General features: G+C 50.5%; 2 protein-coding genes across 2 annotated transcripts; both read left to right on the top strand.

The window, feature by feature from the left end:
* The first annotated feature begins 17,704 nt into the window (after positions 1-17,704).
* Positions 17,705-33,124, top strand: Ppp1cc (protein phosphatase 1 catalytic subunit gamma). Its single transcript, XM_036171944.1, has 8 exons — positions 17,705-17,972; positions 26,711-26,842; positions 27,713-27,943; positions 29,892-29,996; positions 30,694-30,917; positions 31,107-31,241; positions 31,920-31,980; positions 32,831-33,124. Exons 1-8 carry the CDS (start codon positions 17,918-17,920, stop codon positions 32,899-32,901), a joined length of 1,014 nt encoding a protein of 337 aa, XP_036027837.1. The 5' UTR covers positions 17,705-17,917; the 3' UTR covers positions 32,902-33,124.
* A 12,490-nt stretch (positions 33,125-45,614) lies between these two features.
* On the top strand, positions 45,615-68,823 carry Hvcn1 (hydrogen voltage gated channel 1). Its single transcript, XM_036171650.1, has 4 exons — positions 45,615-45,669; positions 46,019-46,155; positions 51,526-51,658; positions 68,542-68,823. The coding sequence occupies exons 3-4, from the start codon at positions 51,638-51,640 to the stop codon at positions 68,821-68,823; spliced, it is 303 nt and encodes a 100-aa protein (XP_036027543.1). The 5' UTR covers positions 45,615-45,669; positions 46,019-46,155; positions 51,526-51,637.
* The last annotated feature ends 1,333 nt before the right edge of the window (positions 68,824-70,156 follow it).

Below are 70,156 nucleotides of genomic sequence, written 5' to 3'. Positions count from 1 at the left end.
AGGGCCTAGCAAGCTAGAAAGACCTGGGGCAGGGCAGGGCGGGGCAGTGGGTTCCATCACCAGCTCCCGGGACAGGTGGACAATATTGACCTCACACCTCTCCATAGGTCTTTGTAGCTGTGTAGCTATGTGGCCTCAGCTAGTGAAAACTGGCTCAGTTGGTAGAGGCACTTGCCACCATGCCTGAGGACCTGGGTTCGATAGAAAGAAAGCACGGATTCTCACAAGATTGTCACCTGGCTCCCACATAGGAACAATTACATGCATGTTATGCGTACGTGTGCATGCATACACACAAATAAAGAAATGCAACAGTATTAACAATATTAGAAGAAGCTGTGTTTGCCTCAGGTAAATTGCTGCCCCTCCCTATGCCCAGTCTCTTCATTTGTGGAATGGGAGTGCTAACTGCCTGTCCTCCAGAGATGGCCTTGAAGGTTGGGAGTGACAGCAAACACTCAGAACTGGCATTCCTACACCATCATGTTCATCTTCACGTAAACCAAGGCCTGGAGTCACACGAGGATCTGGCTCCCTCATTTCTTACCAACAGGTTCCCACTGCCTTACCGAGGGCCCAACAGCAGTGACAAGGGCCATAGTATTAGTGTCCCTGACATTTAGCAATTAGGATGCAACAGACTGATCCCAATACCCTGTCTCTGTCCACACAGTCCTCAGGACATCCCTGTGATGTGTGTCTCATTATTAACCCATTTTACAGATGAGGCCGCAAAGGCCTGGAGAGGCTAAGGGCTTTTTGCAAAGTCACACAGCTGGCAGGTGACAAGGCTAGAATGCCAACACAGGCAGGTAACACTAGAGTCCACCTGGGACCCCACCCTTGTCCTGTTTGCTGCTTAAATTTGGGAGGGAGGGGACGTGCTCTCAAGCATGGCTGCTTTCATTTGCCATTTTTTCTCTCTCTCTCTCTCTTTACTTTCACCTACACATGCAAAACATCCAGAAGTCTTCAATGGAAAACACGCTGCTGGCGTCAGAGATAAAAGTGGATTGCTTTGATCTTGCCCACACTTGCCACTGTGAATGACGTGGTGAGGGCTCTCATCTGCTTATACCCAGCCGCCAGTTTCCAGATCCTTCTAGAGCCCCTAGCCTTCTAGAAACAGTAGTGAAGGCAGCTTGGACATGGCCTCATTTTCTGCTTTGAGGGTGGTTGTTTTTTGGGGGGTTGTTTTGTTTTGTTTTGTTTTGTTTGTTTGTTTGTTTGTTTTGTTTTTTAGACAAGGTCTTATGTAACCCAGGCTGGCCTTGGATTTACTCTGTAGCTGAGAATGAACTCCACTTTCTGACCCCCCTGTTGACCTCCCCCGGGGTTGGAATAACAGGCATACAATACCACTCCTGGCTTATGCTCTCCTAAGTTGCACCCAGGGCCTCCTGCATGCTTGGCAAACACTTTACAAGCTTGAGCTACATCCCCTGCCCCCGATTCGTTTTTGTTAGTTTATGTGATGAATCTGTGTGTGCCCATCTGGTGGGTCGACACCCTTCTGGTAGCAGCTTGGGAAGCGAAATTGGTGTACTCTGGAAGCCTGAGGACTCTCGGCCTGGATGACTTGAAATGTTCAAGCTGGTGCCTTCCACCGAGTGGAAAGGCCTGTGCACACCGGGCTTCACAGCCTTGCACATTTACATGTTTGAGATGCAGCACTGATCCCAGATGCCTCCAAGACCTTCCATGGCAGCACTCAGAGAGCCCTAGAGTGTCACTCCGTCACCAGGGGTGGGGGGGAATGGGGGTGGGTGGGTAAGGGGAGTGGGGGGGGGCAGGTAAGGAGATAGACTAGAGTCTAGGAGGCCTGGATTGTACTGGAAATTGGGAGGCTGGGGGAAATCCTAGAACTCCAGCGGAGACAGAGACACCGACAAGGGAGAAAGTTAACAAAGGATGCTGTGGCTCCAGGTTCACACCTGTACTTCCAGCACTCTGGAACCAGAGGCAGAAGGATTGCTTTAAGTTCAAGATCGGCACGGGCCACAACAGAGAGAAACCCTGTCAAAACAAACATACAAACAAACACAACAACAACAGTAAGAAAAGTCCTGTTGGTTTGTAAACATGACCCAGGCCAAGGCCCACATATTAAAAGCTTAGTTAAAGGGCTCTGAAACCATTGGGAGCTAGTGGGCCCTTTAAGAGGTGGAGCCTAGCCAGATGATCTTTAATCCTAGCACTCCTGAGGCAGAGGCTGGCTGATCTCTGTGAGTTCAAGGTCAGTCTGGTCTACAGAGGGAGTTTCAGGACATCCAGAGCTACATAGTGAGACCCTGTCTTGAAAAACCAAAAATAAAGGGGGTGGGGGGTAGAACTGGAGGGAGGAAGTTAGATCACTGTGGGCATGTACTTGGAGAGGACTACCAGAAAGCCTGCCCTTCCCTCTCTCTCTGTCTTTCTTCCCTCTGCATCTTGCTTGCCAGCCACCTTCTCCCTGCTTGATCCAGAACTAACAACCATCCAAGACAATAAAGTGTCTACAGCTGAGCCAGAGCAAACCTTTCTGCTTTGTAAATTAATCATCAGGTGTTTTGCTACAGTTTGGAAAGCTGCCTAACACAAAAGGTAGATTTGGTCAAATACATTAGTGCTGCAGGTGGCCTCAGTCTCTTAATGAAAACACTGGGACCTTATAACTGGAGTCACAGAAGCTGGGGTTTCCTTCCCAGCTCCCATCCCTCACTGGGGGGAAGAAGATAATCTCATTTCCTTGCTGAGCAATCTGGATTATCCTCCTGCCTCTACATCGTGAACCCTGAGATGACAAGCATGTAGCATGAGGCCAGGTTTATGTGGTGCCAGGAATGGAATCCATGTTAGGTGAGCTCTACCAACCAAGCCACATCTCTGGCCCCCAGTGCTGACTTTCTTAAAGACTGATTCTGAAGCCAAGGAGCACTCAGGAGCACTTGGAAGGCGAGGGCAATAATAAGCAAGCTGGGCATAGAGGCGTATGACCGTAATCCTAGCTACATAGTAAAGTCTGGGCTAGCTTGAGCTTCTTGACATCCTGTCTCAAAAAGCAAAAATAGAGCCAGGCGGTGGTGGCACACACCTTTAATCCCAGCACTCGGGAGGCAGAGGCAGGCGGATCTCTGTGAGTTCAAGGCCAGCCTGGTCTACAGAGCGAGATCCAGGAAAGGCTCAAAGCTATACAGAGGAACCCTGTCTCGAAAAAGAAAAAGGAAAATAATTAATTAATTAAAATGAAACTGGCCCAGAGACACCATCTTTGCTGAGCACTGAAACTGGCCGACCCACAGCTGCTCACAGCCTCTAGGCTTTACTCACTGTGGCCCTGTCTGAGGTGGGACTAACAGCTCAGAGTATACCTGCCCCATTTCTTCATGAAGTGGCTGGACCTTATTTCCTCACAGATGATTATATGTGTGTGTGTGTGCGTGTGTGTGTGTGTGTGTGTGTGTGTGTGTGTGTGTGTGTGTATGTGTGTGTGTGATACACATACACACACATACACACACACATTCACGTGACAGCAGGTCTGAATAGCATTTTCAGAAATAATTTTCTGATACCAGCAGGGGTGGACAGCTGTGAACATTCTGGAAGGAAGTCAGCACCCACCTTCAAGCTCAGCTGCCAAATCCTTGACCCCGTGTCTCCAGTCAGCACCCCATCTTTTCTTCAAGGAACCCAGGCTTTGCCTTAGGATGCCCTCCCAATATTGTTGTGCCGGGTCCTGGATGTGCTAAATAGAGCATCCCATGGCTCTGACCGCTGTGACACCGATACCACGTGGACCACTGAGCACCAGGACCCACAGTTTTGCTTCCTTTGTTGAATGGGCAAAGCTGCCATCCTCTCACCCAGCTTTTGGGTGTCAGAGTGGAGGGATGAGGGAGGTGCTTGCAGCAGGCTCCCCACCCCTGGAGAAAGGCCTGACTGAGGGAACCAGATTGACACAGAGACAAGATGAACTGAGTGATGGAGAGGCAGAGACCAGCTCTGAGAGCGTCCTCCCAGCGGCTGGACCAAGGTATACTGTATTGTGTGGTTGTTTCTAAATCATTCGTCCACTTTTTTTTTTGTTTGTGTTTGTTTAGTTTGGGTTTTTGAGACAATGTCTGGCTAACCTAAGCTAGCGAGAACTCACTGTGTAGAGCAGGCTGGCCTCAAACTCTCGTGACCTTTTCGTCTTTCATTTCCCCAGGGCTGGGACTGGGGATGTGAACCACTCTGGCTGGCTTTTTTCGTATGTCAGTAGGCTGGGTTTTCTGGTGCTTGTAAATGGCAGTTGCAGGTATGGGGGTCCCCCAAACAGCTTGACCACACAGCTGCCATGATAGGCTTAGAGGCCCAGACACAACTTCTGGCAGCTAACACCTGGACCCAGGAAAATCCATAAGCTGAGCCCACCTAAGGAAGGCCTGCATCTAAGGGGAAACACCTGACATCCCAAACAGTCCCTATACCCCTAGACAAATGTCAGCCAATCAGGGTCCTGAACCCTGGAAATTCCCTCACCCCAAACTCTGCTATGATAAAAACCCTGCCCTGCCCAGGCTCGAGGTTCTCTGCTCTTACCGCTGCCCCAGACAGACAGAGAGAGGCCAAGCTCAGAGCTTGAAGATAATAAAGGCTCTTGGCTTTTACATCAGGGATTTGGTTTCCGTGGTGGTCTTTTGGGGGTCCCTGAGATCTGAGCATCTCCAGCTGTCATTGTACCACAGTCTAGCATCCTCTGTGATCTGCTTCCTCCTCCAGGTTGATCTGTGTCCCCTGTCCCCTGCTTCCTTCAGTTGCTACATAAAAATAATATTATCTTCCCCATGAAGGGTCTGTTTTACTCATGTGCTCAATAAGTGCTTTTATTTTGTGGGTATTTGCATGTGCACGTGGTATGTGTGTGTGTGCACGTGGGGTGTGTGTGTGTGTGTGTGTGTGTGTGTGTGTGTGTGTGTATGAGTGTTCTTCCCATGTGTTCAGGCACACAGATGTCTTCCTAAACTGCTCTCCACCCTATCTACCAAGGCAGGGTCTCTCTCTCTCTCTCTCTGAACATGGAACCGGCTAGTTCAGCCAGTCTAGCTAGCCAACTTGCCCTGGGGATGTCCCGTGTCCCGCTCTCAAGGGCTGGGCTTACAGGCACCCTCCAAGTCTGCCCAGCTTTTAATGAGTCCTGTGGTTCAGAAGGCAGGCCCTGGTGTTTGCACTGCCAGCGCGTTATCTCCTGAGCCATCTCCCCAGCCCAAGGAGTGTTCTTTTGAGTAGAGCAGTAAGGAGCCCTGCCCTTGGATCTTGCCCCACTTTGCAGATAGGGGAAAACACAGCCAAGCAGCTTGGTGCGAGCAGGGTGTGTTCCCTAACAGTCTGCTGTGTATCTGAAGCCCCAAGGTTCAAAGTCCGTTGCTCTTTCCAAGTTCCCTGCATCATCCTGAGGCCTGACAGCATAGTCACCATGGCAACCGTTACTTACTGACCTCTCGCTGCTGACAGGCAAGTCCTCAGGCGGCGCATGGATCTTCTATGTGTCACCAGTATCTCCACAGCCAGCAGAAGACACCAAGGTTCAGAGACGCCCAAATCATGGAGCTGGAAACAAGCAATGTCAGGGTGACCAGGAGAAACTAACAGCCAACTATTCCCCCTAATCCTCTTCTCCCTTGCTGGCCGACATTGACATCAATACGCTCACTGAAAATACAGATTTTCCCCGCAGCTATCTTTCTTGAGTGGTAAGGCCTGAAGAGAAAATCTTACAAGAAGTTTCTAGAATGGTGTTCATTGTGAGAATTTTTTTTTTTTTTTTTGTAAGAGTTATGTTTTAAGGATGCCTCTCCCTTTCTTGAATTAACATTGTTGGGAGTGTGTGTGTGTGTGATGTCAAGAGCCACAGCAGCCACCTTGTGACTACAAGGCAGCCAATGCTTTGAGACAGTGAAAGACTGCCACGTCAGACATAGTGGCACCTACCTGTGAGACTGATAACTCCAGAGCGGGCGGGAGGCAGGAGGATGGATAGTTGTGGCTACAGAGTGAGACCCTGTATGGAAAAATCAGAGTATCCAAACATGCTCAAAATGGTTGATTTCGATTTTGATGCCATTAAAAAAATATTTATTCATCTTTATTTTATGCTTACGAGTGTTCTGCCTCATATGTGCACCACATGCAAGTCTGGTACCTACTGAGTTCAGAAGAGCTCATCCAATCCCCTGGAACTGAACCACCATGGGAGTGCTGGGAATGGAACCTGGGTGCCCTTCGAGAACAACCAAGGCTCTTGACCAGTCTTCTCTCAGCCCCTTTATTTCCTGTTAAAGTGCCAATCATCAGCTAAAGGGGCGGGTGGGGGAGTGGTTAGAGACAAAGTAGCCGCAGTGGATAGCTATACCACCTATACAAGAATTAAGAGGGCCGGGGTGGGTAGGGGGGGGGGGGTGGGGTGGCACATGCCTTTAATCCCAGCACTAGGGAGGCAGAGGCAGGCGGATCTTTGTGAGTTCGAAGCCAGCCTGGTCTACCAAGAGAGTTCCAGGAAAGGCGCAAAGCTACACAGAGAAACCCTGTCTCGAAAAACCAAAAAAAAAAAAAAAAAAAAAAAAAAAAGAATTAAGAGGGTGTGCATGGAGAGAAAGGACTCCTCAAACAAAGTGACCCTCAGCTGTTCACTTGGGAACTTCTAAGATATTAATGAAGAATTTATAAAGGATTAATGAGGAACCATAGGACAAGAGAAGAAGGGAGATAAAATTATTTCCATACCTTTTTTAAAGTTCCAAAACCTATTTGTACCACTAATCAAAAGGTCATATTAAGCCGGGCATTGTGGGCTTTAGACCCAGCACTCAGGAAGCAGAGGCAGAGGGATATCTGTTAGTTCAAGGCCAGCCTGAGCTACATAGCTAGTTCCAGGCCAGCCAAGGATACATAGTGAGACCCTGTGTGGTGGTTTGAAAGAAAATGGTCCCCAGAGGGAGTGGCACTATTAGGAGGCGTGGCTTTGATGGAGGAAGTTTATCACTGTGTGGGCAGCCTTTGAGGTCAAGCTACGGTCAGTGTGGCTCATAGTTCACTTCCTGTTGGTATTTCTCCAGCACCATGTCTGCCTGCATGCTGCCATGCTTACACCATGATGATAATGAAGTCAACCTCTGAAATGTAAGCCAGCCCCTATTAAATGTTTTCCTTTATAAGAGTTGCCGTGACTCTGGACTGACAGCCCGGGAACCTGCATGGGACTGAACTAGGCCCGCTGAATGTGGGTGACAGTTGTGTGGCTTGATCTGTTTGTGGGGTCCCTGGCAGCAGGACCAGGACTTATCCCAAGTACATGAACTGGCTTTTTGGAGCCCATTCCCTGCGGTGGGATACCTTGCTCAGCCTTGATACCATGGGGAGGGGCTAGGCTCTCCTTCAACTTGGTATGCCAGACTTTGTTGACTGCCATGGGAGGCCTTACCCATTCTGAGGAGTGGATGGGGGCAGAGTGGGAGGGAGGTGAGGAGGTGGGAGAAGGGGAGGGAGGGGGAACTGGGGTTGGTATGCAAAATGGAAAAAAAATTAATAAATAAATATATTTTTTAAAAAAAGAGTTGCCGTGGTCATGGTGTCTCTTCACAGCAACAGAAACCCTAAATAAAATGCCCTGTCTCAAAAAAAAAAAAAAAAAAAAAAAGTTTTAGGTTGAGCATTTGCTGCTCAATCATTAGGACCAAGATTTAGACCCCAGTATCCATGTCTGGCAGCTTACAACTGCCTGTAACTCTACCTCCAAGGGACCCCAGGTCCTCTCCTGGTGCTGTAGACACACACGAGGCTGTACACTCAAACACACAGAGGAAAAGAAATCCTTTCTAAGACAACATTTGGGCTAGAGTTGTAACTCAGTTGGCAGGGTGCTTGCCCCGCATGCTCAAAGCCCTGAGTTCCAGCCCCAGCAATGCATGAACCAGGCACGGTGATGCACACTTGTTGAACCGGCACTTGGGAAGTGGAGGTTAGAGGATCAGAAGTTCATGGCCATCCTCAGTTACTTAGGAAGTTTAAAGACAGCCTGGGCTACATGAGTCCCTGTCTCAAAAAAATAAATAAATAAAAGCTTAAACGATGGGGTGATGAACATCTACAGACTCAAAACTTGGGAAGCAGGAAGATTTAAGACCAGCCTGTTACATAATATGTCTTTCGACTGTGATTCCCGTTGCATGGCAGAGCCCTTTCCTAGGATATTTGAGTGTCTCCCCGCCCCCAGCTTCCATTCTGATCCTTGCAAAGAAACCTGGGCCCTGCAAAGAAAAAAATGTTAAATTGTTGGTTAGGACCCTGTCACCTTTACCTCACCATTTCTCCTTACAGTCTTTACAGTCATGATTGCCTCTCACAAAACAAAACAAAACAAAAAAACAAAACAAAACATGAATACAGTTGGAGAGCAAACCAATGATGCTCAATATCCTAGGCTTTGTTCCATGTTTTTGTAAATAAAGTTTTATTAGAACACAGCCACAACATTTCATTTGCACATGGACTTTGGCTGCCTCTACCTTGTGCTGGCAGTTGATTATTTATGAGTCTTTTCTATCAAATATTGTAAAACTTGTGTTTACGACAAAGGATTTAAATCTTTTTTGGCTCAGTGGCCCAGGCTCTGTCCTTGAGCTGCCCTGGAGGCTGGCTGGCCTTGCACGTTCACACTGACCCATGCTCGTAGCTCTAAGATGGTGAGGGGTCCCAGACAGTAAACAATTGGCTGAACCTTGAGCGGTCAGAGTACATGCAGAAAGGGAACTACTGCAAGGACTGGGTCACGGCCCTCCCAGAAACTGCTTGCTCAAGTCTCAGGAAACTGAATTAGCTCACACACATACACTGCCCACCGCTGCATCTGCTGAGCATATACTCCCTCGCAGAATACCCTGGAGTCTCCGTGTAATAATTAATAACATGGTCCCTGTTAAATTTTCTTTTCTTTCTTTCTCTCTCTCTCTCTTTCTTTCTTTCTTTCTTTTTTATTTTTGAGGCCTCCTGGAACTCTGCAGACCAGGCTGACCTTGAGCCCAGAGATCCGCCTGCCTCTGCCTCCCAAGTGCTGGGATTAAAGGCTTGTGCCACCACCGCCCACCCGGCTGTGCTAAAGAGTAGAATAACAATTGAGACCAATATTTTAGCCTGAAAAATTTGCACTTTCAGTAATGTCTGTTCAGAACTTAAAAAACAAACAAACAAACAAACAAACAAGTGAACAGCGTGGAAGGTCCCTGAACACGGAGATCACAGGTGTGATCGGAGAGAAGAAAATACATTCTGTCCAAAGGAGACCCTGGGAGCTTTCTTCTAGTTCTGCATACCCTGACATCGGGCTGGTGGGGAGATGGCTGCTATGGTGACCTTGGGGCTGGTTACCTTGGGAGGGCACTTAACCCGGGATCCTGGTGTTCACCTGGCTTATCCTGTTCTCTTCACCACAATCAATGAATTTCTTGGAAAAGAGGCCCCGGCTGGCACACAAACCACAAGAGCCTCTGGGGACCCAGGCTGCTCTGTCTGTGGCCAACATTTGATGGTTTTGTGGATCATTGATGAGGAAGCTTGGACAGAAGACTGTGGCATCCCCAAATGGTCGGAACAATGGGCAGAGGAGCTGTCCCAGAAGGTGATTTTTTTCTTAAGATTTGTTTTCAGGTTTTCTTTCTTTCTTTCTTTCTTTCTTTCTTTCTTTCTTTCTTTCTTTCTTTCTTTCTTCCTTCCTTCCTTTTCTTTTCCCTTCTCTCTCTCTCTCTCTCTCTCTCTCTCTCTTTTTGAAACTATCTCAGATTATAACTTTTTTTTCTGTCCAGATTGGACTCAAAGTTACTATGTAGCCAAGGATGACTTTAACTTTATGATCCTCTTGTCTTCCTCTCCTGAGAGCTAGGATCACAGGCATACACCACCATGCCTGTTTTTGTTGTTTTTCCTCCCGGTGGTGCTGGGGAAGACTCCTAGGCTCTGCGTGTGCTAGGCAAGTCTACTAACTGAGCCAGTTCCCACCAGAACCACACCAAGCATAAAAATGACGGCCAGTTCTCAAAAGGGAAAGAATAAAATGGCTGCTAACAGGCTGAGAACATGCATCCATCCTAGGGAGGAAGAACATTCAGATAAAAAAGGAACAGGCAGCTGGAGGTGGTGGTGCACGCCTTTAATTCCAGCACTCGGAAGGCAGGTGGCTCTCTGTGAGTTCAAGACCAGCCTGGTCTACAGATTAAGTTCCAGGACAGCCAGGACTATATAGTGAGGTCTCGAAGGAAGGGAGGGAGGAAGAGAGGGAAAGAAAGGTGGAAGGAAGGGAGGTACTTGTTTTGCAAGCCTGAGAATGGGAATTCAATTCCTGGGACCCATAAAGAGAGACCTGGAACAAATTGCCATAAAGTTGTCCTCTGACCTCTGCACATGTGCCCTGGCAAGCCTGCACACCCTGATAAATAACTAATTAATTAATTGAATAAATAAATATTTAAAGGAAGGAAGAGGAACACATGCCTGCTGGTCTGTTTATTCTGGGACCCAAGGTAGCCAATTAACATTCCTAGCTGTAGAGGTGGAGAGAGGGCTCAGAGGTTAAAAGCACTTGCTGCTTTTGCAGAAGACCTGGGTTTGACTCCTAACACCTATATGGTGGCTCACAACCACTGTAACTCCAGTTCTAGGGGACTCAGTTCCCTCTTCTGATCTCTCTAGGCATGCAGGCCAACGTGCATGCATGTAAAATAAAAATAAATCTTTTTAAAAAATTAGTTATTTTCTTAAATTACACTCATGTTATTCATTAATTACACTCATGATACTAATTACATTTGTGGTATTCATTGATTACATTTGCAGTATTCATTCAATAATTTATGATATTCATTAATTACATTAATTGTATTGATTTATTACATTCATGATATTATGTCCTGATACTACTGTCCATTTGTGGGGCTTTTCTATCACACAAAACAGAGATTCTGTCCTTAGGAAATCATTGCTCTGTATTCCTTTCTTCTCCATCCTGAGATAACATCTAATTTTTCTGTCTCTATAAATTTGTATATTTTATAGTAATACAATTCTATAGACTTTGTTCTTTTTTTTAAATTTAAAAACATTAAATAAATCTTTTTTTTTTTTTAAAGAGGCCGGTTGTAGGTTCCTACATTTCCAAAAAGGGATGCGAGCCTGCACATGTCAACCAGTGGGTGAAAGAATGTCACACAAATGGACCCAGCTTTGGTGCTAACTGAGAAGCCAGATGGGAAAAGCCACCCCTCCCATGACATTCAATGTCCAGAATAGGACCAAGACAGAAGGGAAACAGACTGGAAGCTACCAGGAGAGAGACCAGGAGATGGAAGGTGATTGCTAACGGGACAGGGTTTCTTTACCATCGATGAAGATATTCTTAGCAACCAGGCCGGATGAGGAGGTCTGCCACCCTAGCTGTTTGGGACCCTGAGGCAAGAGGACTCTGCAAGTTTAAGATCAGCCTGGGCAATGTTGTGAGACCGTGGCTTTTCGGAAATCGGGGTGGGAGATGGAGCTCAGGGGTAGAGCCGTTCCAGCCGCAGTGGGTCAGATCCCACAGCTGGAGGATGGTAACAAGGCAGAAACTCAGGGAACGGTATTGGTGAAATTATTAAGGCCACTCCACGTAGTTAAAAAGGAGGTTTATTTTGCCGGGTAACTTACAAACGAAGGGATAGGTAGGTTGTAGGGTCTGGCGAAGGTATGGCGCAGTCCAGCGGTGTTCTCTGGAGCGTCCTCTCTCAGTCCTGCCTTGTAGGCGTGACCATTACCGAAGCCTCAATGGGGTTGGAACTTCCAGGCCAAGGCTGGAATGGCTACCCACTCCAGAAGGGCCCTGTTAGATAAGGACCTACGGAGGCGACGTGAAATAAAACAAAAGAAAATGACCTTCAATCTGAGCAATGAAGGGCGACAGTCTCTCAGCGGGAATGTGGACCGTGTGCATGGCGAGGGGCCGTACAGGAAGAGAGGGTTCTGGGATGGAAGATTCCATTTGCGGGTTTGTTATCCTGCAGTCTCAAAGTTGTAATTACCGGTGGAGGTTGGTGAGGCCTTATCAGGAGGGCAGATGTTCTCCTTGAGGGAGGGAGAGTCCACAGTTTAGGAGCCCACACCACTTTGCACTTTCTTATCAAGATTTCCTAAGCCGGGTGGTGGCGCACACCTTTAATGCTAGGCCTTGGGAGACAGAGGCAGGAGGGTCTCTGTGAGTTCGAGGCTCAGCCTGGTCTACAGAGTGAGTTCCAGGAGAGGAGCAAAGCTACAGAGAGAAACCCTGTCTCGAAAAAACCAAAGATCACCTGCCTCTGCTTCCCAAGGGCTAAGATTAAAGGTGTACACCATTATGTCTGGCTTTTTTTCAATATTTATTTATTTTGTGTGTGTATGTGTGTGTGTGTGTGTGTGTGTGTGTGTGTGTGTGTTGTTAGGGTCCTTGAGAAGTCCCATAAAAGACCACCAGACACGATGCAATCAGCAAGAGTGTTTATTATCTCAAGAGTAAAGGTACCAGCAAGCTGGGGCTGTGCATCCAACACAAAGGCAAAAATGGTGACCCCCAAGAAAAGCTTGCAGGCTCTTTTATACACAACTAAAGGAATTCTAAAGGCGGTGAGGTCATACTATCCAGGATTGGCTTACACAAGTGGCAATCATATTAGTACATTTCTGATTGGTTAGGGCTGGGGGTAGGTGGGAAGGGGTGTGGCCCAGGCTACATGCAGCTCCCCTGCGTTCAAGAGGCAGAAACTGAGGTCTTGTTCTTAACTGAGTGATTAGGAGCCTGTCCTAGTATTTGCCTGGCTCTCTCATGTGAGTCTATAGAGGTCAGAAGAGGGTATTGGATTGATAGCTCCTGGAACTGGAGCTACAGACAGGTTTAAGCTGTCATGTGGGTACTGGGAATTGAACTCAGGTCCTCTGGAAGAGCCAGTGCTCTTAACCACTGAGCCATCTCTCCAGCCCCAGGTTTTTTTTTTTTTTTTTTTTTTTTTTGTTGTTGTTGTTTGTGGCTGTCTTGGAAATCTCTGCAGATCAGACAGAACATTCTTTTAAAACCTGTATTATTTTTTCCTAAGGAAGAAAGAGTTTATTTTGGCTAACGGTTCTGGGGAAGAGTCCATCATGATGGGGAAAGCAAGGAGTGTTAGCATGAGCAGGAAGCTGGCTGATCATGTTTTCACCCACACACAGGAAGCAGAGAGTGAGAACGGGAAGTGGGGTTAAGGCCACGAACCTTCAAAGCTTGACCCCCAGTGACAAGGATCCACTTCCTAAAGGTTCTTCTTCTTCTTCTTCTTCTTCTTCTTCTTCTTCTTCTTCTTCTTCTTCTTCTTCTTCTTCTTTTTTTTCAGAGCTGAGGACCGAACCCAGGGCCTTGCACTTGCTAGGCAAGCGCTCTACCACTGAGCTAAATCCCCAACCCCCCTAAAGGTTCTTATGACCTCCCCACAGTGCCATGAACTGAGGACCAAGTGTTCAGTAAATGAGTCTGTGGGGGATTTTCTAATCACCATAGTTTCTTTTCATATATATATAATAGGTTGAACATCATTTTTGGACCTGCTGAGTCTGCAGTGGCCCATGTGTTCAATGGAAATGATGTGCAGCAGGCAGCTGAACATAGAGACAAGAAAGCATGATTGGAAATAACGATCCAGACACCACTCACAGAAGGTCAACTTTTGGAATTATGAGAGTGGTAAATAGACCATGGAGAATGCATGGCATGACACTTGATGGGCATGTTAGTGTCTTTAGTCCTATTGCCTAAAACACCTGGAAGAATTTGTTTTCTTTCTCCTGTCCAAGCCAAGAGCAGGATGTTTGCATTCTTGCCTCAGAGGGTTCTTGTGGTTTCCTTGTAACTTGGAGCTGAACGACAGCTTCCTAGAAGCTTTGGACCTAGAAGTCCAAAGTCATTCAGATTTTGTTGGGAAACTGTAGAAGGGTTGAGGATGTGAGAAAGATCGATGTTGGGAGCTTTATAGTAATGGTGGGAGGTTGTTTTTTGTCAACTTGATACAAGCTACATACAGTTATCTGGAAAAAGGAACCTCAGTTGAGAAAATGCCTCTTTTAGATGGCCTGTAGGCAAGTCTGTGGAGCATTTGCTAGCTTGCTAATTGATAAGAGGAGGTCCTAGCCCTGTAGAAAGTATATAAAGTCCTGAGTCAGTGTGTACCGTTGACTTGAGCATGGCCATGCCAAGGACTCCAATGCCTCAGACCCGTGGGAATGGCAGGGCCTTCTGGTCTGAGGACTGAAGTTGACAGTGTGAACAGAAAGTATCAATCACAGCTTCCTCCTCCTGGGTGATTATAGCCTGAGACTGCCGCCCGTACAGAGACTTCCTACCCAGATTAGCTAACCTGCCTCCCTCCTTCAGCTGTCTGTAATAAACCCACCCCCTCCTCATTCTGCTGTCTATACTAAACCCACCCCCTTCCTCCTTCACCTGTCCATATTAAACCTACCCCTTCCTCATTCCGCTGTATATAATAAACAAGCTGAGTTTCTGTGCTGCTAGTGTGTCTCCATCAAAGCACATGCCCCACTCAATCCCAGCTTTTCTGATAAAACCCTGTATTTTTAAGTAATGTTTCCTGAAGGGACTGTGATAAGGCTTCATTGGTAGAGTGGTCTCCTAGCATGGGTTCGGTCTCCAGTATGGCACAGAGCAGGTTTGGCAGCCACTCCCGGAATTTCAACATTCTGGAGGCAGAGGCAGGAGGATGAGTAGCTGAATGTCATCCTCCAACAGCTGTGGGTTCCTGGATGCACTTGGGGCTCTCAACTTGACCTTTGCCAAGTTCTCTCTGAGGCAGGTGTGGTTATGGACTCTGGAAGGAAATTGTCTATTGTCATAGACAGAAACTGTCCCCCTGTCCCGGCTCGCTCTGTAACGTTCCTTCAGATATCACCATCACGTGGACTGTGTGACCTACACACCTACCATTTGGCACCTAGAAAATTGGGACTCTGTGTGTGTGTGTGTGTGTGTGTGTAAACATTTAGATCATTCCGTTGGTTTCCCCATCGTGATAAACACAGTGCATGCCACAGTTTGTTGGGCTCCCGAGGCTCCATTTAGAAATTTATTAAACAAAGGACTGTGGTTTCAGGCTGTCCCCAGTTCTAGCCCTGCCCTGGAACTTACCAGCTGCATGACCTTCAGCAAACAACCCAGCCTCTCTGTGCCTGACTTCATCCGTAAAATGGGCATGATGGGAATATATAATCTCCAGGGATGTATTGGGGATGCAACGATGTGATTTTGTTTTGTTTAACACAGGTTTTGTTCTGGAGCCTTGGGCAGCCTGCAACTTGCCTCTAACTTACAAAGATCTGCCTACCTCTGCCTCCCCAGTGTTGGGATTAAAGGCGTGTACAACCAACCATGCCTAGACTTGAAGTAATTTTTTTCATTAAAATATTTTATTAATCCCAGCACTCAGGAGGCAGAGCCAGGTGGATCTCTGTGAGCCTGGTCTACAGAGCTAGTCCAGGACAGACTCCAAAGCTACAGAGAAACCCTGTCTCGAGAAAAACAAAAAACAAAACACACACACACACACACACACACACACACACACACACATATATATATATATGTATATATATATATATATATATATGTATATGTATATATATATATATATATATAATTACATTTTAATTTATCTTGTATATATGTCTGCTTGAAGGTCAGAGGATAACCTGTGGGCGTTTTCTCTCTTCCTCCATTAGGGTGTTGGGGCTGCATCTCAGATTGGCAGGCTTGGTGGCAATCACCTTCACCCACAGAGCCATTTAGCTGGCCCCCACAACGAGACAACTCATACAGATAAGAATGCAGTGTGTTTGTCTCTCCATCCCGCTATATGAATCTCCCGGGAAAGATAGGTTTTCTGTCTTGCTCACCCTGCTCCACGACTAGGAAAAACTCAGGAACGAAGCAGGCAGTCTGTAAATATTTGCCTCCTGAGTGAACCCGTCTTTCATATTCCTGCCCCCAAAGTGTCATAGGGAAGATACACCCTGCCCCGGAGGAGCCCAAGGTCCCAGAAACTCGGTGAGACGTACACATAGATATTCACAGCAGGGCTTGGCATCCACCCCAGATGTCAAGATGTCTACTGAGCCAGGTGCCTTGGGCTGACGCATGCCATTTGTGGGACTGGTGGGCAAAATCATAGCATGCGAGAGTGTGTTGGTGACTGAGCAAAGTGGAGCAGACAGCTGAGGGGAGCTGGGGTGAATCTGAAGCTCCGCCGTGGGCGCCAGCAGCAGGAAGGGGGCCAGGGATCCGGAAGGGTGCATGCACACGCCATGTTGTTGAGTCCTGGGAAGGCAATTGCTTGCAGAAAATGAATCTCCAGATGGGGAAGCCACCTTGCAAGGCACACATGGAAGAGAATCCGGGCATCCCTCTTGCTTTGAGAATCACAGGCTTCTGGAGTGGGGGTGGGGAAGAGAACTTTGTAAACTGTGAAGTGCTGCCTGGAGAGATCAATGGGTCCGGTGGGTGTGCATTTCCAGATCCAGCTAGCCTGCTGGGCGGCAGAGTTGGGGGCCCCCTGGGGAAGGGTGCTCTTGGGGAGGCGAGGAAGCCAGAGGCAAGCAGCGGCAGAAAGTGCTGAATGACGCCTGGCGCGCACAGCCGCCTCTAACCCACATTCCTCCGGCAAAATGTGCAAATTCCCATCTTATCTGCGGCCGCGCGCTCATTCAATCCAGCTTGGGCTAAATCCAGGGGAGAACCTCTCCGCTATTATATAACTTTCTGAGTTCAAGAAAGATCAACTCAAAGATAGGTTGGGCACCTTACAGAATTCTCCCACCCTCCCCCTAAGATGTAAAATTGCAGACGCGCACACAAGAGGTACACAAGTTACTGAAATACGTGCCGCTCACAATGGATCAACATTTTGGTTCATCTGGGGGAGGTTTTCTTTTTTCAAATACTGGATCTCAGAGACTTTATTGCAGTATTACGAACTCTTGGCAGCGCTGGGGATTGGAACCCAGGGTCTCACACATACTAGGCAAGCGTTCTTACCATGGAGCCATACATTTAGTTCTTCTTGTTCACCAATATGAGCCAGCATATTTGAACCCTCAACGCTCCAACCTTCCTGCTCCTAATGATCCTCCATGGGCAACCCCAACCCAGATGGGCTCCGAGGGGTGACTCCCTCGGTGGGCTCCCACCCCGCCAAAGCCGGCCGACATCTGCCCCCAATCAAGCAAGGAACCGGGGAGGAGATGTGGACCCTCGGCAGCGCGCAGCCCGCCAGCACAAATACCCCATCTCCAACTCGGCAGCGCGCCAACTTTGCAACTTCACTCTCCCGCCACGGCGGGTGTTCTATTTCCACCACCACCACCGCCCCCGCCCCAACCTCCCTCCGCGCCCCCACCCCCACCCCACGCTGCCCCCGCTCCCGCCCGTTTGGCGGAAGGATCCCGCGCGCGGCAGCGGTGTCGCTCAACCGTCTCCGCCAGGGCCCCGCCCCCGGCCCCGCCCCCTGCGCGCCGCCGGCCCCGCCCCCGGCCCGCGCGCCCTTATGGGCCGAGTAAAGAAGTCCCGGCCGGGCCGCTGCACTCCCGCGCGCGCATCCGTGCGCCGCCCGAGGCTGGCCTGTCGAGTCGGCGGCCATTTTGTTCTTCTCGTGGTTCCAGTGGCGAGAGGAGGAGGAGGAGGAGGAGGAGGAGGAAGCCGGGAGCGGGGCGGCTGGGGGGGGGTGGACCCGCCGCGGCTGCTGCTGCCACCGCCGCCGCCACCACCGCTCGTGGGGCTCGGGGCGTGAGGAAGGAGGACGTGTGAGGCCCGGGCGCGAGCCGGCGGCGGCGGCGCCGCTGCGGGAGGGTCGGCGGCGGGACGGCGATGGCGGATATCGATAAACTGAACATCGACAGCATCATCCAACGGCTGCTGGAAGGTGAGCGGCGCGGGGGCAGCTGCGGCGGCCGGGCGGGCCGGGCGGGCGGGCCGGGCGGGCGGGCCGGGGCCGGTCCTTCTCGGAAGCCGCTGGGATCCGGGGCGCGCAGCCCGCCAGCCCCGCCCGCCCGCCCGCCAGCCGGCCAGCGCCTCCGGGTCTGGGGACTCCGGGTCTTTCTTATGACCCTTCCGTGCCCTTGCTTTCACGATCTCGTAATCCGGAGTGCAAGGGACCCACCAGTGTGACCCGGCGGGGCGACGCGAGCCCGTCTCCTGCACCTCCCTTCCCCCCCAAGCCATCTTCCCCTCCAGCTCTCTTTTTCCCCCTCGATCGTGCATCTGCACCCGGCCCCGGCCCCGGCCCCGGCCCCGGCCCCGGCCCGGGGACCGACAGTGTCGCGCTCTGCTCATCAGATGGTGGTGGGCCTGAGGATAGGGGCTCGCTGCTGCATTCGGCCAGCGCCCCGCCAGGTAGGTGCGGGTATCCTGGGGGAAGTGTCTGGCGGGAGAAAACTTCAAAGACCTCGCTGGACCAAGGACGCGCAGTTCCCGACAGTCAGGTTTTCAAAGCCCCGGTAGCCAGGATCTGGAGAGAGCGAGAGAGCGAGCGAGCCTGCCTGCGGCCTGCCGCGGTTCACCCCGTGGGGAGCGCAGGGCATGCCCAGTGGCTAAGGGGAGGATAGAAATAAAGCTTTTTTCCTTTCTTTGGTCCGACTTGAGACGGGCCTGGGTGGGCTTGGGTGGAGGCGCGGGGGGGGGGGGGGCGCTGCGGTGGGTTCCTGGTTGCGAGAGGTGAACATTTTTACACTGGGACTCGGGATCCCGAACCCCCACGCACACACATTCCCGAGCTCATGCCGCGGTGTTCCGAACCCCCCCTTCTTGATTGGGGCTCCTAAAGGTAACCAGCCGGCTTTGACGGCTTCTGCCTAAAACCCTGTGGGAGCGTAATGCGGGGAGTGCTGGAGAGCGGTGGCAGAGTCCTGGTAGATGTTTTCAAAGAAGTCATTGGAGGGGAAGTAAAAAGGGCCTGTCTTTATAAAGACACTTGTCTCTCCGGTGCTGGCTGTGCTGGAGCCCTCAAACTCTCAGATCCGGCTGCCTCCCCTTCCTGAGTGCTCGGATAAAAGGCGGGTGTCACCATACCCCCTAGATAAAGCCTCCCAGAGCCGGAACTGGCGCTGAACTCCTTGATCCTTCTGCCTCCCGAGTACTAGAGTTTATAAGCCACCGAGCCTGGTTTATGAAGTGCTGGGGATTGAACCCAAGGCTTCTACATGCTGAGTAAGCACTCCACGGTGACCTGGGCTGCATCCCCAGCCCAGCTTTTGATTTTTTTATTTTATTTTTTTTATGTTTACAGCCTGTGCCGGAAGTTTTGGTAGTAAAGTTTGCTCATCTTTTGTTTTAAAGTGTATTCCCTTATTTTTATTTTTTCATGTGGGGTGTGTATGGGATTTGTGTAGGTACACGCAAGCCACGGGTGGGGATGGGAGGACATTTGGGTGTAGTTGGTTCCTGCCTGTGTACGTTCTGGAGATCCAGCGTAGGTCAGGATTGTCTCTCCAGTTTCCCTTTCTCCCCCTGTAAAGAGAAGTTTTGTTTTTAGATTGTGCGTTTAAAGTTTTGTCTGCGTGTGTGTATGCGCTCCACATGCGTGCCTGTGCCCAGAGGGGTCAGAAAGGGGCCTTGGGGCCTCTGGAGCTGGAGTTCCAGATGGTTGTGAGTTGGAATGGAACCAGGATTGTCCCCACAGAGCAGCAAGTGCCCTTAGCTGCTGAACCATCACTTCAGCCCCCCACTTTTCTTTCTCATTTTTATGGGGGGGGCAGTTCAAGACAGGATTTCTCTGTGTAGACCAGGCTGGCCTTGAACTCACAGAGGTCTGCTGGAATTAAAGGTGGCGCCACCACCGTCTGTCTGTCCCCTATAGTTTCCTGACAGTACAAAGCAAAGGCTAGACTGAAATTCACAGAGATCTGCCTCCTCAGTGTTGGAATTCAAGACCGTATCACTGTGCCCAGGCTGGTTTTTTATTTTCTCTTGAACTTAAATAGAGTAAGGCACTGTATTTAATTGCATTGAGAATAAGCTAGCTGCACAGTATATATTTCTTCTTATTTCTGTACATGAACTTAACAGAAACCACAGCCATCTGTTGAGGATGTGTGTACTTCTCCTTAGAGAATGTGGTATTGTGCTCTGTAACACCCTCATCTCTAAACACTTAAGACTTAAGTAGTTCTTAGACTGGAGATGGCTCAGCTGCTAATGGCTCTTGCCCTTAACCCTGAAGACCTCCAGAAATGCTCCCGGCAAGTGTGTACTTGCACATGTGCACACATAATAGAAGTGTTTTTTTATTTTTTAAAGGTTTAATTCTGAAAGGGGGATAAAGATTTGTCACTTGAGGCATTTTTTTTTCCATTGATAATTGAAATTGTAGTCGGGGACACCTTGCTACCCCGACACTCTGGAGACTGAGGCATGAAAATCCAGATGTTCTATTTCAGGCTCTGTTGGTTAGCAAGATGTTTCTTATAAGTCGAACCCTTCCCAAGAAGTTCCAAACTTGAGGGCTGTATGAACTAGTTGAGAGAAGGGTTCTTTAGTAATAAAAGGTGACATTGGACGTGGTGTCACATACCTTTAATCCCAGAACTGAGCTGGAAGGCCAGCCTGGTCTACAGACCAAATTTCACACCAGCCAGCTATACATAGTGAGACCCTGTCTCAACAAAGCAAGGGCTCGAGAGCTGGTTAAGAGCATATATTACTCTTTCAGAAGATCCAACCTCAATTCCCAGCATACACACCAGGCAGCTCAATGCCTACTACAGGTTTAGGAGATCAGACACCTGGCTTCTGATGGCACACACATACATGTATGTATTTAAGCTGGGCATGGTGACACACACCTTTAATTTCAACACTGGGAAGCTGAGGCAGTGAGTGGATCTCTTGAGTTCAAGGCCAGCCTAATTTACAAAATAAGTTTCAGGCTAAATAGTGACATGGTATCTAGAGACCTGTAGTCCCCTGACAAATAGATGGAGTCAGGAGGTCAAGACTAGCCTCTGCTACATGATGAGTTTGTTAGAGGCCAGCCTGGACTACAGAGATGCTGTCTAAAACAAAACAAACCAAACCAACAGGAAATTGGGTTTGAGTCAGAGCACAACAGCTTTGCTGCACTCTCAAGTGCTGTCACTTTTTCCCGAGCCAGTTCCCGTGTGTGCTTGGCCACTCTGCTGGAAGGTCTGTGTGCGTGGTGCTCCTTAGCACGCTCAAGCAGAAGAGATTTAAATAGAAAATAGGCTAGCTGTATTTGGACCTGGCCGCTTGCTCTGTTGTTTTGGTTAAACAAAAAAAAAAAAAAGGAGGGGGTGGTGGAATTAGGGTGCTTTCTTCATGAAACCTCTCGTGGTTTTCTTGATGAGTGCCAAGTGATTGCAAGTAGCAAGTGATTGTGATTGCTTCACATCTTGGTGTTCTGTAAAGGAAGGTCATTGTCAGGGTTCATTAATACAGAGTGCTTCCCAGTTCTTTCTCGTCTCTGAAGACAGTCTGAAAGTCCCAAATGGGTGGCTTTTCAGTGCTCTTGCTCTAGCGGTTCCAGAAGGCGGTAGCTAAGGTCCTGTAGAAAAGATAAGTGAAGACCATGCAGATCTTCAGACTGAGCAGAGTACATTACAGATGGTTGTGAGCCACCCTGTGGGTGCTGGGAATTGAACTCAGGACCTCTGGAAGAGCAGTCGGTGCTCTTAACCACTGGGCCATCTCTCCAGCCCTGGGCCTTTCTAAAAACCCACTTTGGCAGGATGACTCCCAGAGCCTTGACTGCCCCTTTCCTTGGGGGAGGTGGGGCAGCAGCGCAATCCTAGGCTTTCCTTGATTTATGCTGGGGCTGCTGGCACATCTCACAGCCTAAAATAGGAGAGAGAAAGGTTGGGGTGGGAACTGCCTTGTGCTTCGGAAACCCCACAGGCCCCTTAAATAAGGCAAGGCAGATCCCATTTCCTTGAGCTGGAATTCTGGTTCCCCCATACCCTCCTCCACACGCAGACAGGATCTCTGTAGCTTTGGTGCCTGTCCTGGAACTTGCTCTGTAGACCAGGCTGGCCTTGAACTCACAGAGCCTCATGCCACCATGGACAAGCAAGATGTTTTTCTAACAATTTTTTAAAATACTATGAAGGTAAAAAAAAAAAAAATTTTTAAGCAGGGTCTTACTGTGTAACAGGTCAGTCTGACCTTGGACACAAGAGATCTGCCTGACCCTGCCTCTGCTTGAGGAGGGCTATCTTCAGACAGCAAGGGCTGCAGACTTGTTCCTCTTGCGCTGCTCTTGATTTCCTGTGGCCAGGCTGGCCTGGACACTGTGTAGATGACAGTGACCCTAAGTTTCTGATTCTCAGTACCAAGCCCAGTTTTATGCAGGGGTGGACCCAGGGCTTGGTGCACTATGGGCAAGGGTTGCACCAAACCCGTGGAGAAGGCTTTTCTAGCCGCAATTATTCAGTGTCCTCCACTTCCTCCTGTAATGCTGTTTCCTTTGCTTGTTGCTAGGCTGTGGAAAGTTACTGCTGGCTAGAGATGCTGGGCCTTCAAATAACCATCATCAGCATCGGTTGATCTTAGGGTTTATCAGCTCCGGTTAGGCTTTTTGTTGACAGTGGGGGTTTTGGTGAAGCTTCTATGATACATTGATGTTAGTGATGTTCGTTCTGGTAAGTAGTTTCTACAGAACAGCCTTTGCTGTCAGCTACCAGCATGCCTAAATGTCCCCTCACTGGAGTGGTAGGCAGACACAGCAGCAGTGAGCTTAGAGCTGGAGCACCAAGCTAGGCAGACAGTAGGTCCCCCGACCTAACTTCGGGAAAGAGTCATTTTCCTTGGGGACACAGAACTAAATCAGATCTTGCTGACTTGGCAGCTTTTAGAACATACCCAAGTGCTCACTGGGAATGCCTGGCAAAACCCATTTTGAAGAGTGTAGTCCTGTGCATATTGTGATTTGGGGAGCTTTTCAAGGTGGGGTTTCTCTGTAAACCATGTTGGCCTTGGACTGCCTGCCTCTGCCTCCCAAGTGCTGAGATTAAAGGTGTGTCTCATGTTTGGATTCAAAGGTTTTAAGTCATCAGGAAAGATGGCTGAGATGTCCTCCCACATCAGGTGTCCCAATGAGCAGGCCAACCAGACTGACCATTGAGGCTGGTTGGCAACCAGGTGTTGCCAGCAGTTCAGGAAGTGTGTGTTCTTGCAGCAGGGAGTGGCTTCTCCAGAAGTCTGGGCAGTCCTGGAAGGAGGGCAGTTGCCAGCTGTGGCAGTGGATGCTTTAGTTTGTTTTCCCTTGAGTTACCTAGATGGAGTTAAGCTCGGAGGGAGGCCATGTGTAATGTGCACTGGTTTTCAGATAGAAATCTGTTATATGATATGCATCTAATCTTCACATCAGAAGGAACAATAATCAACTCCTGTCCCCTTCTGGTGGGGGAGGGGAGTGAGGGAGGCAGACATAGACAGATCTGAGTTCAAGATTGGCCAGGGCGGTATAGTAAGACCTTGTCTCACAGAGAGAGCGAGGGCTTCTAAACTGTCTAAAGGTGGCGGTGGATGCTTTCAGAACCGAGGGATGTTAGCAACGTCTGACTTTGTCTAGTAGAATCCTGTAACAAAGCGAGCCTGTGGGCTGTACCAGGAGAAGCCAGATAATGGAGATCCTCGTCAAAGACACAAGAATGGGTCACTCATTCACAAGTGTGCAGCTCCACTAAAGAAAATTCCTATTGAAACCAGAAGCTTCCAGGAGTTTCCTCCTAACCAAAAATAAGTCTCCTGCTGGGCAGTCTGCCCAGATTTCTGTCCAGTAAGGCAGAGATCCCACCGTCTCTGCCTTGGGTGCTGCTTGTCTTGTCTGTGGCTCAGGTGAAGGAAAGCTTGTGTGCTTGCCTGTTAACTCCCGCCTTATTGCTGGACTGCGTCCATCTCTCAGAGTTGATCATGCCTGAGGTGCATGCTAGCCTAAACTACACCAACATAGAAGGGACTGGTAACAGATGGACAGTGGGTGAAGTTCCTTGCTGTGGAAGCCTGGGGACCTGAGTTCAGTCCCTGGAATTCCATGAAAGGAGGGTGGAAGGAGAGAATCAGTTCGACACATCTGTCCTCCGAATCACACTCACCCTCACCATAATAAAATTGGGGGGGGGGGAAGCTGGGGAAAATGGCTCAGTGTAAAAATTGCTGTAGAAACCAGACCTGTGTTTGGCCCTCAGAATCTTTTTTTTTTTTTTTTTTTTTGGTTTGGTTTGGTTTGGTTTGGCTTTTTTTTTTTTTTTTTTTGAGACAGGGTTCCTCTGTATAGCTTTGCGCATTTCCTGGATCTCACTCTGTAGACCAGGCTGGCCTCGAACTCACAGAGATCTGCCTGACTCTGCCTCCCGAGTGCTGGGATTATAGGCGTGTGCCACCACCACCTGACCCAGAATCTACTTTTAAGGTTTCTGTTAGTCTAGTACTTGAGGAGGCAGAGACAGGATTCTTGAGTCCTTCAGTGTGGCCAAAAGTGAGGTAGAGAATTGAGAAGGAGGGACCCTGATGGCATCAGTCAACTCCCATGTTTTGTCTTGAGTCCGTCTATATTGGGGTGGGGCGAAGCTGCATATGGGTCCATTCCCGACTGGCTCCCTGCCCCTTCTCCTGTTGGGCTTGTTTTTTTCTCCGTGCTTAGAGAGCTCACCCTTTCCTCGTCTTTCCTTGCTTAGTTGAAAAACTGATGCTGCTCTGTGCACCAATCCATTTCTGATCAACTTGTTCCTTCAGAGGAGCGGGGGTATCTGCAGCTCCGGCTGAAGGCCAGCTCTCCGAGGCTCTGTTTTCCAGGCAGAGGTGCAGCGTTGAGTGGACCCCGCTCTACATAGCAGGCCTCTTCCCGAGGGTCTGCTCTACTGCAGACCCAACGCTACATAAATAAGCCTTAGACTTTGTGCTGATGCTCAGCTGTCAGGCCAAGTGATTTTATGATTGGAAAACAGAGCCTGCAACTGAACGGAATTTAAGCTAGTGAGATCATTCAGGTTTAGGGTTCTGCTAAAAAGAAACGTGTCAACGTTGGCTTATGGAGGGCAGGTGCAGCTTTAAATGGGCTACTTAGCCTGCCTGAGGAGCTCAGGTGCCTGCTTTGTCAGTTTTCTGGACCAAAAAGCAGAGGCTCAGATTCCAGCACACTGAGGGGTCAGGCCCCTGGGCCAACAGACATGCAGCAGGCGGGGTCTGTGGCAGCCCTTCCAGGAAGCAGCAGCTTCAGATCTGGAGAGTTCGGGTCCTTGGCAGTTGAAGCTGTTTCTTCAGCCCACAAGACTGTGTGAGCTCTTGTCACTGGAACCCACACCGTCTCCACTGCTGTCACCTTTGCCTCCTGTGGCATGGGCAAGCGTTGTTTTGGATGCCCGGGAAGAGACCTTTCTCTTGGCAGGTGCTGACATTTCTCATTGTGTGCAGGTTTACAGTGTGCACACCAAAGTAAACATGGATACCAGAGGACAACCTCAGGGTTTATTGCATCATTCATTCAAGATAACCCCCTCCCCCATAGGATTTTTCACTGGCTCACCAATTAGATTAGGTGGCTGGTACTGGTTGGCTGCCCAGTCCCAGAGAGCTGCCTGTTTCTACCTCTGCAGCACTGGAGTTGTGGATGTGGGTTACTGACAGGGTCATCTACCTTCCTAGCTTCTAGTGCATTTTAAAAAATATTTTGTGTGTGTGGTGGTTTTGCCTGCGTGTTTTGGGCACTGAGTGCTTATCTAGTCCCCTAGAACTGGAGTTCCAGACAGTTGTGAACTGCCATGTGGGTGTTAGGAGTTGAACCTGGGTTCTCTGCAAGAGCAGCCAGCGCTCTGAAACAATGAACTCTACAGCCCCTCTATGGCTGCAATGAAATGCGGATTACAAGTTAAAATGAAATGCAGCTAACACTCAGACCTCATAAATTAGAGACCGTGGCATTGCACTTGATCCTGAGAAAGGAACAATGGGTAGATGCTTCTGGACATTTCTGTTAAGTCAGGCTGCTCTGAGGACAGACTTAGTGACATGACATGACAGGGTGACATTTCCCACTGCAGAAAACTAGAGAGGCTTGGGAGTAGAAGGCACTGTCATGGTGTCTTGAATGTGGTACAGGGTAGGAGTGTGTTCAGGGGATGGCACTCTGACACATCCGATCCAGGCCCAGCCAGGGTGACCTTGAGAAGGAACCTGACATCTTCAGATTCCAGTTGAGACCATCTAGGCCAACTAATATCTGATAGGTGTTTAATTAACATTAAAAGGAAAATTATATCACACCACTCCCTTTTCTCAAATTAAGTTTTGGTTTGGCTTGATTTTGGTTTTTCAAGACAGGGTTTCACTGTGTGGCCCTGGCTGTCCTGGAACTCCCTTTGTAGTCCAGGCTGGTGGGGATCAAAGGTGTGCGCCACCAAGCCCAGCCTGGTTTTTAAGATTCTTTTTATTTTAACGCATATGGACTGTGCATTTGATGTGGGTGCCCGCCAAGGCCAGAGACCTCTGGCCCCACAGATCTGGAGTTACAGGTAGTGATGAGTTGCCTGCCGTGGGTAAAGGGACTGGAACTCGGGTCCTCGGCAAGAACAGTAGGGGCTCTTGACCCTGAGGGCTGAGAATTAAATGTTTCTGTGTGAAGCTGTGTCCTAATTGCCATTCTCTCTGCAGTGAGGGGGTCCAAGCCAGGCAAGAATGTCCAGCTACAGGAGAACGAGATCCGAGGACTCTGCTTGAAGTCTCGGGAAATCTTCCTCAGTCAGCCTATCCTCCTAGAACTTGAAGCACCACTCAAGATATGTGGTGAGTGTGGCCGTCGCTCAGCTGGCCTCAGTGGTGGCCTTGGTGCCCTTAATGTTGAGTGAGACTGGAGCTGTTAGGAAAGTTTTGAGTGGGGGGTTTTTGTTTTGTGTTGTTTTGTTTTGTTTTGATATTTGGAGACAGGGTTTCTCTGTGTAGTTTTGTGCCTTTCCTGGAACTCAATTTTGGAGACCAGGCTGGCCTCAAACTCACAGAGATCCACCTGCCTCTGCCTTCCAAGTGCTGGGATTAAAGGTGTGCGCCAACAACGCCCGGCGAAGTTTTGAGTTTTAAAGTTGTTCTCTGAAGGATTATGGGTACTTTGGTGGGGGTGGTAGCCTGGTCTAGTTTAGCTCACTGCTGTACGGAGCAGGTGCAGGTTGTCCTGTAAAGCTGGGCAGTCTGGGTGGGTATGGGATGCATCCCTGACTCTGAATAAACCGTGTGTGTTTAGAGTGAGCCGCCATTGGCTTTCATATGGCAGCAGTTAAAGATTGTGGCTGCGGCTGGTGCTTGGCTGCTAGTGTTGTGAGGGGCCAGGCTCACTGGACACTCAGAAGGAAGTGCTGACATCGGACCCTGAAACTGAGCCCAGGTCTGAGAGGGACCCACAGTACTTGGCAAAAAGCTTCCTGAGAGAAGATACTCTTTACTCTTTAGCACAGATAATAAATTAATTAGTGTGTCTGGGGGGCTCTGGACATGTCAGTTTGCTTACCATGGTCACTTGAACTAAATATGCTTCGAGACTGGGAATTAGTGTTGGCTGAACTTGTTAGAGGCCATTGTCGTGTGATGGATGTTTAGGGGGTCTTGCCAAGGATTTGTGGTGAGCTGATGGCTATGGTAGCACTGAGAAATTCTTGTCCCCAGGTGACATCCACGGGCAGTACTACGATCTGCTCCGGCTGTTTGAATATGGTGGCTTCCCGCCAGAAAGCAACTACTTGTTTCTCGGGGACTATGTGGACAGAGGCAAGCAGTCACTGGAGACAATCTGCCTCTTGCTGGCCTACAAAATCAAGTATCCGGAGAACTTTTTCCTTCTCAGAGGGAACCATGAGTGTGCCAGCATCAATAGGATCTACGGCTTTTACGATGAGTGTAAGTATCTGTGAGCCAAGGACAAGGGCTGGAAGGGCTATGGTGGCAGAAGCGAAGCATCCCCACTCCCTTGAGCTGGTGAGAGTGGAGCTGCACGCCTGCCCTTACCCGGTCCTGGGGAGTGCTGCCTGAGCGCAGGTGCTGATGGGATTGCATGTGAAGAGCCACTGACTGTCTTGATGACACACAAGGCTTTGTTCTCAGTGCAGCCTGAGACTGTCCAAATGCTCTGCTTTTCACGGCTCCACTTAGATTGCTTCTGTCCAGCGTCTGCGGAGAGCATGTGAGTTGGTGGCCTGTGAACTGAGAGCTGGGCCACCGGCAGCCGGGGTGATGCTCTGCTCTGTTGCTGGCTTGGCCTGCGGGGTGTGGAAGTGGGGCTTGTCGTGAAACAGTTGGTTTTTGAAATGTATGTTGTGTTCTTGAAGCACGGATTTAGGAAAAGGGCATTAACTTTTTCTGAAATATGCTTAATGGAGAAAGAAATACTGTAAAAACTACATTTTGTGGGGCTGAAGAGATGGCTCAGCAGTTAAGAGCACTGTCTGCTCTTCCAGAGGACCCAGGTTCAATTCCCAGCACCCACATGGCAGCTCACAGCTGTCTGTAACTCCAGTTCTAGTGGATCAAACCCCCTCACATAGACATACATGCGAGCAAAACACCAATGCATGTAAGATAAAAATAAAGAAGTTGTTAGTTTTTTGTTTGTGTGTTCGATATGGAGGATGGAGGAGGTCAGAGTTTATGGAGTCGGTTGTCTCTACCTTGACTTGCGTTCCAGGCTTCAACAGTGAGCATTTTATCCCTAGCCATCACACTGGCTCTCCATTTTATTTTAAAATAGTATTTTGTGTATTTTCTGGTCCATTTTGGGTTATCTCATTTTACTTTGAGTTTTTCTGGAATGTTCTTACTGACTAGCTCATGCTGGCCTCAGCCTTGTGGCTCCTGCTCCCCTTCCTGACTGGGGGTCCTTCAGATACCCACCCCACCCAGCTCTGCATTGTCTGGTGAGGCTGCACTTTAAGTTGGTCGTTGACAAGTAAAATGCTTCCAGAACCTTGAAAAGAACCTGGTGTGGGAAAGGAGACTGGTTTGGTGGCGGTCTGGACTGTCACACAAACAGTGTCAGTTTGGAACCTCTGGCTGCACTGTCCTTTGGGCTGGAGTGGCAGGTGCTTAAGGGAGTCTGGTGGCCTAGCGCTTGTGAATGTATCACACACATGCAGCATTTGTAGTGAAGTCATGTGGCCTGTGCAGTGCTGGCCATGTGGCCTAGAAAGCTGCAGGCAGCTTGGGCACTCTCCTTTGGGTGAGACTCTCCAAGAAGTGAGTCTAGGCCTAAGCTGTCCCTGTGTCCCGTAAAAAAGGCAGTGTGGGGACAATACAAATATGGTACTTGAGTGTGGGATGGCCCAAGAGGCAGAGGCTCCCCAGCCTTGTGCAGTCCTTAACCAGTTAAGAGAATTCATTGGGTAGTTGCTAACTTAGGCGTCACACTGAGGATGCTGAAGGTCAAGTGGAGGAGGGGCCAGAACCCCATATTCTTGGTTCTTTGGGGAGTTCTGAGTGTGCACCCATCCCCAGAGTCCCTAGACCTCCTTCCAAATAGGGGTTCAGGTTCTGTCTGGTTTTCTGGTTGGAGTGCCAGAGCTCAGGCCCCTGTAGGAAGTGAGGGCACGTGAAGATGTGGTGATTGTCTTCAGAGTTGAGGTTCCCTCTAGGTCAAGATCAGACAAAGCAGCTGAGGCTTCTGGAGACTGGGTGCTGCCCACAAGTTGTGGCAGTCTGGAAGTGTCCCTGTCCAGAACTGTGTGGGAATGTGTTGTTGCCTCTCTGGGCCAGCTCCAGGTGTCCTGTACCCAGCCTCCTGAGGCTGCAGGGCCTCTAGATGCCCCCATTTTTCAGATATTGAACAGTGAGGTGACCTTGTGCATTCTCACAGGCAAAAGAAGATACAACATTAAGCTGTGGAAAACGTTCACAGACTGTTTTAACTGCTTACCGATAGCAGCCATCGTGGATGAGAAGATATTCTGCTGTCATGGAGGTATGTGGCTGCTTGCACTCCTTCTGAAAGGTAGACTGGGCATGATGGCCTCCTCCAGGCCACTGTTGTGCATGCTTTAGGGCTCGTTCATGGGGACACAGCCAGTGTCATTTGGGTCAAGTGTGAGGGAAGGTTGAGAGTAGAGGGTGTTTTTAATACCAAATGAGCCCTAGTGCGTCTGCTCAGCTGTGTTTGCCTGGACCCTTCTGCCTGGGGCTCCCTCCAGAAGCCGGAAGCGATTAGCTCTGCTCCACGGCCGTGCTGTGTGTGAGGGAGACAGAATACAGAGATGTGGGGTTTGGGGTGACAGCGGGAATGAAGCAGCTATCAAAACATAGGAGCTGTATTAAGGACATCTCTGCTCTGCCCTCATGGATGGTACGTGGAGTCACAGACTGTCGTGGCTGTTGGTGTCCATCTGTGGTCTGTGGACAGCAGAGGTTCTGGAGCTATCTCACCGCTGAGCCTTGTCCCTGGGCCACTTTTCTGTGCTGATGACGGTGCACCTGGTGTGTCCCCTGACGCCCTCCATTGGGAGGCATGTGGGGTCGTGGTTACTGGGTGCTGACTTAGCAGTGCGGCAGATTGCGTGCATCCGGTTTGGTGGTGGGTTTTGGTTGCATTGTTTTCACCGAAACCAAGTAAACAGGAGAGCCGCAGGTCTGCCTCCTTCAGTGTTCTCTCCTCTCCCTAACAGGTTTATCACCAGATCTTCAATCTATGGAGCAGATTCGGCGAATTATGAGACCAACTGATGTACCAGATCAAGGTCTTCTTTGTGATCTTTTGTGGTCTGACCCCGATAAAGATGTCTTAGGCTGGGGTGAAAATGACAGAGGAGTGTCCTTCACATTTGGTGCAGAAGTGGTTGCAAAATTTCTCCATAAGCATGATTTGGATCTTATATGTAGAGCCCATCAGGTATTGATTTTGAATTTTACATGTACACTTAGAGCATGTGTGTGAGCAGATTCTCCTTGTTGATTTTGGTGGGTAGGTATGGCTTGCCACACAGTGTGCCTCTGGGAGAGCGAGCGGCAGGAGGCCAAGCTCAGTGGGGACAAGTGGCCTCGCACGGCTCACACTGACACCCCCACCGTCTCTCTGCAGGTGGTTGAAGATGGGTATGAGTTTTTTGCAAAGAGGCAGTTAGTCACTCTGTTTTCTGCACCCAACTACTGCGGCGAGTTTGACAATGCAGGTGCCATGATGAGTGTGGATGAGACCCTCATGTGCTCCTTCCAGGTGAGACTTCCAGAGAAACCTGAACGCGGCTGTTTCTGTCTGTCCGTGGGAGTAGCGTGTGGGACCCTCCCCCAGTGTTGAGCTTGGGTGTAGTGAACTCTTTGAGTCGGTGAAAGCGAACACTGGGTTGCATCATCACCTCACAGTTAGCACTTTGGGGAAGGGGTGGCTTTTTGGAAACAGCCTTTGTAGCCCTTGCTGGCCAGAACTCCATGTGTAGGCCAGGCTGGTCTCTGACTTAACAGAGATCCTCTGCACCACCACATGGGGCTCCTTTTCTATAACATCATCTCTGGTGTTGGGCTGTTTCTCACATTTGCTCTCTGTAGTTGGCATGATCCATTTCAAGTGTGGCCATGGAAGTCCCGAGGCAGCCCTGAGCACTCCCCAGAGACTGCAAACGTCTGTGCCTTCCACAGAACTCCCCAAGGTGGTGGGAGCTCTCGAGACTTTCTCATTTTACCCAGACAGGAACTTTTTTGCCGAGCCACATATTTTAGCTGTATGTCATGCATGTCTCCACCACAGTACTCATGCAGGAGTAGCCCTGAGGGTGATGTGCTAGAGGGGTTTCTGAGTTTGGGGTGGGGGCGGTGTTAGGAGCTTCTGAGTGGGAGATGGGAAAAGACTGAGAGCCCGGGTGCATTTCCTAAGGGGCCTGGTGTCTTCGTCTTCCAGATTTTAAAGCCTGCAGAGAAAAAGAAGCCCAACGCCACGAGACCCGTCACACCGCCAAGGGGTATGATCACAAAGCAAGCAAAGAAATAGATGTCTCTGACACTGCCTAGCCGGGACTTGTAACATAGCGTACATAACCTCCTTTTTAAACTGTAATGTGTGCTGGTCAGCCTGCCCGGGGGACCTGCTGGGCCTCCTCCATTTTGGTTACCGCTGGCACTTGCTGGTTATAGCAGCGAGTGAGAGGTACTTCATTCTCAAGAAAGCCTTTTTGTTTTTAATTCTGTTCCTTTGCAGACAACTGATGATGGTATTAAGCTATACACCTTGGCAGTTTAGCCTGTCCGAGGAGGAAGTGTACAATTGATCTTTTTTTAATTTAGTACAAATCATGAATAATGTAAATGCTTGTTTTCTTTAGGATATAAAGAAAGCCCTAGGGTGCGTGAGTCTGTACATGTAATTGTCATAATGCATTCTGTTGATACGAACCACTGTGAACCATTTTTTAAGTTTGTTTGAAAGGGACTGCTCTTCCTGTCTTGTCGTGTACAAATAGTGTCAGCAGCGTCGGCAGCAGGAGTGGCCTGCCGCCCGCACTGCCCAGACTGTCTGAAGCACACTCCCTCCCCCACCGCACACTTCATGATGATTAAAGCCATTCTTTTCCATGTTTGTGATTCCTTCCTAAAGCCAAAGTTTCTGTTGGACTGTATTGGCACACCTTGGACATGAGGTGGCCAGGGCATCGAGGCTGCGTGCACAGGCCGCCTCCGTGGGGACTCAGAAGCAAGTTGTTTTTATTTTAAATAGCAGTAGTGATATAGTGCTGGGTAAGCTCTTAGTGATGGAAGTTAATGACACTTTGTACGGTTCCCAGATAGTCTATTCACTGAGTAATCTTTTCACAGTTGGATCAGGCCTGAACCCGTCCATTCAGAAAGCTTCAAATTATAGAAACAACACTGTCCTATACGAGTGACCGATAGCGCTTTCTTTGGCTACATTTTTATTCTGCGGTGACGCTGAGGCTTATAAATCAAAAGGAACTAACTTGCCGTCCACCCGTTTATACAGAACTCACAGTATCTATGACTTTTTTAAACTACGACCTGTTAAAATGAATCTGTTTCCACAGATGCCCGTGTACAATGCCATGTGCTGAGAATGACTTCAGACTTATTAAATGCAAGCTTGTTAATCTGTCCGTGTCTGTCTGTCTGCCGGCGGCCCCTCTGAGTCCACTGTCTTTCCTTAGGCGGTCAGTTTGGGTGGGGTGGGCTGTGCTGTGGTGGGGCCTAGCTCAGCCATGTAGCTTGGAAGAGGGAGGAGGGCTGCCTCAGGGCAGCTTAGTTCCTCACTGTCTTGAGCTCCACTGTCCTGTCGTGGAGGGTTCTTTATCTCTCAGTTCTAGAGGAACACTGCGTTAGCCAGGTGCTTTGCTTGAAGCTGGGACCCTGTTGCTTGGGGACAACCTCTGGCCCCCTACTCTGTGGTAGTGGGGGGTAGGGAAGGCCCAGAAATGGGGCTGGCCCTGGGTGCTTTTCTGTTATACACACACACACACACACACAGACAGACACACACAGACACACACACACACTTTGCAGCTGGCTTTGTTGAGCTTGAACCTAATATTCTGTATGCCTCTTCTGAGCCATTGATTAGGTCAAAGGCAGTTCAAGGGCATCAGACAGGGCCTTCTGACATAGGACCCTGAGCAAAGAAAAGAACTTGAACTTGCTACAGGGTGAGGCTCTCGCATTTACTGATGTCTTCCCCCTTTACCTGCATGCACCCTTGTAACCTAGAGAGAGGCCTGCTCCTCTCAACTCCAGCTGGGTGAGTGGCTGCCTGGCCCTCACTGTCCTGCTGAAGAAGCCCCTGATGTGCAGTTGTGAGTGTACGGGCATCCCTGCTGAGTAACACTACCTGACAAATACCTATTCCTGACAGCATCCAGAAAGAGCACAAAGGAAGGTCACGGTCCCCTAGGTGGTGGAGCTGTGAATTCACAGCCTCTGTTGAAGCTAGTTTGGGCAGTCTGCCATACTACCCTACACAATATGCCATAGATGTAGAGACTGCTAAGCAGCACACACCTGTGTAGAGTGAAACCTGGGGCCAGGGACAAGGGCTAATCCAGGAGGGAAGGGCTGGCTTTAGACTTTGGGGAGGAAGCAGAGCCCCCTGTGTCCTTGTGGGGGCCAGCCAGGCAGCAGAGAGAAGCCAAGGGCAAGCTGAGTGTCATGGGCTCCACAAGGGAAACTCAGGAGACAAATGTGGAGGACTGTAGATCCAGTGTCAGATGAATTGGTAGGAAAAAGGTAATTGGGCCTCCTGAGGACAGGGATGGAATTTTAAGAATGCAGAGTTCAGGGGTAGAGACCAGCGGTTAGGTCCAGACCACCACGATTCAGTCCTGGCCACCCATATTAGGATGCACAGCCGCCCATAGCTCAGGATCTAGGATTCCAACGCCCTCTTCTGGCCTCTGTGGTGCCCTACACACAAGACACATATACCTAAATGTTTTATTTTTGACTAAAAAAGGCTCAAGGTGACTTAGGATGCTGGTGGTTCTTTTAGAAAATAAGTTTTTTACTGGAAGGACCAACCAGCTGGTGGGGGTGGGGGTGATGACTTTGAAGAACAGGGCTGAGTTCAGTTCTGCATGTCAGGTGTGTGGTTTAGGCAGACACCAGCCCAAACCAGCTTCCTGCCCCAGGCTGACAGAACAGTTGGAATATTCCCTGGCAGGATTAACTCATAGGAAACTGGAGACATGACCACACATAACCAGCAAACAGGCACCATCAGCCAGAGCGGCAAAGACTCAGGTTCAAGTCAGTGATGTTGAGTTAGGGAAGCAGACAAGCAAACGCCACTTCCCCGTGGTTCCCAGGAAAGGATGGCCTGCCTGCGCAGGCTGCCACCTCGGTCCAGAGTGAACCGGAGAGAACGCTTCCTGGGTTGCTGTCTCATGTGTGCCTGACCACAGGCTCCTCTGTCCCTTCAGGAGAGCACACCCACAGGCTTGGTGTTTGTACCGACTTCTGAGTAATTGCAAACATAGGTAAGTATTTTCCCAGGAGAGAATTCAATTTTTGTCAATTACGTAAAGTACAAATATGTGACAGGTTCGATAAAAGCTTAAACTGATCCGAAAGTCAGAAGGGCTGGGGAGATCCAGGTAAAGTGGCTGTACAAGCAAGGACACCCCCCCATAACCTCCCCCAGAAACCCTTGTAAGAAAAGGCTGGTGTAGTGGCGTGCGTTTGTAGTCCCAACGGGGCGGGACGGGTCCTGGACGGCCTGCCCTCACTGTGGGTTTTATGCCGAGGAGAGGCCTTGTCAAAAAGGAAAAAAAAAAGTCATGGCACAAATGACCAGCACCTGAGGGATGACCCCCAAGGTAGTCAGTCCTCTGGCCGCCACACACATGACCACCTGTGCTTGTATACATACAAAAAAGTTACTAGGTGAGAAGGTTTGCAAGGATTTAATGAAATGCTAACCCAGATAAATTCAAGAAGTTTTAGCTTGAACTAAATGAGATCTTAGATGGGGTTGGAGAGGTGGCTCAGCAGTTAAAACTGTAGGTACTCGGGAGGCAGAGCCAGGTGGGTCTCTGTGAGTTCGAGGCCAGCCTGGTCTACAGAGCAACCCTGTTTCAAAAAAAAAAGATTAAATTTTAACATGTATACTTTTAATCCGAACACTCAGGAGGCAGGCAGATCTCTGATTTCAAGGTCTACATAACAGTTCCAAAGTAATCAGAGCTTCATAGACCCTGTCTTTAAAAACAAAAAAAGAAATTAAAGGCACTGGGGCTGGGGAGATGGCTCAGCAGTTAAGGCCATGTGCTATTCTTGCAGAGGACACTAGTTCATTTTCCAGTACCTATGTCAGGTGTCTCAACTACCTACAACTTCAGCTCCAGAGAGGGTCTGATGCCCTCTTCTGGCCTCTGGGCACCAGTATGCATGTAAATACATACACACACACCACCATACATGAAGTACATTATAATCTTAACATAAAAGATTTTGCCAAGCGTTCAATCCCACCCAGCACTTGGGAGGCAGAGGCAGGCAGATCTCCATGAGTTCTAAGTCACCCTGCTCTACAGAGTGAGTTCCAGGCCAGCCAGAGCTGCATAGTGATATCCCGTCTCAAATGCCAGAAAATAATTTTCAAGATAGGAGGCCTCCAGAATGTTGGAAGTGGTTCTGTCTGTGGGAATAGCCAGGCGCTTCTGGGAATAGTCTGGAGGTATCATGAAGAGGTACGAATTTCACTTGGCCAAGATGTAATTGGGAAGCAATTCAAGGTACCATTTAAAACACTTCCTCCATTTCTTTCAGCCATCATCCAATTAACACGGTGGCAGATACTGTGTACCCAGTGAGGACCAGCCCACACACCAGTTGTTCAGGGCTCCTGATCCAGTAAACCAGCCATTGTGTTCTTGGACAGCCTGGTGGCTTGGCCTTCCCAGCCCTTTCTATTACCACGTACATGTGGTAGGGACAGTGGGTGGGCTGGAGGGGCTCCTCGAGGTCTTGGCAGTGAATCTCGGCAGCCATCTGCTGAGTTTAGCCATCAGCTCCTTGGTACTTTGGAGGAATCAGATTCTGAATCCGAACCCCAAGTCACTTCCTGCCAAGCGTGGAGTTCCCTTATTCCCCCTCACAGCACCACATAGTTTCCTTCTGGTGCCTGGTGCCAACATTTAAAATGAAGAGAGAGCTGGAGTCTGACAGGCTGTGGACTCCATCCATCTCCCAGGTGGAGGGATAAGATGCAGGCTGGGTGGGTGGATGTAGCCGGCAGCCTGATTGGATAGGTTTCAGGTCTGTTGGATGGCTCAGGTTTGTGTGTATGTGTATCTTAACTATATGTCAATGTGTGCCCATGCGCAAGGTGTATTTTAGTATTTTATATACTGCTCTGTTTTATCTTTGAGGTGTTGGTTCCTCTGGAGCTGGAGTTACAGGTGGTTGGGAACCACTCAACACACATGCACATCTTCCATTTTCCCTTTCTTTGTCAGATATGATCTACAGCCAGCTAACTGCACAGACAGCGAATATGGCAGAAGGGAGGTCTGGACACTTTTGACGTCCTCTCACAAGTTTACCAAAGACAACATGTGAGGCATTGCCCTCAGCTCCCAGCCCCCTTCACTGTGGTCAGAGGTTCCTCTTCTGCTAGCAGCATTGTGGGGTGTGAGTCCGACTCCCCTCTGGTGGCTCTTAAGTGGGAGAATCTGTTTTTCTTTCTCCATTTTCTTCTCCGCCATGTTTGTTTGTTAGTTTTTGAGTTGAGGATCGAACCCAGGGCCTTGCGCTTGCTAGGCAAGTGCTCTACCACTGAGCTAAATCCCCAACCTGTTCCTTTGTTTTTCAAGACAGGGTCTCTCTGTGTAGCTTTGCCCCTTTCCTGGAACTCACTTGGTAGCCCAGGCTGGCTCCACGTGGAAGGTTTTATTATTAAAGGGGAAAGGGAGAGGGGAAGGGAGGGAGGGGGAGAAAGAGCAAGCATGAAGGTATACACCTTGTGGGGATGGAGAGAGAGAGGAAGAGGGGGGAGGGTTTTTTCCTCTTAAAGGGGCTTACATAAGATGGGTCTCCAAGGGGCAGTTCAGAATGCTAACCACCACCACCCAGCTTCCTCTCCACTTTTTGATGCTTCATTCTTTCTGACTCCTTTTAGCGGTTGCCCAGAAATTTTTAAAGTGTTGACGGCTCAGAGGTGAAGAGCACTGACTGCTCTTCCAGAGGGCCTGAGTTCAATTCCCAGCACCCACATGGTGGCTCACAACCACCTGTAATGAGATCTGGCGCCCTCTTCTGGCACGCAGGCACACATGCAGGCAGAATACTGTGCATACATAATAAACAAATCTTAAAAAAAAAAAAACTGTGTGTGCACACACCACAGCACCCATGTAGAGATCAGAGGACAACTTGCAGGAGTCAGTTCTCTCCTTCCACCAGGTGGGTCCCAGGGATTGAACTCAGGTCATCAGGCTTGGCCGCAGGCCCCGTTACCTGCTGAGCCCTCTCACCAGCCCTCCTTCCCACCATAGCCTCAACTGTTTTCCAGGACTGCTGCGATCTTACCAGCCTAGGGAGATGCTGCAGCATTCAGCAGTGTCATGATTTGGAGCTTACAAACACAGCAGCTTCCAATAGACGCCCCACCTTCGATCACTCCTGGGCTCCCTCTCCTGTCCTGACACACCACAGCAGAATCTGGAGCAGACAGTTCCGAAGGCTCCGAGCCCAGAGCCTTTGGGTGTTTACCTTCCTCCTGAGTTTTGGAATTCGCCTGTGGATTTGGGGTTGCTGAAGAGCTGGCTCTTCAGTTCCTAAGAGCACTGTCTGCTCTTCTGGAAGACTCAGGTTCGATTCTTAGCACCCACCTGGCCGCTCACAGCCCTCTGTAAATCCTGTGCTAGGGGATCTGCTGCCCTCTTCTGGCCTCCATGGGCGCTGCACACACATGGTGCACAGACATACACGCAGCGAACACACATAAAATAAAAACAAGTCTGAAAACAAGGCCTTTGGGGGCTGGTACTGGGGGTGGGACCACTAAGGGACAGCTTAGTGTTCTTTTTGCTTTTTGCAACAGGGTCACATTAGGTTGCCCAGGCTGGCTTTGAACTTGTGATCCCCTTGCCTTTACCTCCCAATGATCTGGATGACAGGCCTGGCTAGAAACAGGTTCTTCATCCCTCAGCATTTCTGCTGTTTTATTTATTTGGCTTTTTTGAGACAAGGTTTCTCTGTGTAGCCCTGGATGTTCTGGAACTCACTCTGTAGCCCAGGCTGGCCTCAAACTCACAGAGATCCTCCTGCCTCTGCCTCTCGAGTGCTGGGATTAAATGCATGCACCATGACACCAAGCTATGCCCTGAGGCATCTCTCAGTGTCTACCATCCACCATGCATCCAGCTGCTGTATTTGGTGAGGTGTGGAGTCGGACTTTCATCCACTGAAATGCTGGCGTCCAGGTGGCTGCAGATGTACCTCACACTCCTACTTTGATCCAGGCCCCTGCTTCAAGTGTGACTTCTCCTTTACTTCCTACTGAACATGTGACATCACCACCAGCAGGTCCTATGAAACTTGGCTTGATGTGGGAGAGGCTTGACTATTTCCCATTGCTCTGCGATTCCCTTCCTTTGAGAGGTTTTTTGTTTTTGTTTTTGTTTTTTCAAGACAGGGTTTCTCTGTGTAGCTTTGGAGGCTGCATTTGGATCCCACTCCAGAAAGTGAAGCTTCTATAAAGAAAAGATGGTCAAGACTCACAGAGTCCATGGGGGCTGGGGATGTGGCTCAGCTGGGAGAGTACTTGCCTAGTATGCATGAGGCCCTAGGTTCGATTCCTAGCTCTGAATAATACTCCTGTAATAGCAGCATTCAGGAGGCAGAGGGAGAAGAGTCAGAACGGGCCAGTGAGATGGCTTGTCACCAACCTGAGTGACGATGAACCTGATGACCTGAATTTGACCCACAGGAGCCTATGTGGAAGAAGAGAACAGTCTCCTGAAAGTTATCCTCTGTCCTCCACATGTGGTGGAACCTTCCTCTCCCTCCTGGCCAGGCCATGCCATGCCAAGGACGGTCATTTCCACCAGTGACCAGCAGGTGGAATAAGGCAGAGCTGCTGGCTGCCAGTGTGGACTCTGCCCAGTATGATACCCTGTCTGGAAGACCCCAAGGAGGCTCAGATCCCAACCTGTCCTGGCACATGGCTCCCCTCCCTCTAGAGGCCCTCCTTCTAACTTCCAGAGTCCTGTGGAATTTCCCTTCTACCTCTGCCTCCTCTCTGTCCCGGCCCCTCCTTCATCTTCTCCACCAGGCTCAGCCCCTGGTGAGCTCCCAGCCCAGCCCATATCTGCAAGACCTCCTGTGCACCAAGGATGCTCACACACTTCGGTGGAACTCCAGACTTGGATCAACTGCCCAAGCAGGATGTGGTGGCACATGCCTATAATCCCAGCACTTGGGAGGTAAAAGCACAAGGATCAAGAGTTCAAGGACATCCTCAAGTACTTACTAAGTTTGAGGCAAGCCTGGGCTATGTGAAATGTCTCCACAACAGCAATAGAAATAGCTGGAGTACAGTTCAGCTGGCAAACACTGGCCATGAAAACAGGAGGACCTGAGTTCAATCCCCAGCAGCCATATGAAAGAATCCAGGCACGGTGGTTCATGTTTGTGATCTCAGCGCTGGGGAGGCAGAGACAGGTAGGAGCCTGTCAGCCTAGCCTAATCGGTGAGCTCCAGGCCCACAAGAGACCCTTCCTCACAAAACAGTGTAGATGACTCTTGAAGAACAACACCCAAGGTTGGACTCTGTTCTCCATTTCTCACACACACACACACACACACACACACACACACACACACACACAATCAAACCTACTGCCTGCTTGATACTTGCCCATTGGCTGTTCAGATCACAGGAATGCATAGGTAAGCCAGCCCCTCACAGACAGGCCCTCCAGGCTCCCCCTGTCATGCATGCCACTGCTGAGCACACTGCCTGGTCTCCCCTCCATCCAGCCCCCAGCTGCCCTCCAGCTGCTCTCTCCACACCCCTATTCCTGCCCATCTCCCCACAGGTCATCACCTGATCTTTACCTTCCAGGAATCCCAATCCACCAAGCAAACAGAGCCAGCGTTGATGTTTTTCTTTAGAATTTAAAAATTTGTATTTATTTGTGTATGTGGTGAGTGTGCATGTGTGTGTGTGTGTGTGTGTGTGTGTGTGTGTGTGTGTGTGTGTGTAAGCTAGAGGGTTCAAACTCAGGCTGTCAGGCTTGGCAGCAAGCACCTTTACCCTCTGAGCCGTTTCTCCTGCCCCGACTACACATTTTATTGTGGCTGAAATATTAACATTCATACCAGCCTTCTTTCACTATAGATTTTGTTTTGTTTTGTTTTTTGAGAAATGGTCTCACTCTGTAGACCAGGCTGGCCTCAGACTCACAGAGAGATCTGCTGGCCTCTGCCTCCCGAGTGCTGGGCTTAAAGAGGTGTGCCATCAGATTGTAGTCCTTCTGACCTGTTAATCTCTGTGTATTCTAGGCCAGTCATGAATTTACCATCCCCCTACATCAGTGTTCTCAGGGTTAGGGTCATAAGCACATCCTGTCATACCTGGCTCCTGTTTTTTTTTGTTTTTTTGTTTTTTGTTTTTTGTTTTTTGAGACAGGGTTTCTCTGTGTAGTTTTGGTGCATGTCCTGGATCTCACTCTGTAGACCAGGCTGGCCTCGAACTCACAGAGATCCGCCTGCCTCTGCCTCCCAAGTGCTGGGATTAAAGGCGTGCGCCGCCACCGCCCGGCCTGGCTCCTGTTCTGTATGTTTTACCACACACATCACAATCAAACTCTGTCCCTCCCTGCTTCAAAGGTCCATGGCTTCTTGGTTCGTCAGTCACCTGGGTCCCCTTTGGTCTTAGCCCAGCCTTTACCCACCTCAGGCCCTTTGCGACTGCTGTTTCCTCTGCTCCAACGGTTCTCACTCATCTCAGCGTGGGTTCCGCCTCATTTCCAATCGCATTGAAATGTCACCTCCCTGAGAACCCTCTCTTGACCTCTGTGCCTCAATGGTCCTCACCTCCATCCCCACCTCATGCTCGGCCATGAGCTCCCCGTGTCCTTCCTTTTACAATGCTTTTGCTGTGTCTCTCTGTACAGAACAGGCTTGATGCAGGCACGTGGTACCCACCGGCCTCCGCTGTTTTAATGTCTGCACTTAGTTGACTGAACAAAAGATGTCTGGCCTGGCTAGCATGGGCAGGACTGAGCCCCACCCAGGCCTCCCTGAGGCCAACTGCTATTCTGTTCCTCCACAGCATTCTGAACAGCAAAGCAGAAGTCAGCATCAGAGAAGGGGGTCATCTCACACACTTTGGTGGTGCCAGGGATCGAACCCGGGGCTTCACATGCTAGGCAAGTGCTCTACCACCGAGCTCCATTCCCAGCCCCTGCCATGCTGCATCATCATCCCACGCAGGTCCCCGAGCTTCATGAAGACATGGTCATGGGGCTATTACAACTGGTAGTGAATCACATGGAGTGGGCCCAGACAACAGATGCAAGTCTGGGAAACCCAAATCCATCCCTGGCTGAAACCTCATCCGCTTCTCTCTCCTCATTTTCTCATGTGCTCCCAGAGCTGGGACCTGGCTTGTGCTCTGGGAAGGGAAGTGGTGGATTGCCTCAATTGGAAACACCGGAGACACGTGAACGCTTAGAGGCAGCCTTCTCTTCCTGCTGGGGAGAGGGAAGAGGTCTCAAGTACAAACATCCTCCAAGGACTGAGTTCACATCTTCCTTGATATGCTCTATGAGCATCTGGAGGAGGGAGGGCAGGACCACTAGAGAGAGTGGCTGGGACAGTGGCTGACTCTCAGGCAAGCTGGGGGAAAAAATGTGAATGATTGTGGGGGCAGGGACCTTAGTAGTGAACGGATCAGCAATATCTAATCACACAGTTCCAAAGCGTTTGGCAAACTGTGGCCTCTGCTCAGAGCAATGTTCTTCTCTCCATGCACAAAGTGACCTTGAAATGCAAATATTAACAATCAGCATGAAAAGCCCTAGCACTCAGGAGACAGAGGCAGGCAGATCTCTGTGCATTTGAAGTCAGCCTGGCCTACATATAAGTTCCAGGACAGCCATGGCTACATAGATAAACCCTGTCATAAGCAAACAAAAGAGTGAAAATCCAATCCACAGATACTCTTAACTGCTATGATTTTGAAGGTATATTAAGATATTTACCAGGGCTGGAGAGATGGCTCAGTGGTTAAGAGCACTGGCTGCTCTTCCAGAGGTCCTGAGTTCAATTCCCAGCAACCACATGGTGGCTCACAACCATCTGTAATGAGATCTGGTGCCCTCTTCTGGCATGCAGACAGAATACTGTATATATAATAAATAAATAAAATCTTTAAAAAATTTATCTGTCATTATTATTATTATTGGGTTTCTCTGTGTAGCCCTGGCTGTCTTGGAACTTGCTCTGTAGCCCACACTGGCCTCGAACTCCGTGATCTTGCCTGCTGCTGCCGCCTCCCGAGTGCTAGAACTAAAGGCATGCACCACTACTGCCTGGCTCTGTTGTAATTTGTAAATGTCATGGTGGTACCGGTGCCACGAAGGCAAATCTGGTTTGCTGCTTACCACAAGTTAATAGAAATAAAGATGCATTTCCCCACCTAAGTCCACAGGCCTCTTGAACTCTTTTGTGGATACAGGATGTTCCACCTCACCGATCTCACTACAGTGAAAGTTCTAGGGGCTGGAGGTGTTCTATCACTTTTCACTGAGTATCTGTAAAGGACCAGGTATCTGTCTGCTGTCTGGGGATTTTCCAGGCAGGGAATCACAATGGTGTCAGAGGAGAGGACAGCTTCTCTCTTTTTAATCTTCGACCATCCATATTTCTTACCTTACTGCTTTGACTGAGATTTTTGTTTGTTTGTTTGTTTGTTTGTTTGTTTCTTGAGACAGGGTTTCTCTGTGTAGCTTTGAAGCCTGTCCTTGATCTCACTCTGTAGCCCAGGCTGGCCTTGAACTCACAAATATTCACCTGCCTCTGCCTCCCAACAGCTGGGACTAAAGGCGTGCGTCACCACTGCCCAGCTTGACCTGGATCTTTTCTGTGTCGTGGATAGCGCTCTGTTTAAATAAAATGTTGATTGGCCAGTAGCCAGGCAGGAAGTATAGTATAGGCGGGACAAGCAGAGAGGAGAATTCTGGGAACAGGAAGGCTGAGTCAGGAGACGCCGCCAGACGCCGCCATGAGTACCAGCATGTAAGATACTGGTAAGCCACGAGCCACGTGGCAACTTATAGATTCATAGAAGTGGGTTAATTCAAGATAGAAGAACAGTTAGCAAGATGCCTGCCACGGCCATACAGTTTATAAGAAATATGTTTACTTGGTTGGATCTGAGCGGCTGCGGGACTGGCGGCGGGTGAGAGATTTGTCCTGACCGTGGGCCAGGCAGGAAAACTCTAGCTATATTTTTGTTTGTTTGTTTTTGTTTCGAGACAGGGTTTCTCTGTGTAGTTTGGGTGCCTGTTCTGAATCTCACTCTGTAGCCCAGGCTGGCCTCGAACTCACAGAGATCCGCCTGGCTCTGCCTCCCGAGTGCTGGGATTACAGGTGTGTGCCACCACCGCCGGGCGGGACCTGGATCTTTTACAGCAGCACCTACCACAGGTGTCAACACCCAGTTACTAATTTATATGGTGTTCTGGTTTCATCTCTGTTTCTGTCACAAAGACCCTGACAAAAAACCTCACAATTCCAGTCATATTAAACCCCCCATGCCCGCAATCAAGAGTAGAGAGACTAAGTCATGAATCCTGCTTGCTTCCTTGCCTCAGCTAGCTTTCTCCTCTCCCACATGCACAGGACTCCTGCCAAGGGGCCGCCGCCGCCCACAATGGGCTGGGTCTTCCACACCAGCTAACAGTTAAGAATCCCCTCCAGCAGGGCCGTGGTGGCACACACCTTTAGTCCCAGCACTCGGGAGGCAGAGCCAGGCGGATCTCTGTGAGTTCGAGGCCAGCCTGGGCTACGGAGTGAGCGCCAGGAAAAGGCGCAAAGCTGCACAGGGAAACCCTGTCTTAAAAAACAAAACAACAAAAATCCCCTCCAGACGCGCTCACAGACAACCTGATCTAGAAGTTTGGAGACTCTTCCCAGGGGGATTCTAGGTCCCTGTAAAGCTGAGGCCTAAAGGGAATCCAGCAGGGACTCCACCAGAGAGGCCAGAGGCTGAGGCTGAGCAGCCGGAGCCGCCTCCTGTCTGGACTGTTGGTAATGCTATTACTATTAAACAAGTGTTGTAGATGACCCGCTTAATTAGGCTGAATCGACATATTGGTTGTTTGAAGCTGAAGTCACTGGAACTGTAAGGGGGAAAAAATAAAATAAATAAATAAATAAATAAAAAGGCTTTTAGGGTCTTATACCCAGGAGCCATGGAGGGCTGGAGCTCTGGAGAACCTGGAGCATGGCTTCCATTTGGGCTGCAGTGGGTCTGAATAAGCATGCTAGGAAACCCACTCCTTCCTGAGTGTCAACCCCCCCCCCCATACATCTCTTAGTGATACCCCCCATACACCAAGCAGGCTCACATACAACATCTCAGTTGTATGTGATACCCCAGTTACCCCGCCCCTAGCCCAGACAGCATGGGTGCGACCATTCCTTCCCCAGCTTACAATGCGTTTCTCCTGGCCTGACTTTTCTTGGGACTGTCTCCCTGGGCACAAAATCTTTTCTCTTTGATCTGCTCCTGTATCAATTTTTTTTCTCCCTGAAATCCAGCTAGGGAGTGTATCTCCTCCAGGAAGCACAGAGGCTTTGGAGGAGGGAGGGAGGAGGTGGTCCTTGGGGAGGCCCACGGGGTTAGGGGAGCCAAAGCCAGGAGCCTTGCAAAGGAGTCCCAAGCCCTGTGCATTCCCTGGTCTTTGTCATTGGACAGCTGGGGCCTCTCAGCTGTGTGGGAGCGCACTGGTGCCTCCATACCCGCCCCCCCCCCCCCCCCGCCCCCCCTGGAGTTTGCAGCAAGTTAGGGCAGCTGTGGAAACTCCCGCCACACCACACCCCCCAGGACATGGGACCGCCCCCTGGGCTCTGCGGAGCAGGGGTGTGCGCGAGTCTCTGCCCTGGAAGGAAAAGAAAGCTCAGCAGATTGCAGTCAGGTAATGAGGATGGGGCTGGGGCAGGCCGGGGGGCTCCCTCCGCTCTTCCCTCCAGCCTCAGCCATATCTCAGGCTGGGGGTGTCCTGCTCTGCAAAAAAGCGGCAGCTGCGGACCGGCCTGGGGGCCTGCAGGGAGGAAGGAAGCCCTGGCCACCCTCCATTCTCGTGATTCGCCGCTGCTCCTAGGCCGGACCTTTGTCCATCCTGGCTGAGGCCTGGCTAGAGGTGTTGGGGGGAACCAGGCGCCGCCGTAGGGTGACTGAGGTCCCGTGCTGCTTTGTGGACTGTGACTGCCCACCCCGCTATCCTCCCCGGGGAATGGGGCACTGACAAGCACTTCCTCTCCTAGTGGGTGTTACCAGGATCCACCGCCCTAGCTCCGACAGACACCCACACACCGGTGGAGGAGATAACAGTGTCTGTCCCCCCTCTTGAAGGTGGACAGAGCCAGCCAAGGAGGCGCAGCCCAACTCAGCAAGCCAGCAGGTGGGTGTGAAGCCCTATGCCCTGTCCCCTCCCCATCCCAGAGTCCCCCACCGCTACTCCAGGGAGACAGCAGAAGGGGAGGGCGTCGGGGTAGTGAGCCAGCCCACCGGTGCATCCTAGATGAGGAATCCCAGTTTAGCAGCACCTGCTGGGAACGACTTGAACCCCATCAGTGGCGTTCAGGGGTGCCAAGGAAGAAGAAGGGGGTGGGTGGGCTGAGGCCAGGGTGTGCTATAAGATGGAGAGCAGCCTGCATCACCCTCATGTCCCCACCTTTACCTAGTACCTATGCCCACTGGGTGCAGGGCTCTATACACCTTCGCTGTGGGGCTGTGCCTCTCTGTGTCTGGGTCTCCTTTTCTCCCTCCATGGCATCCCGAGTGGTGCCTACCTCCCAGGACTGCTGAGATAATTGGGGGAGCCTTTCCCCCCCCCCCACCCCATCTAGTATAGGGTCTCTACACTTCACCTTGCCCCTCTGAAAGCACTTTGCCTCCCCGTCAGTTCCCTTCAGGTTGGTGGGGACTCTCCAAGCTTTGCAGTGTTTCCTGACCGCCCACCAGCAGCTTGAGGTTTCTTGAGTAAGGCAGAGTCTGGAGACAGCAACTTCTGCCTCCAGGGCTCCCCTGGCAGAAAGGCTGGTCAAGGCAGGGTTTGAAAATCTCCATGTTAAGACTTACCCAATTCCAGAGCTTCCTTTGGCCCACAACCCTCCCTTGACCGTGGTTTAGCAAGAAGGAGGAAGCCCGGGCTGTTGGTGTCCCCAAACTTCCTTTCCCAGCCTCTCCATCCTGTGCCTGGGGTTTCTGTCATCTCAAACTCCCACTCCAGCTAGGCCAGCCACAAGTTCTGTGATTTCCAAGTCCAGACCTCCACTCTCCTTGCTTCCTCTCTGTGATGTCCCCACAATGTGACTCTCATCCCCCTAACTCCTCAGCATTTCTCACAAGCTGGGAGCCATGGTAGATCCCCCATCCCACCCTCCTTCCCACACTTTATCTTCTTCTGTTTTTTTTTTTTTTTTTTTGAGCTGAGGATCGAACCCAGGGCCTTGTACTTGCCAGGCAAGCGCTCTACCACTGAGACAAATCCCCAACCTATCTTCTTTTCTTTTTTTCTTTCTTTCTTTTTTTTCTTTTCTTTTCTTTTCTTTTTTTTCTTTTTCTTTTTTTTTTTTTTTTTTTTTTGGTCTTTTTGAGGCAGGATTTCTCTGTGTGTGGTTTTGGTGCCTGTCCCAGAACTCACTGTAGCTCAGGCTGGCCTCGAACTCACAGAGATCCACCTGCCTCTGCCTCCTGAGTGCTGGGATTAAAGGCGTGCACCACCCTACCCCACAATTTATCTTTTTGGTTTTTGGTTTTTGGATTTTGGTTTTTCAAGACAGGGTTTCTCTGTGTAGCTTTGCACCTTTCCTGGTGCCTAGCGCGGAGGAAATGCTCTAATGGCCCCATATCTTTGCAAGCAATGAGCACAGACTTGGGTCACATTTATCAGTCCTGGTTGCTCAATGGCCTGCTTTCTCCACCTCTACCAGACCCCAGTGTGTCCTTCCTCCCCGAGTGTGCGGCTTTCAGCTTCTCCCATGCAGGGTTTTGAGGGTGGGTCACACCATAAGCTAGAACACTGCTGCCCATGGATTTGCCGGGGAGTCCTTTGGGATAGTTTCGGAAACACAGCGGTCAAGTCTAGGATGTAGCCGTTACTAGATGTCTGTCTAGGTCACGTCTCTGCAGCCATGGTGAGGTTTCTCCGTAGCCACTCAGGCATTAGGTTTTTACCATTTTTATTTGTTCAGGCTAGTTTATTGTGGAAGACATGGAGTTTGAAACCCTCTGTCAGATCTGGAGAGGTGGCTCAGAGGTTACGAGCCCTGGCTGCTCTTCCAGAGGTCCCGAGTTCAATCCCCAGCAACCACATGGTGGGTCACAAACATCTGTAATAGGATCTGATGCTCTCTTCTGGCATGTAGGTATACATGCAGAACATTCATACGTAAAATATAAATAAATGCATTTTTAAAAAGAAAGGTCTTCACAAGGCCAATGTTTTTCTGTATGTGAGTTAGTTTTGTTTCTTTGAAAACAAAGGGAATCTCAAGGTTTCTTTGGCTTCCCTTTGACCTACATGGGAGTTGATTGTGTGTTTTGTTCTTCGAGACAGAGTTTCTCTGTGTAACAGCCATGCCTGGCTGTCCTGGATCTCGATCTGTAGACCAGGCTGGCCTCAAACTCACAGAGATCCGCCTGGCTCTGCCTTCCCAAGTGCTTGGATTAGAGGTGTGCACCACCATGCCCAGCAGGTTTGTTTGTTTATCTACACTTTGTGTGTGTGTGCATGTGTGCGCATGTGTGCGCGTGTGTGCGCGTGTGTGCGTGTGTGTGCGTGTGTGTGTGTGTGTGTGTGTGTGTGTGTGTGTGTGTTTGACACAGTGTACATGTGGAGGTCAGAGGACAACTTGCCAGAGTTGCTTTTTCTTCTGGGGACCCAACTCAGGTTGTCAGGCTTGGCGGCAAGGTCCTGTACTAGCTAGCGCATCTCGCTGGCCTTTCATCTGCGGTTGTGAAGACTGCATTTGAGCCCTGCCCCTGTTTGTGCAGGAGCACGTGGCTGAACTCCACTGTCGCCCAAGCTGCTGCAACTCTTGACAGCCCTTTGGACTGCAGAGCCCAGAAGAGAAGAAAAGGGGCTCGGGGGAGAGTCAGTTTTTGGAGGGGTTATGTCTTCGAATATTTTTCTCAAACTGATGACGCTTTGTTTTTGTGGCTAGAAAAAAATAACTCGGGAGTGGTGGGGAGATAGCTCAGTTGGCAAAGTGCTTGGCGTGCCAGCTGAGGACCTGAGTCTGACCCTGGTTCTTATATAAAAAGCTGTCGGTGATGCTACATGTCTAGAATCCCAGCTCTGGGAGGTAGAGACAAGACTGACCCGTGGGCTCATGAGCAGCCAGGCCCACTGAATTGCTTAGCTCCAAGTTCAGTGAGAGAGCTTGTCACAAAGCAATCAGGTGGAGAGAGATTGAGAAAGACGCCCGATATTGGCCTGGCACACATTCAGGAAAATGTACAGACTCACACAATGCAAGGTGTGTAGCGTTACCCAGTAGGTTTCTGGGATGGGAAGGGGGTGCACAACAGCCATTGTGACCACCGGCAGCCTCGCCTGCATTCCCACGGTGGAGTACCGGGCATCAGAGTGAGCACCTCCTTCTAGAGCGAGCTGCCACAGTGTGGTCCCCCGGGACTGTGAATGTCCTCGGTTTGTAGCAGGAACTATACATTTGGTGGTTTAAAAAAGTCCCATCTATTATCTCACAGTTCTGTGGGTCACAAGCCTAAGGCAGTTTCCATGGTCTAAACGGAGAGGCCTCCAAGCCCTTCCTCAGAGGCTCCAGGTGAGTCTTTGTGCCTTTCCTGGAGCTTGCTCTGTAGACCAGGCTGGCCTCGAACTCACAGAGATCCGCCTGGCTCTGCCTCCTGAGTGCTGGGATTACAGGCGTGCGCCACTGCCGCCTGGCACTCACCAGTTTTTAAGAGTGCACACAGCATGCACAAGCCTCCATTGTGGCAGCCACTCAGCATCTTCAGGCTTCTCTCTGCTGGCGGCTCCATCACGCTCACACCTCTGCTTCTTAGGCAGACCCTCCTGATGACAGCATGTCCACCTGGGCAGTCTCCTGTTGCACACTCGAGTGTAATCACAGTGTACACATGAAGTGACCAACTCCTGGGTTCGAGGGGAAAGGGCCCGGCTTCTCGGGGGACACTCTGTCATGTACCTACTCCACCCTAAAAGGAAATAAGAATGGTTCTGTTGGGTTGGGGATTTAGCTCAGTGGTAGAGCGCTTGGGTTCTGGGTTCGAGCCTCAGCTCAAAAAAAAAAAAAAATGGTCTGAGAGAGGAGCGCGTCACTCACATGTGGGTAGGAAGAGAGTGAAGGGGCGGTCTGCACACCCCTTCCGTGTGAAGAAAGGTCACGTCCCAGGAGGTCACAGAGATGCTGGTCAGAGCAGACGCTTCTGGGAAGGAGGCGCAGGGTAGAGACAGGCTCACCAGCAGATAGCTGTCTGTATGGTTTAAAGTTTTACTATATGCCTCTGTCACCTATGTTAAAAATAATTTTGAAAAATCACACATAGTCATTCCAGAACCAAAGAGAAAGCAAAGAGCTACCAATGCCCAAAGTTTTCCTTTAAAAGGCGGGCCAGGACCTGGAAAGATGGCTTAGGGCTGGAGTACATTCTACCCTTGCGGAAGACCTAAGTTTGTTTCCCAGCACCCATACTGAGCAGCTGACAACCACATGGAACTCCAATTTCAGGGGACCTTCTGTCTGGCCTATGAGGGCACTTGAATTCACATACACAATCCCACACCCATCCCACCCCCACACACACATGCTTTATAAGTCTTAAAAGAAAATTATTTGTTGGGGGTGGTGGTGCACACCTTTAATTTTGTGCTGGGGAGGCAGAGGCAGGTGGATCTCTGTGAGTTCAAGGCCAGCCTGGTCTACAGATCGAGATCCAGGCCAGCCAGGGCTACGTTACAAGCTTGTCTCAGAATTTCTCTTCAAACTACGTGTGTGTGTGTGTGTGTGTGTGTGTGTGTGTGTGTGTGTGTGTGTGTGTACACCATAGAACACGTGTGGAGGCCAGAGGGTAGCCTGTGGGAGTCTGTTCTCTCCTTCCACCATGTGGTGGAAGGTCCCAGGGACTGAACTCAAATTGTCAGATATGGTGGCAAGCACTTTTTATCTGCTGACACAACTCACTATCTCAGATTGCCTTTTTTGTTTTTGTTTGTTTGTTTTTGGAGACAGGGTTTCTCTGTGTTGCTCTGGCTGTCCTGGAACTTGCTCTGTTTGAGGCTGGCCTCGAACTCACAGAGATCCACCTGCCCTCTGCCTCCAGAGTGCTGGGATTAAAGGTGTGTGCCACCACTGCCCAACCTAATTTTCCTTTTTAGTTTTGAGACAGGGACTCACTATGCATTCCAGGCTAGCCTTGAACTCATAATCCCCCCGCTTCAGCCTCCTGAATGCCAGGTTACAGATATACCACCATGCCAGGCTCAGCATCCAAGATGTTGAATTTAGCAGACTGCCCTTAGTGTAGTGTTTTCAGGGCTCATCAACACTGTAGCGGCTGCTAGTGTTTCCTTTTTGACGACTAGCTAGTATTCCACTATGTGGCCCTTTATCCACTCCCCCATGGATGGACAATGGTTGGTTCTCCTCACTGGCCACAGTGATTACTCTGTGCCTCTCACAGATGCCTGAAAGTGATCCAGCACTCAAGCTGGTGTTCATTAATATTTTGTCTGTCTTCCTGGATCGTACCCCTCCAACACATTTTGTGACCTCCTTTTCAGACGCTGTTCACACTGACCTGTGAAGACAGATTGCGAAGTGCACACTTGGTGACCGCAGGGTGACAGGTCAGCCGCCAGTTCTCTCATTGTTGGATCCGGAGACGACAGGAAAATGACGTCCAATGACCAAAAGGTAAATCGTGTCTGAAGGTTCCTGCTGCGAGAGGAGAATCCTGCGGACGTTTCTCGAAGGTCAGAGAGAAACCCCAGCGTAAGGTGCAGTCACGAAGGAGAAACTGCTACCGGGTTTCACAGAGCCCAGCGCCAGCGGAGCCAGGCTCCACCATGCACACCCTGACTTCTAGTTGACGCACCATGATGTCAGAGCCTGGCTGGCTGGGGCAATCCTATAATCCCAGTACTCAGGAGGTCGAGTGAGAAGGTCAGGGTCAAGAGTTCAAAGTCACCCTCGGCTACACAGTTCGAGACCAGCCAGAACTGGCTCCATGAGGCAAGGCAAGGCAAGGATTCCTTGATGTCCAGCTGCGAGAAATCTCAGATTTGCTGCTGTGGGTAGTTACGGGGAGGAGTGGGCTCAGTATCATTGCTGGGCTCTTGGGGAAGGTTCTTGGCCTCCAGCAAGGCAGGGGTCTGCTACCTACAGCTAGTGGGATGATAATGTCCTCCCACTAGTGAGATGGGGGACATGAGGTGGCAAGAGGCAGGTGACATGGTAGGGGTGATGGTGATGCTGGCCCAGGGTCTCGCTTTGGTTTGCTTGGGTGTTTTTGTGCTAATGACCATGAACATTGATGTAGGCAGAGGTGTGTTCCAAGAGGAAGCAGCCACAGCTGAAGTTAGGATGGGGTCCAGGCAGGTGAGTCTGGGGATCTGAATGAAGCTGGACAGTTGCAGGGATTAAATTATTATTATTGTTTTGTTTTGTTTTTTCTTTTTCTTTCTTTTTTGTATGTGGAGCTGAGGATCGAACCCAGGGCCTTGTGCTTGCTAGGCAAGCGCTCTACCACTGAGCTAAATCCCCAACCTCTTGTTTTGTTTTTTCAAGACAGGGTTTCTCTGTACCTTTGGAGGCTGTCCTGGACTAGCTCTGTAGACCAGGCTGGCCTCGAACTCACAGAGATCCACCTGCCTCTGCCTCCCGAGTGCTGGGATTACAGGCGTGCACCACCACCGCCCGGCTTGCAGGGATTAAATTATAAGGTACTGAAGACTGTCACAAGCCTGTGTCAGGGTGTGGGGCCAGCAGGGGAAGTGGACACTGGAATGCAGAACCCAGCTAGGACACACCTTGGGGGAACTGGAGCCAGGTGGGGCATGCTGTCGTCACAGAGGGGCTGTCTCCATTGTTGATGAGCTGGCTAGGACCCCTTGTGGCAGACTGACCCTTGTTTGGTCAGAGAGCATGCTCCTGCCATGGCTGAATCTGGCCTGGTACACCATGCTTGGGAATGCTTGCATGAAGAGTTTGCCTTTATGGCCTAGATTTTTTTTTTTTTTTTTTTTTTGAGACAGGGTTTCTCTGTGTAGCTTTCCTGGAACTCGCTTTGAAGACCAGGCTAGCTTCCAACTCACAGAGATCCACCTGCCTCTGCTTCCCGAGTGCTGGAATTAAAGGCGTGTGCCACCACCACCTGGCCTAGATTTTTAATTATGCTTATTTATATATTTGTGTGTCTCTGTGTGTGTGTGTGTGTTCTCATGTGTACTGTACTATGGTATATTTGTGGCCGCCCAACTTGAAGGAATCCATTCTCTTTCCACCATGTGGGTCCCAGGGATCAAACTAAGGTCATCATGCTTGGTGGCAGGTACTGTACCTGCTGAACCATGTTGCTGGCCCCCTGGCCCTCCTAGGTTTTGAGAACACAGGCCTGGGGGGCAGAGGGGGTAAGTGTGCATCACTGCACAGACCTGATCGGCAGTTCAGCTGAGATGGGCTTGGCCACCTGTCTGGACACTGACCTGAGAGTCCCTTTTTCCTTCTTCCTTTCCCTGCTCCTCAGTTTGCCATTCAGGGAAATGGGGGCAGTAACATTAGCCCACAGAGGTACAGTGATAAATATACCTAATAGTGGTCTGTAGCATTAGCAGGGTACCCGGGGACAGCTGCTACTTACGTCGCAGGCTGCCGACTCCATGATGGGACAAGCAGGGGTTGTGACCCATCTGCTGACCTTATTCCACAGTTCAGATGAATACACGTGCCTGGCCATCTGCAGGGCTTGGAAGCCAGGTGCGCAGAGTCGAGGGTGGAGTAACCCACTGGCTCACTTCCTCTGGAGGCACTGAGCTTGGCTGTGGCCTGTGGTGCTCAGCTTCGCTGCACTTATGGTGTACTCAAGAGCTCTGAGTGTGTGACCACGGTATGCCAGGTGATACCGGGTGTGGCTCAGTCGTGGAGGTTTCTCTGGTGTACATGAGGCCCTGGGTTCCATTCCCAGCACCGCAGGCATGTTTCCTGGTCATTCCAACATGCAGCTGGCCCTCTCTGTGGAACTGTTGGTGGCACTGTGGGGACACAAGCCTTGAGAGCCTCCTTCCCTGCTGGGAAGCGCCACTCAGATAAAGCCAGCTCCTTGACCATGGCATAGAGAAAAATTTCAGGACAAGTCAGACTGAAACATAGGTAGTGAGTTTATTAAGTATTTAGACAGATAGACGTATAGAAGGACACAGACACAGCCTTAAGGCACAGGTTTCAGCTCCTTGTGGGAGATACACTTGGGTATCTTTCATAGCTGCATATTAAAAAAGGAGGGGGGGCTGGAGAGATGGCTTAGCGGTTAAGAGCACAGACTGTTCTTCCAGAAGTCCTGAGTTCAATCCCCAGTACCCACATGGCAGCTCACAACTGTCTGGAGCTCCAAGATCTAATACCCTCACACATGCAGGCAAAACATCAATGCACATAAAATAAAAATAAACAGTTTTAAAAAATGGGGTGCACTCTAGGCTGAGGGATGCGACCATGCGCTAATCCAGGAGGCTCGAAGTCACACACGCCCCAGCCCTGAGCGCTCACAGTTCACTTGTCCTTGACGTTCATGGTCAAGGCGTCTTCAGGACAGCACACATTGTCCCTGTGGGTCATCTTTGCTCTGTCAGCTGCGTTGAAGTTTTTCTCAGGTAGCTGGAGACACAGCCTGGATGACAGAGAGCGGCTTATTTTCCTTTTGCATGTCCCCTTCGTGTTCCTTGGCTCAATTCAGGAGGGAGCAGCAAGGAGGGATCTGAGGCCTCTCCTCTGTGAATGCCATGGCTGAAGTGTCACCCCACATTGGTCCCCAGGTGACAGCACACGGCTTCTAGATGGAGAACTTGCCCGTTCTCTGTTTGTGAAAAGCCCAGCCTGTGGTACCGAGTGATGTGGTGTGGCTGGTGTAGCAAGCTTTAAATCTGTCTCCCATTCCCTACCGTCGTCCTCTCTGTCCTCTAGGGAAAGGACACTTCCTGTTTGGACAGGGTGGCCATCAGCCCTTTAGAAATGCAGTGGAGAGGGTGGACAGTCGGAGGGATCCCACCTCGGGTGATGTGTCAGAGTGTGCCAGGGTAAGGCATGACAATTCCTTTGTCTGGAGAACCTCTGTCCCCGGCCCCCACCAGCATGGGCTTCAGCAGCCCTGGGCCACATTCTCAGTGAGACATGTAGGAAGCAAGGCACATTCCACTGGGCAGCTGGATTACAGCCCAGCTCTATTTCTCCCTAGCTGTGTGACTTCTAGTAAGTCTCTTGGCCTCTCTGTTCTTGGTTTTGGCCTAGGTAAATGAGGCCAAATTGGACCCATATGGTATGGATGCATTGTTCTGGGCAATTCTGTATAGAGCTCCTGAGTTAGCGGATGTTCTAGAGTTGGGAAGGATACACACCATCATCCCATTCTTGTATGAAAGTCCTTGTCCCATACAGCCCCCAAGCAGCTCATCCCTGACCCTCCAGGTGAGTGAGGAGCATAGCTCTAGACCTGGGTCACCAGTACCTCCCCCACACACCTGAGCCAGTCAGCCGCAGAGGGGTTGTTTTTGCAAACCTCAAACTTCCTCCCCACCCTCAAGAAGGAAAGATTTCAACGCCTATTTACAGACTTCCCTGATTTTATAAATAGGCATTCCTCAGAACACGGAGCCGGTGTGGGGGGTGGGGCAGGTGGGCTCACAGCACCCTGCCTCTCACTGGGAGATACTTGCTGCCCAGGTGTGTTCACGGCACTGTCCCTGAGTCTGGAGCCTGTGGTCCTGTCGGGCCTGGAAGGTACGGTGTGAGCAGGAACCCGTGCAGCCAGCACCCTGGGGTGTTCAGTCAGGTGTGAGGGTGACAAGAGATGCAGGAGTGTATGATGGGGGGCGGGCTGGCCAGCACCCCTGAGCTGGGACGCTTGGAAGGAACCTAAAAGAGGAAAGGAGCTAGAGGGTAGTGTGAGAGGGGTTACGTATTCCAGGCCAGAGGAAGCCGCTTGTGCAAAGGCCCTGGGGCCAGACCAACCTGCCTAGTACAAAGGCTGAATGGAGGCAGTATGGCTAAGCAGGAAGAGGCAGGGCAGAGCTGCAGCAGGAGGAAGAACGGGGAGCCCAGGGGAGGGGGCCTGTTCTTCACCATTTAGAGGAGTAGGGAGCCAAAGACGTTTTAAGCAAAGGACTATGGCAGGGGTCCCCAACACCATCTCGTGTTCAGTGCCTCGTTGGCAAGGCTGCAAGAAAGCAGACATGTACCACGGGTTAAGCCAGCCAAGGGGAAGGCATTGGGCTGAGACGGCAGGAAGCTGGCCACACGCAACAGACTCCCTCCCTGGGGTTACACAGGGCACGCTGTTTCCTCCAGCAATGAGCTGTGACAGGATACAAGGTGTTCAGGACCAGAGAAGCCCGTTAGACACCAGACCACACCTACAGGGGTTTTAGTTTTATGAGACAGTCTGGAGTTTTCAATCCCCCTGCTTCTGTCTCCTGAGAGCAAGGATCCCAGGTGTGCATTAGCGGGCTCAGTCCTATGAGGAAGATGATCCCTTGGGGATCCCCCCCCAGGGGGCAGTCACAAAGCCCTGTGGCTAAAAGGACAGCAGGGGGTCACGTAAAGGAGGCTGCTTTCTATAGGAAGGAGGGGTGGAATGCCCAAGTTCTGAGATGCCAGGAGACTGAAAGGCAGGCAGGTCATCTGAGGATAGCAACTGCCAGCCACTAAGCTCTCTCTGTTCGGTACAGATGGAGACAGGTTCTGTAGCCCTCTTGCTGCAGGTGGGAAAATGGGCATGGGGCCAGGGAGATGGCACAGGTGTGGAAGGTGAGTTCCAGTTCAGAATCCTCATAGAAATTGGGTGTGTTGGTGCATGCTGGAATCTCAGGGCTAGGAGGAAGGGGAGAGGGCAGATTGCTGGGGCTCACTGGCTGGGCAGTCTAGCCTGGGCACTCTAAGTTCAGGGAGAAAGCCTTTTGGGGGAGGGAGTGAACAGTACTTGACACCTCAGGTTGACATCTGGCTTTCACACGTGTGCACGCATGTGTGTGTGTGTGTGTGTGTGTGTGTGTGTGTGTGTGTGTGTGTGTCTGTGCGCGCGCACATGCACATATATGGATGCGGGGTGGGCAGCACAATGAGATCACATTTTAAAAAAGGACTAAAGCCAGGCAGTGGTGGCGCACGCCTTCAATCCCAGCACTCAGGAGGCAGAGGCAGGTGAATCTCCGTGAGTTCGAGGCCAGCCTGGTCTACAGAGCTAGTCCAGGACAGGCTCCAAAGCTACACAGAGAAACCCTGTCTCAAAACAAAATAAACAAATAAAAGAAGGACTAAAGAAATAGTGAGGTACCTCCTTCAAAGCATTCCTCTCCAGGGGCCCCTTTTCAAGACCTGTCTCCCACCACTGACTTGTGACCTATGACTATAGGCCAGTGTCCTCGTCTCCCCTGGCCTGTTTCCTCTCCTATGGAATGCAGAAATTGTTCCTCCTGCTCCGCCTACTTCTCAGGATTATGGGAGAGCAAGTGGGGTGGCCTGTGTGTCCCAGCAGAAGGGACTGGCTGGAGGTGGCTTCAGCTCCCCTTGGCTTGTGGAACCCCTGCCTCTGTCATCATGTGACCCGGTCCTCTGGGTCTCTTCTGCTCCTCAGGACACTGGCTGCTAACATCCAGAGTGAGTCCATCTCAGTATCTTAGTGATATTGTCAGCAGAGACCCAAATTCCAAAGAAGGCCACTTCCTGTTGCTCCAGAGGGGCCCTGAAGTTCAACCCATTAATGCTCTGGGCAGGGGACCACTAGCTGCCTGGGTCCTCTTGACCCTGTATTCTAGAACATGGTCTCTGAGTTCACACAGCCCTGGGGCTGAGCCTGACTCCGCCATCTTCCCCACACAGAGACCCTCAATGCTAGCCTGGGCTACCATGGGAGGGAAATCAAGTGTGGACTTGTGAGATATATATATATATATAAAACATGATAAATGGGCGTGGATGGTGGTGGATGGCGGATGCTGCTGCTGTAGGGTCTTGTGGCGTTCTGGGTCGAGGATTGTGGTCAATAAGCAAATCAAGGCCCCCAGAGTATGAGAGGGAACAGGGACATGGGGCAGGCTCTTGGGAACAGGGACTTGGGAGTTGGCCGTGTTTCTTAAAAAGCACCCTTTTCTGTGGTGTTGGAGGCCATTCTGCAGGGAGGTACGGACTTTCCGCTCCGACAGGTGGCGGTTTAGCCCCTGTGAACACAGACAGCCTCAGGAGACGTGTATAGGTCTCCATTGACGGTTTCCCAGGTGAGTCACTTGTCTGGTGCGGCACCTGTGGTCACACAGTGGCTTGGAGGGACAGCTCCCTGGTTCCATTATGTGCTCAATTTGTTCATTACATTTTTATGGAGCCCTTCCCCAGGGTACAGGGGCACAGTGAAATGACACCATGTGGTAGCAGCTAGTGGTGGAGGGGACAGCTGGGGAAGGGACATCTAGGTCCAAGACTGGGATGATATCCAGGGTAAGATGGGTCCCAGTCCTGAGCCAGTGAATTTGTTTGTTGTTGTTGTTGTTTTGGGTTGTTTGTTTGTTTGAGACAGGGTTTCTCTGTGTAGTTTTGGAGCCTGTCCTGGAACTCACTCTATAGACCAGGCTGGCGTCGAACTCACAGAGATCCGCCTGTCTCTGCCTCCCGAGTGCTAGGATTAAAGGTGTGCGCCACCCCTGCCCGGCTCAGTGAGTCATTCTTTAGGACCACAGGAGACTCTGGAGCTGCAGCGTGGCAGAGGCAGGGAGGACAAAGGAGACCCAGGAAGCGAGGTGACAATTCTTCTGTAACAGTGTGGGTGGGACAGTGGGGAAGATGGGACCCAGCCTGGCTGTGCTGAGCGTGGGGACCTGCTGTGTTGGAGAGTGGAGCAGGGTCAGGCCAGAGTCAGTGGCCGTAGCAGGGACACATGAGCTGGGATTTGTTAGGCGACATATCGGACAGGGACAGTGGGAGGGTCCCTAGCCGGATCTTCAGTTCTCAACTTGGGCACGGTGGCGGTGATGCTGTGGCCCCAGAGGAGCAGATCTGGTGAGGAAGTGAGTGAGCTGAGTTTGGGCCACAGCAGGCACGCTACTGAGATGGCGGCAGCTCAGACCAGGCTGGGGACTTGAACAGGAGCAGCACTGAACACAGGGCTGGAGGGACCACCGGAAGTGGAGGGACCACCGGAAGTGGAGAGGCCCCAGCCTGCCAAGGTCAGGGTTAGGCTGCCAAGGAAGCCAGGCATGGGAGACTAAGCAAGGAGAGGAGAGCAGGGAAAGGCTGTCCAGAAAAATGGGGTCAGCCATTGGGGTAATGATTGACAGGTCAGAACCTGGTGGGCTGAACTTTTGTGAGTGTGTGTGTGTGTGTGTGTGTGTGTGTGTGTGTTTACACACACTCTTACACAGGTGCAGGTAGAGGCCAGAGGTCAACCTTGGATGTTACATGCTGTTCCTCAGGAGCCATCTACCATTTATTTGTTTGTTTGTGAGCAAGAGCCTCTAGCTGGCCTGGAACTCACCTTTAGGACTATAGACTCATGCCAGCATGCCCAGCTTTTAATTTTTTTAATATTTTATTTCTATTCTTAACATTCTGTGTATGTATGTGGGTATGTGCACATGAGTGCAGATGCCGGAAGAGGGTGTCAGATCCCCTGAGGCTGGAGCTACCAGCAGTTCTGAGCTGCCTGGCTTGGGGGCCGGAAGTTGAGCCTCTGCAAGAGCAGACCTTGCTCTTAACTGGTGAGCTATCTCTTTCTCTCCAGCTGCTGTGCCCAGCGTTTATGGGGGTGCTGGGTATCGAACTCGGGTCCTTACACTTGCACATCTCTGCAGCCCTGGCCTGGGCTTTGCTATAGGAAGGTGACCTCAGGGTGAGGAACACCAGGTCAGAGAAGAATGTGGAGAGCTGGGGCTCCCGTGGAGACGTGGCTGCAGGGTGTCCACGCCAGTCCCTCCACTATAAAACCCACTAGTCAGAGTAGCACAGCCCTAGGCCCATGTGACAGGATCTTCAACTGCGGGGGACCAGGTGGAGCAGGGCAGAAATGATTTTCCACACTGGTGACACAGACTTGCCATTAAGGTCCACAGGAGCCTGGCCTGGGCAGGTGTTCAGCGGGTGTCCCAGAGCCCATCTTTCTAGGTTTGTGAGAGGCCCGCGGTGACGGAAAGGGCCGTGGTCAGCCCTTTTCTGGAAGTTTCCTGCTTCTGACATGACAGTCTTGACTTAAAACCAGAATTCTTTTTTTTTTTGCTCCGTTGGACGCCCACAAGTATTTTCATTCCAAGTCACGTCTTGACTGGTCAAAAGGTTTCCGAGAGAAAACTTGCCTCTCCTGTGATGTGTGGTTTTGGTCCTGAGAAGGGGGAGACTCGGGCAGATGTCACAGTGGGCTCAGGGCACACAGACCCTCCTTTGGGGTGCTTCCACTATAGTTAGTACAAAGGGGAGGGTTCTGAGGGAGTGTAGAAAGCGGACGGCGAGGCTGTGGACCTGGGAGAGGAATCTGCCTTTGGCTCAGGGTCCGAGGAATTGGCATGGCAGCCCACTGAGTCTTCAGGCATGAGGAAGAATAGACCAAAGTCAGACTGAGGCAAGGAGCAGCCAGGTTGCAGGGCTCTGAGGGGGGTCGTGTGAGGCTGCAGGGGTGGGGGGGGCATGCTGCTGGAAACAGAGAGGCTGGGCCACACAGGGCCGGTGCCCACCATGTGAAGGGGCATGGAGGCTTCCCTCGGACTTTAGTTGGAGAGCACAAAGGAGCAGTTACAGGGGTGAAGAGGGCCGTGACAGGGCCGAAGTGAGACCTGCTCAGGCCTGGGTAGAGAAGGGGAAAGCCAGGCATCACTAGGAGGCCAGGCAGCCTTGTGGGCCACAGAGGACAGAGGTGTAGACTAGAATGATAAGCTAGGAAGATGGGGTGCAGGCCTCTGTGGCTGGGACACGCGATGGGGCTGCTCCCAGGAGGCCACACCCTGTCTCAAGCTTTCTTTGGGCCTCCTGACCCTTGAAGACATCTGAAACCTGCAGCTTCTGAGGGACCCAGATAATAGGGGTGGTGGGGCAGCGAGGCAGCCTGGGGTTTAGATGCCTGTAGAGCCTCAGCTTCCACACTCCATGTCAGCCACACCTCAGCTCTGACAATGGGTCTGCCCCCCCAGGCCCCTCCCACCCACCCCCACCCACAGCACTTAGCTAGAAAATGTTGGGGCCGTGGAAGATGTTTGTTGACCAAATGCCTGGAAACGTAAGGCCACACAGAACCCAGAAGAGTGTGTGGACAGGGGGCAGGACATGCCCTGTTTCCCTAGTCTGCTCCCACGTGCACAAACTGTGTTGCTAAGGATAGACCCCAGGGCCTAGAGGGCTAGGCAAGCACTCTAATCATTGTGCTTACATGCCTTTGTCCATTCTCTGGTACCGCCCTCCTGCTTCGAGTCCATTGTGTTTTAGTCCACACCCTATCAAAGGTGACTATTTTTTCATCCATGTCAACTGTACCTTTTCATTTGTTGGTTTGTTTGTGTACGGGCCTGGGTGTGCGTGTGCCACTGAACACATGCAGAGGGCTTACAAGGAGGTAGTTCCCTTCTTCCACCATGGGAATGCCGGGAATCGAACTTGGATCATCCCACTCGGGAATGAGCCCCTGACTCACCAAGCCATGTTGCCAACCTCAGCCATTATTATTATTATTATTATTATTATTATTATTATTATTATTTTAATCTCCCTGTCATCTTTTGGTACCACAGGTGCCCCTACGGCAGAATACTTGTTAGCGTTCCCGAGGCTCCGTTTGTTCTTTTTACTTTCTGCCAACTGATACTTTTGCACTTAAATGTTTGTGTATGTGTGTGTGTGTGTGTGTGTGTGTGTGTCGGGGTGAATGCAGGTGTATTCATACCACAGTGCGCGTGTGGAGGCCAGAAGACAGCCTGCCGCCTCCTTCCTTGATACAGGGTCTCTTGCTCCTCAGTGGGCACACCAAATTTCCGGGGATTGTCTCTACTCCCGCTTGTGTTAGGAATGTGGGGAGGCCCAACATGTGATGCCCTGCATGGCCCTAGGAGGGCTCTGGGCAACTAAGCTCAGGTCCTCAGGCTTGCAGGGCAGGCACTCAGCGAGAGACCACTGGGCCATCCCCCAGCGCTCCCACTGGTATTTCCTGTTGCTCTGTCTTTAAGGTCACTAGTTGTTTCTTCTTGCGTCTTGGTATTTTGTCTTTGATTTTTGGCAGGGTCTTGTGTAGATCATCCTGGCTTAGAACTTGCTATGTAGCCAAGGCTGGCCTTGAACTCCTGATCTTCCTGCCTCTACCTCAAATGCTGTATTATGGCCATTCACTACTATACTGGCCCTTAAGCCCGTTCATTGAGTTTTTTTTCTTCATTCGTGTATGTGTGTGTGTGTGTGTGTGTGTGTGTGTGTGTGTGTGTGTGTGTTGAGATTCATTCATATATTTTCTGTTGAGATTATTTCCCCATGAACTGGTTTTATATATAAATATATATATTGAGGGGTTGGGGATTTAGCTCAGTGGTAGAGCACTCGCCTAGCAAGCACAAGGCCCTGGGTTCGATCCTCAGCTCCAAAATATACATATATATTGAGATAGGGTTTCTTTGTGTAGCCCTGGCTGTCCTAGAACTCACTCTGTAGACCAGGCTGGCCTCAAACTCAAAGATCCCCCTGCCTCTGCCTCCGCCTCCCGAGTGCTGGGATTGAAGGCGTGCGCCACCACCTCCCAGTGAACTGTTTTTGTTTTTATAGTGCTGGAAATTGAACCTAGGGCCTCACAGGAGCTGAGCAAGTGCTTTTCTACTGATCTGTAGCCCCCAGCCTTCTTTTTACTGTTTTGAGACAGTGTCTTGCTATGTAGTCCAGGCTGGTCTCAAATCTGCAATCCTCTGCCTCAGCTTTACATTTACTTATTTGGGTATGAAGGGACACACACATACCACAGCCTATGTATGAAGGTCAGAGGATGCCTTATGGGGATCAGTTCTCACCTTCTATCAGGTGGGTCCCGAGGATTGAACTCAGGTCGTCAGGCTTAGGGGCAAGCTCTTTTATCCACTGAATCCTCTCGCTGGCCCCCGGGTGATCTTTTCAAGGCTCATTTTTGGCTTGTTTGTTGGGAAGAGTCTGTTGGATACAGTTTGCCGTTTTTCTGGAGTTCCCGCTGAAGGCTTGGGGTTGTGAAGAATTCTCTCCTGGCTGTTTGGAAACAGACCACCCTCACCCAGCCTGGAGACATCTCTGCAGCCCTTTAGTCCCTCACATGTCCCTGAGAGGTGTTTTGTTTCCCCAAGTTACATTTTACCTCACAGTGTCGGTGGCAGACATGTAGGGTCCAGCAAAAGTGCATTTTTGTGTCTTCTTCTCCTTGCTCCAAGATTCCAGAGGAAGGAGGGAGCTACAGTCTTCCTAGGCTCCTGTCTCCTCATCTAGAAAGCTCCTCCAGTTCTGCCCTCCAGGCAGAAAGTGGGATGGAGGGCTCCATTCCTTTCTCGGGAGCACTGTGTGTTTTGTTTGGTGTCCTGACCACGAGGAAGTAGGGAGAGCAGCAGTTACTGTAGCAATGCCAGGAGTTGGAATCCATTCTTCAGGCCTTACACTCCTGCTTAGACTTCTACATCTTCTTTAAACAACATTTAAAGTACACATATTCACTTATTGGTGTGTGTGGCAGTGTGCCTGTGGTGATCCAAGGTAAGTGTGAGTTCTCTCCACCACGTGGCTTCTAGGAGTTGAATTCAGGGTTGGTGACTAATACCTGAATCTGCTGAACCATCTTGCTGATCCTACAGTGAACTTTTAACATGTTGATTTACTTAAAATCTTTTAAAAATTAGCCAGATGTGGTAGCACACACTTTTAATCCCAGGACTCCGGAGGCAGGCGGATCTCTGTGAGTTCGAGGCCAGCTTGCACTATGAAGAGAGTTCCAAGACAGCCAGTGCTATACAGAAAAACCCTGTCACAAAAGCAAACAAACCCAAAACAATTCTTTTAGCGATGTATTTACTTTATGTGTTGGGGTATTTTACTTGTATGTATGTCTGTGCACTATGTGCATACCCGGTGCCTGAAGAAGCTAAAAGAGGCCACCAGACCCTCCAGAACTGGAATTATAGACAGTTGTGAGCCATTATGTGGGTAATGAGACTTGAACCCAAGACCTCTGGAAGAGCAACGAGTACCTGTAACACTTGAGCCATGGCTCCAGCCCCAAAGAACAACTTTTTTTTTTTTGGTATGTGGAGCTGAGGATCGAACCCAGGGCCTTGTGCTTGCTAGACAAGCGCTCTACCACTGAGCTAAATCTCCAACCAAGAACTTCTTTAAAGTTACATGTGCATGTGCATATCTGTGTGTGGGTATGTGCTTGTGAGTGCAGGTACCTATGGAGTCCAGAAGAAGGCGTCAGATCCCCTGGAGCTGGAGTTACAGATGGTTGCATTGCTGTGTGGGTGCTGGGAACTGAGCTTGGCCCTCCCAAGGACAGCATTTGCATTGACCACTAAGCCATTTCGCCAGCTCCATTTGTTGATCTTTGAGACAGAGTCTCACTTTCTGTAGCCCAGGCTGGCCTGGAACTCACAGAGATCCGCTTGCCTCTGCCTCTTGAATGCTGGGATTAAAGGCATGCGCCGCCGCCGCCGCCGCCGCCGCCGCCGCCGCCGCCGCCACCGCCGCCGCCACCACCACCACCCGGCTTCTCCAGCTTTTATTTCCCCTTGTCTGCTAGGCATGGAACCCAGGGCCTTAGGCCTACTGGGTAAACACGGTTCTACTGAATCACACCTCTTGCTACACTGAAAAGATGTCTAAAGATCTGGTTGTGGACACCAGAGATGGCTCAGTGGGGCACACGAGGACTTGAGTTTGAACCCCCAGCATCTATAGAGAAGCAGTGTGACTGTGGACTCCTGTAACGTCAATGCTGGTGGAGGCAGAGGCAGGAGATACCTGGGGCTTGCTGGCTGCCAGCCTAACTTGAGCTTGTGAGAGACCCTGTCTCTAGGAAATAAGGTGGGGACTGAAAGAGCATGACAGTTGATACCACTCTGGCCTGTGCATACGTGTGTGTGTGTGTGTGTGTGTGTGTGTGTGTGTGTGTGTGTGTGTGTGTGAGAGAGAGAGAGAGAGAGAGAGAGAGAGAGAGAGAGAGAGATCTATACATCTCACAGTTCACAGTTCTGGCCACATTAAAATTTGTTTTGTTTTTATTATTTTTACTTATGTGTGTGCGTTGGTATGGTGTATTTGCACATGAGTCCAGGTACCAGCATCAGACCCACCAGGAGCAGGAGTTATAGGCAGTTGTAAGTCACCTGACATGGGTTCTGGGAACTAAAGCCAGGTGCTCTGGAAAAGCAGGAAGTGCTCTTAATTGCTGAGCAGATCTGGCCCTCTGCCACATTTCTGTGTCCACCTAGTCACCGAACAAACACCGCAGTACTGTAGAGTGTACCCTGGGCAGGGCACTGTTCAAGGTACTGAACGTGCAGCTGTACAAGATGGCAGACATCTTACCTGTCCCAGAGCTGAGAGCAAAGTGGGGGGCTGGGGGGGGGGCAAGCAGAGACTCAACAGGCAAGTGAGTGCCATGTCATCATGTGTCTCAGCAGCAGGCAAACACAGCCTGACATGGTTGCCAGCAGCCAGAGAGTCCACCCCACCCCAACCAGGCACCTCCCCTCAGGCAAAGCCAGATAGGATGTAGTAGGAGACATCCCCAATGAGCCTGAGCAAAGCAAATCCCAGCACTCGGGGGGCAGAGCCAGGCGGATCTCTGTGAGTTCAAGGCCAGTCTGGTCTACAGAGTGAGTTCCAGGACAGCCAGGGCTACACAGAGAAACCTTGTCTCAAAAGCCAAATAAACAAACAAACAAATAAATAAATAAACAAACTTTAAAGGTTAACTTACTAATTTTCTTGAAGAATTCCCTTTTTTTAATGGAACCATAACGTGATACAGGTGTCATATCTGTGGGTATCAGCATGCATGTGTAGAGGTCAAAGGACAACCTAGGAATCAGTTCTCGCCTTCACTGCTTCTGTACCTGCTGGGTGTGTCTTCCTTGCTTGAAATCATAAGTTGAAGCTGGGCATGGTGGCTCATGTCTTTAATCCCAGCACTCAGAGGCAGAGGCAGGTGAGTTTCAGGACAGCCAGAAATACATAGAGAAACCCTGTCTCAAAAAAAGAAAGACAAGGCCAGGCGTTGGTGGCATACCACATCTTTAATCCCAGCACTCAGGAGGCAGAGGCAGAGGCAGAGGCAGGTGGATCTTTGTGAGTTCGAGGCCAGCCTGGTCTCCAAAGTGAGTTCCAGGAGAGGTGCAAAGCTACACAGAGAAACCCTGTCTCAAAAAACAAACCAAAAAAAAAAAAAACAAAAAAGACAAAAGAAAGGAGTCATAAGGTGATTTTGAGGTTCAGTAGAGAGTCTGGAATGAGTGAAGAGCGTTAATATGCTGAAACTCGGGGTCACAACACGTGGCCCAAAGTGAACGTTTTGTATTCTTAACATCCTTGTTTGAAATGTCTTCAGGAAAGCATGTGTGCAGGTGATCTTTGCTTGATCAGTGGCATTGAAATTTCCCGAGGCTCAGTTAGCAGGAGAGGCAGCCTGGATCCCAGGGGGCGGGGCTTCATCTTCTTATCTCCTATTAATTTCCCGATTCTCTTTCCTGCCTCAACATAACTTCAATGATGCAATAAAGACACAGAAGCCAGGGTGGGGAAGGAGTGGAGCCAGGGGATAAGCCGAACCTCTCAGAAGAAGTGAGCTCGGAGAAGCCTCCCCAAGAGCATGAATGATGGGCAGGATACCAGCAAGAGGGACTCTGGCTTCTGTGTCTTTATTGCATCAAGAGGGACTCGGTGTGGTGGAGAACCACAGGAGAGCTTTTAGGCAAAGGCATGCCATGGTCTCATTGTATGTTAGTTCTCTGTAGTTCCATAGAAGGGGCCGTGGCTAGAGGCTGCTGCCGTACTGCAGGCAGAGATGGACGGGAATGATGTTGGGACTAGAGATGCCCGGAGTGGGGCCTGTTCAGATCAGAGTCTAAAGGCAGAACCTTCAGAATTGCCTGTGTGGATTATATGCTTTAGTGGTTAACTCCGAGTCACCAATGATGCCTCCACGACATCACATTAAGGAAAGGAATAAAAGCACTTCCCCTTCTTTTAGCCAAGAGTGAGTCCAGATTTGAATTCCTCCACTACATACATGTTCCTCTGCGGGGAACCTGTGTCTGCCTGATGAAGGTTGTCTTGGGCGTTTGTCTGTCCCTGAGTGTGACTGTGTGTGATGGTGCCTTCTGTGTGTCTGTTCCCCACAAAGCGTCCCTCTGTCTTTATTGAGCAGCACTGGAAGCCATCATACAGGGGAGGGATGGGGTACTTGACAGGGCTCTTACCCCAAACTGTACAAGGATCATGTCACTGCCTTCCACTGATCCCAACTGACCCACACAACTACTGTAGTGTAAACAATGGCTTATCAACCAATTTCCACAAACGGATATCCATTTTAGAAGGTTGCTTCAACCTCTGTGTTTGCTGCTTACAGAAACAACACACACACACTGTTCCAGGACAGGGGCAGTGAAGAGTACATGATTTAGGATTACAGCTATGTGTTAGCTTAGGCTGTAAAAGTTGGTTACACAGGAAGTCCAAAGCAAATAAGGTTGGTTACCACTTTTTTTTTTTTCTCGAGACAGGGTATCTCTGTGTAGCCCTGGCCATCCTGGAACTCACTCTGTAGACCAGGCTGGCTTCAACTCACAGAGATCCACTTGCCTCTGCCTCCCCAGTGCTGGATTAAAGGCGTGGGCTGCCGCCGCCCCCACCATCACCACCACCACTGCCTGGCTTGCAACATTGTTCTCTTAGAGGTAGATTAAACAGCCTGAGTACACAGCAAGATAGCTTTATCTATTATTTATTTATTTATTTATTTATTTATTTATTTATTTATTTATTTATTTATTTGTGTGTGTGTGTGTGTGTGTGTGTGTGTGTGTGTGTGTGTGTGTGTGTGATAGGGTCTTACTATGTAGCCTGGGCTAGCCTTGAACTCCTCATCATCCTTGCCTCTACCCCTCAAGGGCTGGGATTACAGGTGTGTGCCATGCTGGCTAATCCTGGGAGAACTCCCCTTTCCACCGGCCTGGCCAGGCCAGGCCTGTGGAGTGTAGGGTTGGCGTCTGTGAGTCTCTGTGAAACTGGACTTTTACTTTTGGATGCTTCCTCCACGGCCCTCACCCGCTCTCAATTTGTCTGTGTGTGCAGGGCTCTTCTCGAATCCACACTGGGCCTCTTGATGAGACTGGGCTGTAGTTGGTGACTGCCTGTCAGACCACAAGGACATGTCTGGTGGGATTGGGGTTTCCTGTTGCCTCATATACAGAGATACTAGAGTCTAAAAATAAGTGCCCCCCCTCCAAATCTGACTCTTTTGACCTGGGCTAGGGTACTCTGAGCACCCGAGGGCCTGGTTTGGGCCTCCGCTCCCCATCACAGCTATGGGAACCTCAAGTGATTGCTCTGTCCCACCCGTCCAGGTCACTCGCAGAGCCAAGGTGGCTCCTGCCAAGAGGATGAGCAGGTTCCTGAAGCACTTCACCGTGGTCGGGGACGACTACCACACGTGGAACATCAACTACAAGAAGTGGGAGAATGAGGAGGAGGAGGAGGAGCCGGCCCCCACGCCAGCAGAGGGGGAAGGCAGTGCCATGGGCACAGATGCTGAGGCTGGCCCAGTCCCCGCACCCAGGCCGACCCTGGACTTCAGGAACAGGCTGAGGAAGCTCTTCAGTTCCCACAGGTTTCAGGTAGGAGGCTGACATCACGAGGTCTCCAGGGTGGGAGCCCCCGTCTGCCGTGTCCACCCGTGCATCCTACCACATGCCATGCTCTGTGGTCTGGCCTGTGTTGGCAGCAGGGGAGGCGAGGTAATAAAGCGAAAGAAGGTTAAAGGTCCTTCCGTGGCCTGTCCCTCCGGAGGGTGATGGCTTGGGCATGACCAAGGAGGACATGTGGACGCATACTGCAACTTTGACTTGAGTGACAGACCAGACAGGGAAGGTGCCAGTGGTGTGTGTGATGCCAGGTAGCCGAACCGTCCAGAATGCGCACAGCCGGGCAGACAGATGGGAGGCCGTGGGAGGGAGGAAAGAATGGAGGGGGTGGCTGCTTGAGAGAGATGGGATTTCCTTGGGGGGGGGGGCGGAAATACACTGGAGCCAGACCGTGGTGGCGGCCCTACAACCTGGAGACTGTACCCAATGTCACAGAGCTTTATAGCAACCTATGAATGGTTACTTCACACTAGTTATTTCCAAGTACACTATGAGAGAAGCATTCATTCTACAGAGCGCCTGCTTCTGGACAAGGTCATGTGGGTTCCCTGCCTCAAAATCTCAGCACCGTGGGCCCTCAGACCCTTCCTTATGGAGAGGTAACAAACACATGTGGGCTGGGGAGATGGCTGAGTGGGCAAAGTGCTTGTTGTGAATGAAGCATGAAGACCCAAGTTTGGTTCCCCAGCGCCCAGGGTATGGCAGTGCATGCCAGTTATCCCAGCACGGGCAGGCAGAGGCAGGCGGCTCCTTGGGGCTCACTGGCCACTTGGTGAGCCCCAGGTTCCATGAGAGAATTAGGTGGAGAGTAACTGAAGACATTAACATGGACCTCTGGCTTCCATTCCATGTCTATGTGTATTTGTGTGTGCGCACGTGGACACAAACACACTCCAAATGTGCCTGGCTCTCACTGTTATGGCATCTCCAGATGCTGCCATAGGGAGAGGTAAGGGACTTCCTGGCTGAGCTCTGTGGGGACCATCTATCCTAACCTTGTGAAAGACAATTTTTTTGGGGGGGGGGGGGCTGAGGATCGAACCCATGGCCTTGCACTTGCTAGGCAAGCGCTCTACCACTGAGCTAAATCCCCAACCCGTGAAAGGCAATTTTTGAAAAAAGACTTATTTTTTTTTATGTATGTGTGTGTCTCCCCAAGTTTATGTGCGCCATTTGTATGCAGGAGCCCTCAGAGGCTAGAGGGTATCCGATCCCTGGAGCTGGAGTTACAAGTGATTGTGAGTCACCTGACAGGGGTTGTAGGAACTGAACCTAGATCCTCTGCAAGAGCAGCAGGCATTCAGCATTCTTTTTTTTT

This window comes from Onychomys torridus, chromosome 22, assembly GCF_903995425.1.
Source record: "Onychomys torridus chromosome 22, mOncTor1.1, whole genome shotgun sequence".
NCBI lineage: Eukaryota > Metazoa > Chordata > Mammalia > Rodentia > Cricetidae > Onychomys > Onychomys torridus.
The sequence above is the reverse complement of the archived record's forward strand: the minus strand, read 5'-3'. Positions and strand labels throughout refer to the sequence as shown.

Coding starts and splice junctions, on each gene's coding strand:
- Ppp1cc (XM_036171944.1), top strand. CDS start 17,918: ATGGCGGATATCGATAAACTGAACATCGACAGCATCATCCAACGGCTG. Junction 27,944..29,891: donor CTACGGCTTTTACGATGAGT/GTAAGTATCTGT, acceptor GCATTCTCACAG/GCAAAAGAAGATACAACATT. Junction 29,997..30,693: donor GATATTCTGCTGTCATGGAG/GTATGTGGCTGC, acceptor TCTCCCTAACAG/GTTTATCACCAGATCTTCAA.
- Hvcn1 (XM_036171650.1), top strand. CDS start 51,638: ATGACGTCCAATGACCAAAAG. Junction 51,659..68,541: donor TGACGTCCAATGACCAAAAG/GTAAATCGTGTC, acceptor CCACCCGTCCAG/GTCACTCGCAGAGCCAAGGT.